This window comes from Corythoichthys intestinalis, chromosome 17 (assembly GCF_030265065.1).
Source record: "Corythoichthys intestinalis isolate RoL2023-P3 chromosome 17, ASM3026506v1, whole genome shotgun sequence".
Classification (NCBI taxonomy): domain Eukaryota; kingdom Metazoa; phylum Chordata; class Actinopteri; order Syngnathiformes; family Syngnathidae; genus Corythoichthys; species Corythoichthys intestinalis.
In genome coordinates this window covers 25,208,720-25,280,808 of record NC_080411.1, presented here as the reverse complement: position 1 = coordinate 25,280,808, position 72,089 = coordinate 25,208,720, and the positions used below count along the sequence as shown (strand labels likewise).

Here is a 72,089-nt window from a genome sequence, read left to right as displayed (position 1 = left end):
CGGTTTGGGCCTGTTCATTCCAAATGAGGTGTTTATATGGAACGCATTTATTCGGTTTGAACAAATATTCCGATTGTAATTGGAATATTTGGCTCCATGTAAACGTGGCAAATGTTGAGTGGTCTTAATACAGATGTTTTTTTGTTTGTTTGTTTTTTTGCATTCCACGATAGTTAAGAGATTATTTACAAGTTTGTATTTATTGTATATGTTAATATAAGTATGTTCAAATATTGCTGTTTAAATTTGCTAATAAAATACAGACATTTATTCGGGAAGTTTTCCAAATGTTTCTTTAGTAGTTTTTTGAAAACAAAGGTTTGAATCGAACGGTGTATCACCTCAACCAAGACATATAAAAATTAGTATAAGTCAATAAAGATTTATTTTGCATTGATCATATAGGTTATCAATGAATTAGTTTCATATTCATGGGAAATGAAGCCCGACCCCTATTCACCCAATCTCTTTGGTCTTATTAATGTCCCGTCCCCAGCATGGAGGTTATGTTGCTATATCGTCCCTACAAATACTGAGACAAGACCCATGCCCTTGATCTAAACTTATATATTAATGGAACTTTGTGTGTGTGTTTGTTGGACTCTGAAATCGCTGGGCGGATTTTGATGAAATTCTACACAGTTGTAATTTGTTTCTGGGAGTGTTCCCTGATATCTCTAGGCCTCCATTAGTGCAGAAAATAAATTAGCATATTAGCACAGAAAATCCCAGCAATTACGAAACATAAAAACTGTCTCTCTCACTCTTCTCCACGTTGCTCACCACAATACTGTACACAGTAATGGAAAAGCGATTAACCCCTTTATGGTGTCCTTTTACTATTACAACGTTATAGCTGCATCTCTAAAGGAAAGTATGTTTTATCTGCCATTCAGCTTTATTGCGTTCATGTGACACAAATTCGCACAACGCCAAGCCACTCCTTACCTTGGATGTCATATTACCAGTTTTGCACAACAATTTACAATGAAATTGTACAGAATGTTATTTTTTAAGCTAAGCCATTCAGTTAAATCATTTTCTTAGCTCTTCTGCTAAATCATATGTCTCCTTAAAGTGCCTGTTATATGATAAAAGAAATCTTAAATAACATTATTATGTGAATTAAAATCATATTTTGAGACAATTGAACTATATACAACAGTTTTGACAATAGACCCTACTCACCTACGTCACAAAATGACGTGTCGTTGTATATTGTCCGTATTTTTTAGACTTATTCTCATTGTTTTCAATTAGTCGTGCAAGTTATAGAGCAATTCATGGAAGCCCCGGTGTTATCTGACGCTGTAAACTCATTGGATGAGTTGCATAAAAGGCGTTATGTGGAAAAGCTTCAGTTTATCCATTCGCCAGATCCATATTTGATGCCTAAATCGATGTTTTTCGACCCGCCGTCTTCGCCGTCTTTGCCTGACATCTGCTAGCTACCCTGATATTTACAACTATCTTGTCCACACAAAATCAGCCTATTCTCACAAAAGTTTGAAAAACTTAAAGCGCTTGGAGGCTTATAAATACTTCGCTACTGGTTGGGTGAAACAGGTCCTCGTCCACGAAAATTCGGCAGGAATCTATCGTGTGCTCGGGAAGGTGAGTTACGAAATTTTCCATTCAAAATCTTTTGTTCTTGCTAACATCCACTGTCAAGTCTAATGTATTTCATGTCATTTGTCAATGGAGCTAGGGCTTTTAATGTTTATATGGTTTAGCGATAGCACTCTCACTACATACATATATAATATGTAATAAATATGAAGTGCGATAGCACTACTCCAGATTGTCCCTAGTTGAATTTATTTTTTGGCTTTTGACCTCAATAGTGAAATTGTAAATTAATTGTATGACAACTGTCTGATTATCCCCTTATAATTATATATTTTCAGGTAGTTCATTCACAACGTCTGAGTGTATGTTGTCGGCTATTAGCCTAGCAATGATCTTAATTGTGATTGTCAGCCCAAAACCCTCTAAATATATATTAAATGCATCTTACCAGATATAAAATGACTACTACATAATCTGTGGTAGTCGTTTGGAGCCCAGTTTTCTCGTCGAATTGCAGCAATCTCGGTCTCCTCTCCGGGTCCCTCGGAATACGGTAAAACTTCAAGTCTCTCCGTCTATCTTCTCTGTTTTTGCAACCGACCGCCACACACGACTTCACCATTTTGATTATTAATGTTAACGAGCAGAAAAACACGCCATAATAGGAGGAATTTACGAAGCGCTAATGCATTAACATGACGAGTATACGGACAACATGGCGCGGGGGCGTGGCTGTGACGTCACGTGAGTAGGGTCTATACGCAGATGACGAGAAATTAGTCTTTTAAATTGCCGTTTAGCCAGGACATTCTTTTTATCTAAGTATTTTCCCCCAATTGCTAAATACCGTATTTTTCGGACTATAAGTCGCACCTGAGTATAAGTTAGGGCTGGGCGATATGGCCTTATGTACGTATCACGATAAATTGAGCAGATTTACCTCGATAACGATAAATGATGACAAATTTGCCCAAGCAAACTGTTATATAATTTGAAATTTTGAATCAATGCATGGAATACAAATGAACCGTTTCTCGTTAAATTTATTTATCAGCTTTCAATTTAGCAATTGCACATGCAGTCTAAACATTAAGTATTTAAAAAAATCTTGTAAACAATAAGAATTCTTGAATTTTTTCATTAAATTCATTCCGCACTGTTATACACTAGATAGTGGCATACGTTTAGATATTTAGAATAGATACAAATACGACACATCCACCCCCCCCACCCCCCGAAATTATACTTAATTAAAAAATAAAATGTTTCACAAACCTTTCCTTTCTTTTATTCGGCTCAATTATTTACATTTTATGATTGTGAAAATCCTTACAGTATGCAATAAATAATATTCCTGTTCCCAAGCTCTGTGCTTACTGTACTGTAATTTTTACAAAAAATACATACTTACTCCCCGTCATCTAGGACGAGCCACTTACAAGACTAGCACTGTCGTGTATTACAAATACTGCTTTGAACACATCTCCACAGACAAAAGCAAAGACACAGGCTGAAAGAGGTAAATTTTAATTGTGTAAATCACACTTAATGACGACACGATCTCCTGGTTGAAATAGACGACATCCACTTAATTCTATTGAAGATATGTAATGCTGAGGCAATTTGTCAACTTTACTTTTAAAAAGAAACGTGCACTGTTTATCCAGTAGATGGGGCTCTTGCAGTGTGTCAAACAGTGATTCAATTTAGGGCAATTGTCTTAAAAGTGGTTCATTGTTTCAGAAAGCCTCGGTTTTTCCATCCCTATCTGGAACCCGTCAAGAGTTTACTTAATGTCGGGTGAAAGTTTGGCGAAGTTAACTTAAGCCCGACTCCATCCCGTTTACTTGTAGCGTTAGCCGCTAGCTTAGCAGTTAGCGTTAGCCTACCGGGCTTCTGTTTGATTGGCTTCCTGAAAACCATGTGACTCCAAACGTAAGCACACTGTCTGCTTTCTTAAAGGGGAATGAACATAGCCGAACAACACAGAGTCAAAGCGGGATGAAAAGACTATATTTTCTTCTTTTATTAAATTACCGAATTTACCGACATGGTCAAAATTACGTCGGTCATCGTGAAGAATTTCGGTAACGGTAAATTTTCGGTTTACCGCCCTGCTCTAGTATAAGTCGCACAAGCCATAAAATGCCCAACGAAGAGGAAAAAAAACATATATAAGTCGCACCGGAGTATAAGTTGCATTTTTGGGGGAAATTTACTTGATAAAATCCAACACATAGGACACATACTGTATGTCATCTTGAAAGGCAATATAAAAATACAATAGAAAACAACATGCTGAATAAGTGTACAGTATGATGTTACATGATGCATGAACAACGAAATGCGAATATACTGTCCTCACCAGGATGCTACGGCTCGGTCCTGGCTATACAGCGAGCTAAACTCCCAAATGACGATGCTGGATGTCCATATAATTTGCTGAATCAATTTTGTCCTCGATACCAAACAGGTTGGCATCATCGTAAATAAAGGAAAATTAGGTGCTATTACAGCAATGACGTAAACGGTTGGCATGCATTCGCTAGCATTAGCGCAACATTCAAACAACCATACAACTGGCTCTAAGTGTCCGATCGCGGGTGGAAAACACACAACAATAACAGAAAAGATTATACACACAGGCGTTGCCTCTGTAGAGATATTTTACAAGAATAAGCAATGAACGTAGGTTCGCAGTCGTCTCTCTCTCTCTCGCCCACTCGCTCAGAGACGCTGCGTAGCTATCCGTCTTCTTCTGGCGTGTGAGCGCTCTTCTTTGCGTAAACAAATGCGAGTGCGCCCCCACTTAGACGTGAAAGCGCCACAAACTGAAAGCATTCATTTAAATATAAAAAAGTTAAAAATACAATTGAACACACATTGCCAAAGGCAGAACATGAACGTTGCCATAGCTATTAAGAGTTATTCAGATACCTATAGCATAAAGAACATGATAACAAGTTTACCAAACCATCAGTGTCACTCCAAATCACCAAAATAACATGTGAAATTAAATCATAATGTGTTAATAATTGTGTTAAAACTCCGTCTTATAGTCCGAAAAATACGGTACTGTAAATTGTATGGTCATGACAAATAACAGTCTTGTGCTAAATGGAATACAAAATATTAAAAATGCATTTATTCAGTACGACAAGGCTAAATTACAGCATAATGATCAAAACTGCCACCGGAGTTAGTCCGGCTCTTGTCATTTCCCACCGGGGACTCTGATATGGAGGAAAGAGTGTGAACAAAAGAGGAGTGTGAGAGCCAGGCTACATGCTAACCCGAACTGAGCTGCTCTTCCAAGTCCCTTTCTCGCCTTTCGAAAATGAAAAATCACACAACACTACTCCGACTCAAGTCACACACGACGGCAGGGGTGATTGTTTTCACCGATCGGCCAGCCCCCGGCCCCTTCGTCATTCTGCTGCGGCCCCGTCAGGCAGGCAGAGCTCGTCGCCGGTGTCGCAGAGGGGAATAAATGCCGAAAATAGTGCATTCTTGGTGGACAAACCGGACGATATCGGAGCGCGTGGCTGCCCGAGGCCAAGCCGAGTATATCGCTCTATAGGCGGGCACGCGAAGAGGACTGAGGGGGGTGGAAGTCTACACAATCGAGAACCAGGGACAAGAGCTGGGAGTCCCTGGGCCCAAGCCCAAGCAAGTATAGTGCTCTAGACTCGAGCACGCCTTTATTGGTCGGCCACCACAGTGTGCAACAAGTCGCTGGTTGTCGGCAGAGTGGCCTTCTCATTGGACAGGGGAGCACTGTCACCCCCAAAATGCAAGCCACCACCTTATTAAAATGTTTGCCATGATCCCAGTATTTGACATAATATAAAACACGTAGCTTACTCACTTCATCATCCGTCCAATGGTCTCTAGATTGTCGGACTTGTTTTGCCCATTTTTGGCGGTGAACAGGCTCATTTGGAAATCCAAAAAACCTCGCACACCTCTTCCTGGTGTAGCAACAAAAGCCTGCAGCACATTGGGCTGACGTGACGCAAAAAAATAAATGAATTTATCCACAAAATCAGCTGAATCTACAGTCCTTCTGCATACGATAGTAATGGCTGTATTGTGAAAATGATTAGTCCGCTGACGTCACATTCGCCTTCTTCCTCAATCTGAGACAGTGGCCGGAAGTCTCTCATTTTCATAACATGGAATTTAAAAAAAATTTAATAAATATATCGATTGCGTCCACACACTTCCGAGCGGTCCATTTCATTCAGGAGCATTAAATACTGCGTGTAATGATGAAATTAACATGCTTTTTTGTGTCACAGGCACTTAAATATGCAGCTCAATGGATCTAATTTGCATACGCTTTGCTGTGATTGGGTGTATTGGTGGGAAGCTCATGGGTGTTGAAGGGAATAGGTAACATTCTCACACACGCCATATAATTGTTTGCATTAGTCTAACACATTAATCTAACTATAGTTTAGGCAGACTTCACTCCATGCCCTTGGACACAGTAAAGTGAATCACCTTATCAGGGCTCATGAGGGGGAAATGGAAAAATGGTCCCGTTTCTCGTAGGCACCGTATAACTGTTTACATCACTCTAACAAACGTTATATAATTAATCAGGGAATAGTATCATATTTGATATTTACTGTCGGACTGTACTATTTTAACACATCTCATATAAGATAAATAGCACACCATAGTTTAATGAAAAGAAGAAGAATAGATACACAACGCCATCTTATCACAGAAGCCCAACGTGTGCGTCACGAGCAAGATTGACGCACCAACTCTTGCATTCAGTTCTCCTGACCACCAACAAGGACAAAGAGCAGCGTGCTTTAGTGTTGTATCGGTCGCGAACGATTCGTTCTTTTTGAACGAATTGTTTGGGTGAACGAGACCGAACTAATCACCATCTGCACTGATTCGTTCTATGAAGTTGGTGCTTGTTCACTGCGTGGGAGGGCGTTGAGCAAGCGGCAGCGTCTTCTGACATCGCACACGACCAATCAGACGCCAGCCTCATCGCGGGCAGGGGAGGGACCGGAAACAGAATCAGGGCGTATGTCACTCACTTCCACGTGTGGCCAATGAGCAGCCAGCGTGCAGGCAGGGGGGCAAGACTGAGTTTTGTCACTTCCCGTTCAGTGACTCGGTCCTCCGGTTCCTGACCTAGCTTGCTGCTAACTTGACTTTCCAGTAATGGATATGCGGTGAACGAATCAAAAAATGAAAGGAAAGGACTTTGTCACATATTTGTTAACGTGGAGCCTATCAAATGCAGCTCAAAAAGACAAAAACACCACACAAATCTAGCGAGCATGGTTTAGTGTACTACTTTTCTCAACAGACTCGCGACTACCTATTACCACATACTATCAAATTTACAGTAATTTAAAACACGGGTAGCTACGAGGCAAGCAAAAGCTGAGCTGCGGTCGCGTGACGGCAATGAAGGGGGCAAAGAACTGTCACTATAAGGAGGCTTCATGGCAGCGATATTTACCTCATATGTGCACAGAAAAAAATATTTAGTATGATCACCATAATACTGATTTGAAATGAAGTGTTTTATTTTTTTTTTCGTGTCAGGTGTTGGTTGACAAATCATGTCAATCCGTCCATCATGTGCTACTCAAGCGCCCCAAAACAACGCACATGGACACGGGAGATGTCGCAATATGTCTACATTTTTCTTAACAGACTAATGAGAGTAGAAAGGCGATATCGTAAAGAGCAAACAATTGTTTCTTGTCAGCATTTGACGATCTGAGATGCGGGGACGACAGGGGAGCTGACCTGATTATTTTATTTATTAATACCAGTGCAAAAATTCAATACGATCACCATAATGCTGATTTGCAATGAAACTGTATATACATGTCAATTTTTTCCGAGTGTTTTTTTTTTTTTTTTTTCCGTGTCAGAGCGTGTCGGTTGGTTTGACAAATTATGTCAATCCGTCCATCATGCGCTACTCAAGCGCCCCAAAACAACGCACGCAGACACGGGAGATGTCGCAATATGTCTACATTTTTCTTAACAGACTAATGAGGGTAGAAAGGCGACATCGTAAAGAGCAAGCAATCATTTCTCAGTCAGCATTTGACGATCTGAGATGCGGGGACGACAGGGGAGTTGACCGGATTATTTTATTTATTAATACCAGTGCAAAAATTCAATACGATCATCTTAATAGTGATTTGCAATTAAATTGTCAAATATCAAAATGTAGTATTGTCTTTATTTCAGAGCAGCACATTCGACAACTAGCTATTTACACTTATAGTTTTAACAATAGTAACTAAAAATAATAGTGATGAGCATAAAAACAAAAATACAACAGAGCGAGAGGTAAATATGATGTGTTGGTCGTTCCATATTTTGAAATTAAACTTTCGATTTATTTTTATTTTCGTGACAGCAAGCATTGTAAATGTGATCAAGAACATGCTAAAGAAAGTCCGTGCGCCCCCGACCCCAACCCCCCGCTCCCCCCTACAAAAGGAAAATGTTTAACCGTGTCCTCAATCGAAATTCAAGCACGAGCCATGACTTTGAGCCCATAGAACTAGGACAGACGACGCGGAAGTTCTCCCTCGCTTTTGCAGCAGCGGGAGGGAGACGAGGCTGTCTGTGAAAGCAGAATGATATCGCCTGTCACTCATTTCTGAAACTACGACGAGTGGTCAATGTGCAAGAGAGGGAGGGACCAAGCAATGTCACTTCCCGTTCAGTTATACTGCGAAGCGGTCTTTGGTGATTCGTTCGGCAACGTCACTTCCCGTTCACTAACCGAACGATTCATTTGGGCGGGGAGGGAGATGAGGGGGGCGAACGATTCGTTGAACGATTCGTTTGAACGAATCTTTTTACTGAACGATCCGGAATGGATTCGTTTACTCAAGTGAACGACAGATCCCGTCACTAGCATGCTTTGTCCTAAAACAAGTAGCGTCAGCTCGGATAACGAGCTGATAGCGGGCGCTTGGGACGTCAAGACCAGCGTCGGTCGCTGTGGCAACCACGTCCCATCCATGCACGAACATAAACCGCCCAAAACCGGCCGGAGGGATGATCCCGAAACAACACCAAGCCACACCTTCGGCCCGGCCCACTCCACCGCAGACTTCAAAAAGACTGAACACTGAAATAACAAACGTTGTTCGCTGCTCGGAAACATTTTCTATGTAGCCTTGTTTTGGATCCAGAATTTTCCTCCGTCGTCTGTTTTTACCTTGTTTTTTGACCTTTGTCGACAAACAAATTGTCAACCTGCTGAGTCTTCTTCAAACTTTTGGAACATGGAGTCAGTACAAAGGGTTAACATAAGAGGTGAACTCGCGGAATTTCAGACAATAAGCGATAAGCAGCGGAGCACTATTTCCGTTCGGCTGTCGCCGTTTCCGTGCGGCTTGGCCGGGGGCGGCGAATTCCTTCAGTGTTGGGCAATGCATGTTGTGACATTGAAGAATCCTCTCCATGATGTGTCAATGAGACCAAGCTTCACTATTTCACAATTGTACAAAAATAAAAACATTCACTTATCTCACACTCCTGCTTCAGTGGGGTTCTGTTGTGTGCAGAGAACATTATATTAGTCATAAATTTCACTAAGACCATCTGGTTCTAAAATGCTTAGATATTCCTTCAGTATTTCTTTTTTAAGAAAACTTTCACTCATTTGACACAAACACATTTACTCGGGGCGTCAAAGCTAGAGGTCACTGTTGTCTTTCAGGTGTCCGGAGGTGTCAATATTGATTTTGGATCAGTCGGCTGAATATGGGTGCGAGAATAGTCACCTCACAAATGGTAGGCAGACCACGTCTTGGACTGCTCACCAGTCACTCACAAGGCACTGACAGACATAAGACATTCCCCACACACACAAAAAAAAAAGTGGACAAGGTAATAGGTGAAAAATATATGGTTGCCAACATTCTTATAATTTGTTTCTCCCCCCGGAACTATTCTAACCTTTCTCAGTAATTGCACTATAGTCAGATCGAGAGGCTTGTGCACATCCCTTATCATTCATTTACCTCAGACAACGTCCCAAAGCAAAAGAGCAAAGCCTCCATCCTTGCTTCAACACTGGTATAAAAATGTCACCACTAATCCAACAAACCTTTAAATCATGAAGATTTTTTTAGGACAGTGCTGTGCAGAAACATTGACAGAAGAGATGATGTATTGTAGCCCCCTTTCATGCACGCATTCACACATCCATATAGGCAAAAGGGACGCGAGAAGCTCAAATAGAAACAAACCAAGCGTAACTACTTCCACAGAATAATGATTGGGTCCAGATTCAGTGCCTTCAGCTGCCATAAAATACTTCAATTTTCATTAACCCTGAAGTGGACTTTGTGAACAAGGTACACAGGCAAATTTACAGTTTGTGTCCTCTGCATTCTTTTTTATGGGTCTGAAGCTGAAGCCAAATACTCTGTCAAAGCATTCATAATTCATAATAGCTGTAGCAATTATCCATTGCCTTGGCTTGATAATAAACGGCTCAACACCTAAATGTGTACAGAGGCAGAGGGATGAACTCCCCTTAATCACCCAGGGGACACTTCATTAGGTATACCTGCCGTTGCTAATGAGGTCCATTGTATGAGCAGAAGTGGCACTGGCAGAAAATATTAATTCAGTTATATGTTAATTACAGTGGGTGCAGCGGAAAACAAATATGAACAGGGCCGGGTACAATGAGTATCAACGGGTCCCTTGAGTCGCCCGCCCGAGAGCAGGGGTGTGTTCTAGTTGTTCATGGCTCACAAGCCCATACTGATGACGCGGGCTCTACAAACGGCCCCTATACTCAAGTGACAGGCCCTTCCACAAGACTACGCTAAGCGGAGGGGTTTGAAATATTTTAACACTTAAACACTACATTACAGCCCAGCACATCATGTTACCTTGGCAAACCGGGGCCCCTAGAAGCCTAGGTCCGGGCGCGTCCACACCCCCAACATTCCCCTAAGCTCCGGCCCAAAGTGGGTAGAATGGGCAGCCTTTAGAACAGCATTTGATCTCATTAGCTGACCAACAGTTAAAAGTACATGTCCTTTATTTCTATACAACTGAATGAGGTTCATAGCAAGAATATAGAAAAAATATACATACACCCACATTAGAGGGGCCGTACAAGACATTTTTCATTCTGGCCCTCTCACACACATACATACTCCTCTCACATGCATACATTTTCACTCTCACATTGATACATTCTGCTCTCGCATACATACATTCTCCTTACACGAACATTTAGGCTACGTTCATACTACAGATCTTAATGCACGAATCCGATTTTTTTGTCATATCTGTTTTTTTGGCGTACCCCTTCAGATTGCCTTTGTCCATTGAGACCAATCAAGTACTATGCATGCGCACTAATTCGCAGTCCGACACGCCCTGAGCAAGACGACCCGCATGCGCAGAAGCATCAAAACAAATGACCACACATGCTGGCTGTCATCAGTCTTTCCAAGGATATCATATTTTGCTTTTTAAAAAGAGGACACAAATAACAGACATAAATAATCCCAGTTTAGGCTTATATTCAAAGTATATGGATCGATAGCATGCACGCACTGTCCGTGCATGTCACACACACATACGCGCAGTTTGCCCCGACTCTCGGCCGTGTAAGCAATGTTGAAATATTGCGTAGATGGAGCAGACAGAAAACCGATCATTCTCAGGCTTCTCCTCAACCCATTTTTATTTTTTTTAATGACTGTTGTCAAGTCCGACCCTCCCTAAAAAGCCGTGTTCAAGGCAAGCTAGGCGCTAATAACGCACAGCTGCACCGCTACTGTGGCGTCTCTCTCGCTTTTTGATGACGTAATTGTTGCATGAATTCCGATTTGAGAGACTGGACAGTACAGACCGTAGCGACAGACTGGAAAAATGTGGCCCAGATCGGATTTGAACCACATACGAAAGTGACCCAGATCAGATTTGAAATGGTCCAGTTCTATGCGACTTGTCACGTTCAGACCGTCGAGTTAATGCCTCACTCGAGTCGGAAAAACACAAAAAAATCGGAATCGGGCATTAAGACCTGTAGTATGAACGTAGCCATATTCTCTCACATACATATATATTCAATCTCTTACACACACATACAGTATATTCTCCTCTCATATCCATACATTCTACTCTCACTTACATATATATTCACTCTCTAACACACACATATATTCTCCTCTCACATCCATACATATAAATTTTACTCATACACATACATACATTCTCCTCTCACAACATATATTTTCATTCTCACACACATATGACACATGCTACACATATGCACAGCTGTGAGGTCTTTTGACCTTATGACCTCAAATCAGTGCTGGGTTGAAGTACTTGAAGATCAAGGCACACCTCTTAGTTTTCCATGAGGGGCCATACAAGACATTTTTCATTCTGGCCCTCTCACATACATATACTGTATATTCTCCTCTTACACAGATACATTTTCACTCTCACATTCATGCATTTTCCTATCGCATACATACATTGTCCTCTCACGTACATATATCCTCCTCTCACATACATATATTCACTCTCTTACACACACATGTATTCTCCTCTCACATACATACATTCTACTCTCACTTACATATTCACTCTCTAACACACACATACTATATTCTCCTCTCATATACATAAACATTTTACTCATACACATACATACATTCTCCTCTCACGACATACATTTGCATTCTCACACACATATGACACATGCTGCTCATATGCACAGCTTTGAGGTCTTTTGCCCTTATGACCCCAAACCAGTGCAGGGTTGAAGTACTTTACTTGGATACCGCTTACCACTTTACAATACCGCTTGGCGAACTCCAGACGTTTGCTTCTATGATTGTGTGAGGAAAGGTTTTCTCCGTGCATGCCTCCCAAAAAGCTTGTTGGCGTGTAGACAGCACCTCATACCCACTGTGAAGTATGGGGGTGGGTCAGTGATGCTGTGGGGCTGTTTCGCTTCCAAAGGCCCAGGGAACCTTGTTAGGGTGCATGGCATCATGAATGCTTTGAAATACCAGGACATTTCAAATCAAAATCTGTTGCCCTCTGCCCAAAAGCTGAAGATGGGTCGTCACTGGGTCTTTCAGCAAGACAATGACCCTAAACATATGGCCAAATCTACACAGAAATGGTTCACCAGACACAAAATCAAGCTCCTCCCATGGTGAAAACCTGTGCGGTGAGCTGAAGAGGAGAGTACAGAGGAGAGGAGCCAGGTCTCTGGATGATTTAGAGAGATTCTGCAAAGAGGAAAGGCTGAAGATCCCTCTTTCTGTCTTTTCCCACCTTGTGAAACACTACAGGAGAAGATTAGGTGCTGTTTTGTTGGCATAAGGGGGTTGTACAAAGTATTAACACCAGGGGTGCTAATAATTATGACACACATTATTTGATGTCAAATAATTATTTCTTTATGTGGGATTTCTTCCCCCACTGAATAAATGCACTTGTATTGAATGTTGGATTTTTCTCTTTTTTTCCCATTAAGGTCCCATATTATTTAGAAGAAAAAAAATATTAGAAGCTAAAAAATCACATAGTTATTATAAATCCAATAATTATGGAGGGCACTGTACGTGAGAGTGAAAATGTATGAATGTGAGAGTGAAAATATATGAATGTGAAAGTAAAAATGTATGAATGTGAGAGTGAAAATGTTTGAAAGTGAAAGTAAAAATGTGTGAATGTGAGAGTGAAAATATATATGAACGTGAGAGTGAAAATATATATGAACGTGAGAGGAGAATATATGTGTGTGAGAGTGAATATACTGTATATGTATGTGAAAGGAGAATGTATGTGTGTGAAAGGGCCAGAAAGAAAAATGTCTTGTACGGCCCTTCATACCCACACACACCCACACATATACTGTATAATATATACATATACAGTACAGTCCCTGACAAAAGTCTTGTTGCTTATCCATTTTGTAGAAACAATTGCTAATAACCCTGACTTTTAATTATTCAATTGATTTATAGAGAATATATGGCGGACAACACAGACAAGACTGAAAAAGCAGTTTCTGCTCTTGGACCCCTCTGTATAAGAAACTGCTGTATTTTAAGCCAAAACAACTGTTGCGTTTGCTAGAACAATATGTCTATATGCTGCAATAGCAAAACATGGCGCATGAAGCCCCCGAACTATTTTTTATTTTTCCGTTTTACCCTAAAAACCCCCGTTTACAGACGTCGCCCAACCGCTTTTGTTTAAATCCAGCCACAAAAAGAATGTAAGTAATTATATTTATTATTCAAAATGTCTGTCATTTTTTAGCTTAGAATCATTAATTGATGTCTAAATTTTAGTTTAAAAAAAAAAAAAAAGACTTAAAAAAATTATTCACTCGCATATTTTAAACTTTTAAACGATTTACGTCACAATAAAAAAATTGGCGTCTGTAAAAAAGTCACGGATATCTACCTCATTACTATCGTTTAATTGTATTTTTTTGTTACTGTCGTATTTTCCCCGATATGTTAGATGATAAATAATTGATCCAAACAAAAAAAATTGAAAAATAACATTTAAAAGGGTAACTATGTGAAAAAGAAAACCACTCCTTGTTGTCTGAGATTTCTGCATCGCGACCCTTGTTATATCACCATGTTTCACCCATAAAATTAAAAAAAAATCCGGCTGTGGCCATTCACAGCTGTGTCTTGACTCTCAGTGATACATGCTGAAGTTTTTGGATCGAAACAAGGTAAGTACGCGATAATATCTCGTTAAAATCGTGGCGTCTTTAATTCTGCTCTCGCGTGTTCTCGCCTCCAATTAGGGTTTTGCTGTTTAAAAAACTTTTTTTTTTTTTTTTTAAATGCGCTCCTGTTCCAAATTTTTGTTTCCCCAGAAAATTGAGATTTTAAGCTTTCCAATGATGTATCACACATGCATTTCGGACCATTTTGAAAGTTGGCCAAATTGAGGGTCTCAGAGCGGAACTTCAGGTCACCTGAGTGTTTCCCGCCATATATAATTTTTAAAAATTCAATTCCCCCGAAATTCCATTTCGTTCTAAGTGGTCCCAAAAAGTCTTTCATTTGATAAAACCATGACAAACCCTAGTCTTGGCATTTGAGAACAAAACATGAATTCAATGCACATGATTCATTATCACTGGCTACATAAAAAGATGTGACACGCCAAATCTGGCCCCTGGGCTTGAGTTTGACACCTGTGACATAAATGATTATAATGATTAGGTGAAAAGTCCTTGTGACTCGGCTGAGCCACATTCAGGATGAAAATGAATGAATGTATGTACCGTGATGCCACCATGCTACCACCCCTGGAAAATGCACACCAGCTTGCACAGTAATTGCATATTACATATTTCAGCTTTAATAATAACTATGGAGTTTTTTTGATTGAAGTAATGGTTTATTGCAACCCACTGCAGGTGTGTGAGTACGGAATGATTTGATCTCATATCTCAAGGAACAGCTGTTTTGTACAGATAGTATTGTAAAATCTGCTTTCAGTGCATCTGGAATATATTTGCCATCCTTTACTTTTTTCCCCCACAATTTATAGCAAAAAAAACCCCCAAACATCTACCCTATACACTGCATCATATCAATGACGAAACATAATATTTCAAATTTGCTGCATTAGTGTTAAGTTATTATACACACTTTATGATAATGATTGAAGGAATCTGACCTTCGAGCCAGATCGCTGAAATCGCGCCAGCCGAACCGCTGGACCCGCGCTGGCGCAGCTCCAATGACCCGGGCCGGAGGGATTCCGGGAATCTGGCCAGAAGGCCAAACTCTGTGCGTTCACCTTAGTCTTAACCCCTTGTACTGATTCCATTTTGAAAGGTTTAAAGAAGGCTCACTAAAACAAGTTGGCAATTTATTCAGGTCGACAGAGATCAAAATGGCAAGGTGAAACAGTAACATTTAGGCAAGGAGGCAAACTCGTTCCGAGGTCACCAGAAGTCAACAAAAGGTTTCCGAGAAAAATGACAATTTAGTTAAACATTCAGTCTTTTGAAGGCTCTCGCAGGGCGGGCCGTGGACAGGAAGAAAGGTGTGTTTGGGATTATTGTCTGTTTGTGGATTGGACAGGAGGATTCGGGAGTTACTGTTGTCCGGGCCACAAGGGTTGTGGATTTTGCCACCTTAGCGTCAAAGGGGCTTTTGGAGTCTTGTCAGTCATGTTATCATTAGGATATCGGTGCTCCTTGTGTTGGCACAGAGCGTCCCCCTAGGAGAACTGATTGCGAGAGTTGGTGCGTCACTCTTGCTCATGACGCACACGTTGGGCTTCCGTGATAAGAAAGCGTCGTGTATCTTTTATGCCCTATATTCTGCTTGTTTCCTGAAAAAATATGGTATAAGTGCTATTTATTTTATATTGGGTGTGTTGGAGTAATACAAACAGTTAGACGGTGCCAGTGAGAAAAGGTACCATCATCTCCTTCATGCTGTCTGCTATATTCCATTAAATGTGTCTGTGTGTATGTTGGAGAGGTATTAAAAGAATATGTAGAAGGGGGGGTTGATGGGGGATCATTTTCTATTTACATTTTCATTTAATTAGTTTATCACGTACTTCTTTAGCTGTGTAAGAAATTGCCTAAGCTTGCAACAATCCTCGGTGGAGTCTAATCTAAAACACAGCCTTAGGACGATGTGCTGGTGCTTCGCTGGCCATTTATTCACTTTCTCCCTTTTCCCTCAATGCTCCACACCTCGTTCAATTTTCCAGCTTTCCATCTTCATCCACTCTTCTAAATTAACGTACAAGGTAGTTAAAAAATCGTGCTGTTGTGCACTCGAGCTGGAAAGAAGCCTTATGTGCACCAATATTGATTGAGAATGAGTAATACAAGGACAAAAATGACGCAACCATGTTTGAATGAGAGGATACTGTATTCCTTTAGTATTGACGACTGTGCCGTCTTACAAAACAAAAAAAATCGATTTGTTTGGCCTGTGTTTGAACTGTGGGGTCCCTTCTGTAGGAATTTACTTAATTAGTGGAAAAATCAACCTGAGTGACAGGGCAGGGCATCGAGGGAATTGCCAGCTCGATAGGTTGCATCTGCAATCAAATCCGTTAGGACAGTACTTCTCAAATGTTGGGGCACAGAGTTATGCATGGTGTGGCGCATGTGACCTCATGGAACATACCGTATTGGCCTGAATATAAGTCAACCCTGAATATAAGACGACCCCCTCTTTTTCAAGACTCAAGTTTGAAAAAAAGACTTTGAACACCATATTAACAGAAATAATTACAGTACATCCGAAACAAATGATTATAACAATATATTTGAGAGAAAAAGCATGTTATTTTGCCTCTTTCAAATCTTAGTATCTGAACATTTAAATATGTAAACTAAAGTGCAACCCCATTATAAATGAATGGCTTCTGGTTTTTGAAATGTAAACCAATCTATTGTGATAAAACAACAAAATTGCAATAACTGCATTAACCATCAAAGTGAAGTCTAACTAACTGTATTCTTGAAACAAATCTGAATAAGGAAAAACATTGCAATAAAATAATGCAAACTGGTTAAACTTGAGAGTAGCTGAGATCTGTCATGACAGAACATCGCTTCAACGTTATCTGGCGCCATCTAGTGTCGTGAATGGGTATAACGTCTAGACCGCGAATATAAGACGACCCCCTCTTTTTCAGTCTAATTTCAATGCAAAAAACACTGTCTTATATTCGGGCTAATATGGTACATTTTTGCCATACTAGAATGAAGTGTAATTGCTCATCCACTCAGTGGGTGGCAGTGGCGCTCTCATTTTTCAGAGTGTGCACAGTATTTTTAAATCAGACAAAAGCACACAGCAAAGCGCACTGGTGACATGAAAAGCGAAAATCAGGAAATATGACGAAGCGTACGTCGCATTTGGCTTTGACTTTTAATACAGTGGGCTGTGACGAAAGACCAGTCTGTTTACTGTATCGAAAAATGTTTGCAGCCAAATCAATTAAGACGTCACCTAAAGACATTAGACCCCATTCACATTGATAAGCCAGTTGATTTTTTTTTTTTTTTCACCGAAAACATGCCGAATATTGCCAACAATCAGTGTTACATCAGTAAAGTGGCGAGCGCTGTTAGCACACATTATTATGCAGAGGTGTACTAATAATACAGTGATCCCTTGCCACAGCCGGGTTAATTTTTCCCTCATCGGCGCCTGTCTCATAAAGGTGGATTTTTTTGAGTTTCTGCGGGGTCTGCTCGGCGAGCAGCACGGACTCAATGACATCGTCCGCAGCACTGGTGGTCCCAGTCGTTCTGCTCGGTCGTTCAGTGGTTGGCATCCCGGGTGTCCTCTCGGTTGTTTTGCTCGGTCGTCCGCCGCTTGGTATTCTTCCGCCGGCACCCCAGCCGTGCGGCCCGGCCACGTTGAATCGGGTTGCGGGGTCTTACCAAATGCGCTACTGCCCTCCAGTGGCCAGTTTTATTGCTTTAAAATGGATTTTCAGCTTTGTGCTTTGGAGCTCAGTTAAATCAGAACCCAAAGAAGTCTGTTTTAAAAAAAAAAAAAAAAACGTAAAAGACATATTTATACGTCTTTGGGACACTGAAACAATTTAAAATATAACATACTGTATATGTTTTTGGGAGCAAATGAGTTTAAAAAAAAAAGCGTTGCATGCGTCAATCATCGTTTAGCTTCTTAAACAGTTGTTTTGGCAACTCTTTTTGTGTTTGTGAGAAATTTGAGTAGACTCATTCAATGAAGTGTTGCGAGTGCTGCCTTGGAACAAACAGGCTCTGTGTGCAGATACGCGGGCGGGGGGGGGGGGGGGGGGGGTGGCGTAAGGAAGCGCGCGCTGGAATGAATTTGTGTGTGTTGCGACGTTCGAGGCAGCCGGACGTTTGTGTTTGTGGCAATAAACTCCACATGTTAAAAGTGATCCTGAGCAGTTTCCACATGTCACTCCAAGAGTCACAGCCAAGGAAGATAACAGAATCCTTTTATAAAGCCAGGCATTTTTCTACTACAGTACTTTTTTTTTTTGTAATTATACTTTGGGGAAAAAAAGTGAAAAAACATGTCTTATATCTATCGCTTTCCGATGCTAAATCTGAATAAATACATTGAACACACACACAAAAAAAATTTAAACATTTTTTATTGGGGGGGGATGCGCTACTTTGCGGTTTTTGACTTATCGCGGCGGGTTCTGGTCCCCATTAACCACGGAAAACGAGGGATCACTGTAATAACAATTTCATAGACAAATGATACTATTGCAGTGGTGGCAGAGAGTTGGTTGTGTGTGAAAAGTTTAAGTCGTCCGGGGGGGTGGCGTAACAGAAAATAATTGAGAAGCACTGCGCTAGGACATCTTTTTAGGAAATGTCTGATCAAGATATTTGCTTTCCAACTGTGTCTGAAATACTGGATTCTTGTTTTTAATCATTTCTTCTTTCTTGATGTTGTGCTTGAAGCTACAGCAAATTGCCTTGATCTTCACTGCAAGTAGACAAAAGTGCAATCAGATGGACCATTGTATCACCCGTCTTGGTGTGCTTTTGGTCTAATGAGGCTGGAAACAGCTGCTCGCACATGCTTTTGTGAATAATACATGTGAGGGGGCCGCTTTCTACACCAGTCATCACCATGCAGGTTTCCTCAGCCTCCCATTGCAGCGGCTGTTGGGAAGAAAGGGAGGAGGAAAGGGTTTGGAGGGGTTCGATAGACTGTCTGTCTGATTGTTCATTCAATCGATGCTAGAAAAGTTGGGAGCAAGTAAATGCAGATCCTCGTGATAAGGTTGCTCAAAGTTCCGGTGGGGCCTGTTCTGTGATGAAACAGAGATGTACAACAACTAGCATCATGAATCATGACTAGAGGTTGATTAGTACCAGTCGTTCATTCTCTGGCAACCCACCCAGTCAAAATGAATTGGGGGTCTACTAATGCCAAACTAATTTCAATTCACAGCAGAAGGATGAAAAAAAGCTGCATGGTTGGACATCTATCGTCGACAATGGCACTGAAATAGTCAATAGCCTGCAATTGAGGAAAAAGACCAGTTTATCTCACATACTCGCATCTCTTGTCCAAAGTCACTCGGGACAGACTTCAGCTTTCCCGCAACCCTTAATAATAGATAATGGATTGATGGATGCTTAATATATGCATTTAATTAAAGTGTGATTAGTTTCAATTACCTACAAAGCCTGTAATTACTTGTTTTGTATCAAGCCCAACCACTAATCATTAATATTAGCAGGCTGTTTATGTTCCCTGATCCTCACCAAGGCAAAACATGCACGCCATATAGCTACATATGTGCCTCATCTCTTTAGATTGCATTCAATTAATGGATTCTTCTTAGCATTTTTCTCATTCGGGTCTTGGTAAACAAGCAAGGTTACACCATAAGGTGGTCTCCAGCAAATGCTAGGACGTATATAGAAAAGCAAAGACTCACACTTATGTTCGGTCACCTTACCTTTTGCAACTGAAGCAGCACAATCCAATGTTTGCAAGTGATCATTCAGCTACAGGTAGGCAGTGTTAAAACCTTAGGAAAATGCTGTTTTAACTCAATATCTGATGTGCTGTTAACCTGGAGGCGTCACTGCCACAGATGAGTCATTTTTCGTATCATTGCGACTGTTAACAAGAGGGAATTGGTGAGTTAATCAAATTGTTGTTGTTTGTGTTAGAATGCCAGCAGTTAGCCACTTACCACTTGGAGTAGTTGTTAGTGCTGGAGTCAGCCGGACTTTTGTGTATATTTAAAGAAATAAAAAAAAAAAAGTCAAATAATTTACTGTACAGTATGTAAAAAATGCATCACATATCTCCGGAATTGTGTTTTTTATGCACCTGTTGCATGGTGTGCAGTCCCACCGGAATTTCTATATTGGTATGCAAATTTAGTTAGAACATTTACAATACATGTTCCGCATTGTGAAACTACACTTTGCAAGAAGGATGCAATGGCCAAATAAATAATAATGTGAACGAATGTCCGCCTACTCCCAAATTTTTTCCCCTTATTCTGTTACAAATAAGCCTACATCATGACCTGAGTGAAGTTGGCCCTCCATCAGACGCAAATTTAAATAAAAATGATGTCATCGTTTGTGCTACGTTTGTGCCGTTTTGTATTTTAAAACGTTTTCTTTGTGCTGCTATCGTTTAGAGCAGGGGTCCCCAACCTTTTTTGCAACACGGACCGGTGTGATTTAGGTCTTTTTTTTCATGGACCGGTGTTCTGTCAAATTTTGCACCCTTATCAAATTTTGCTCCCAGAGCTTTTGTGGTGGTGAAAAAAAGCCCTCTTTTACATTCAGTTGGACTCTCAATGTTGTCCAACGGTGCTAAAAAAAACTATTCACATCATAAACATACATGTGCAACACGAAAATGGCGTAAATTAATGCTTAACGACACGGCGAAGTCGTGAAGTGAGAGTGCTGCGTGCAGTTGTTGTGTGCAGCTAACATGACAAACGTAAGTTAATATTCCTTTCTTTAAAGAAAGTTTGTAATGTGTACTTTGGAATCGTTGGATTCGCGGTCATTTTTAATGTTACGTGCATGCCAAATTTGTCAGAACACCGGCAATGTGCCGCAGAAAAATTCAGCAAATATAAAATAACATTTGTTTTTAACCCCCTTGTGTTAAGTGCAGGGAAAATACAACTAACACGCTGAATCAGTGGGAGGCCTGAGCTTGTGTCGTTGTGATGAGATGGTTCGGAGATGGGAGTGAGTGAAGCCCGCTTCACAAATATACGATGTTGGAAATTGTAGCAGTATTCATTCCTCTCCTGGCGATGTCAGGATATTCCGAAATGACTTTAATCCAGAACCTCGGTAGAGTTGTTGTCTCAAACGTTTAAGGTCGTTGTGATTTGCGATCTCTATAAGCAGATATTTCTGTTGCACAGACATGCTCGAATCACTCGGTTTATTCACATACGGGTCACGAATCCACTCCTTCGCAGTTCGTGGGTCTTAGATAAGATTTTGATTTATACTAAGATTTTGTTTTCTTCGAGGTTGTCGGCTCATCTTCTGGCTCGTGAGGTTCCTTTTTCCCCGTAAATAATCCGTCCAAAGACGTCTGTTTTTCAGTCATTCTAGTGTGAGGGCTAACTATTTCCGGGATCGAATGTGATGGGTGACCACCTACGTCATACGTTAGTATCGAGGCCAAGCGCACATACAGTAGATATACAAAACAAGATGCGCTGCTAACATTCCAATCAATGCATTTCTATGACGACCTCCTATCCTGTAGTTTGGTGTGTTAAGCGGCACAGGCCAAAGTCAATCGACCAAAATGCAGTCGTTAATAAATTATTTATTATTTCTGCGCGGCCCGGTACCAAATGCGCCATGGACCGGTGCTGGTCTGGGGCCCGGTCGTTGGGGACCCCTGGTTTAGAGATATCTACAATTCTTTTATAGGTCAATCTGAGGTCAACCCCCCCCCCCCCCACCCCATATTTATTTAGACAATTGTGCTTTTAATTTGCAGTGATGACGTTACACAGCCACCCCATCTGTGGCGGAAAAGAACCGCGATGGTGCCGTCCATTTGTGCTTTTTTCCCCCATGGTTTTTACTGTAAAAATTTAGTTTGTGCTCCAACAGTTTTGTAGACATTCTACTTTTAATTTCTAGTTATGACATCACGCAGCCCTGCATCTACGGTGGAACAGAACCGCAATGGCATTCATTTGTGCTGCCACAGTTTAGAAGTTACAGTGATCCCTTGTTTTTTTGCGGTTAATGGGGACCAGAACCCGCCGCGATAAATGAAAAACTGAGAAGTAGCGCCCTCCCAATCCCTCCCCCACAATTTTTCTTATTTTTGTGTTTGTTCGATGTATTTATTCAGATTTAGCATTGAACACATAAATATGACGTTTTTACTTTCTTTTCCCAAAGTATAATTAAGAATATACATATATATGTATATTGTTATGAGCGGCAAGCCGTTGATGTGGATCCCAAACACAGACCAGATCAGGTAGAGTGAATGTTTGTATTTAATAAGTACAACAAAGGGAGCAAGCCATAACGTGAGTATAACAAAGTACAACTAAGAGAGCACACCAAAAAACGCGAATATAACTAAGTACAAACAAGAGAGCACGCGAGAAGGCGTGAATATAACAGAGTACAAAAATCTAACTACAAAGTCCAAAAGAGCACAAAAGTAAAAATGATCAAACCAGAACACGACCGTAAAATGTCGGGAAGCACGAAGGATGACGATGAACACACAGCAGTAAGCAAGGCAAGTAGCAAGCAATAGTCCGACACTTGCAGATGGTGTCAGGCTTCCTTAAATATTGAGCTTTCCCAATCAAGCACAGGTGTGTCGCATTACCCTGCCAATCTGGCTCAATCAGGTGCTGAATGAAGAAAAAAGAACTGAGAACACACACAAACATGACATACACTTACCAGCCACTTTATTAGGTCGCCATGCTAGTAACGGGTTGGACCCCCTTTTGCCTTCAGAACTGCGTCAATTCTTCATGGCATATATTCAACAAGGTGTTGGAAGCATTTCTCAGAGAGTTTGGTCCATATTGACATGATGGCATCACACAGTTGGTGCAGATTTGTCGGCTGCACATCCATGATGCGAATCTCCCGTTCCACCACATCCCAAAGATGCTCTATTGGATTGAGATCTGGTGACTGTGGAGGCCATTTGAGTACAGTGAACTCATTGTCATGTTCAAGAAACCAGTGTGAAATGATTCCAGCTTTATGACATTATCCTGCTGAAAGTAGCCATCAGAAGTTGGGTACATTGTGGTCATAAAGGGATGGACATGGTCAGCAACAATACTCAGGTAGGCTGTGGCGTTCCAACGATGCTCAATTGGTACCAAGGAGCCCAAAGAGTGCCAAGAAAATATTCCCCACACCATTACACCACCAGCCTGAACCGTTGATACAAGGCAGGATGGATCCATGCTTTCATGTTGTTGATGCCAAATTCTGACCCTACCATCCGAATGTCGCAGCAGAAATCGAGACTCATCAGACCAGGCAACGTTTTTCCAATCTTCTATTGTCCAATTTCGATGAGCTTGTGCAAATTGTAGCCTCAGTTTCCTGTTCTTAGCTGAAAGGAGTGGCACCCGGCGTGGTCTACTGCTGCTGTAGCCCATCTGCCTCAAAGTTCGACGTACTGTGCGTTCAGAGATGCTCTTCTGCCTACCTTGGTTGTAACGGGTGGTTATTTCAGTCACTGTTGCCTTTCTATCAGCTCAAACCAGTCTGGCCATTCTCCTCTGACCTCTGGCATCAACAAGGCATTTCAGCCCATAGAACTGCCGCTCACTGGATATTTTTTCTTTTTCGGATCATTCTCTGTAAACCCTAGAGATGGTTGTGCGTGAAAATCCCAGTAGATCAGCAGTTTCTGAAATACTCAGACCAGCCCTTCTAGCATCAACAACCATGCCACGTTCAAAGTCACTCAAATCACCTTTCTTCCCCATACTGATGCTCGGTGTGAACTGCAGGAGATTGTCTTAAACCATGTCTACATGCCTAAATGCACTGAGTTGTGCCATGTGATTGGCTGATAAGAAATTAAGTGTTAACGAGCAGTCGGACAGGTGTACCTAATAAAGTGGCCGGTGAGTACACATATACATACATACATATATATATATATATACATACATACATACATACACACATATACATATATATATATATACATATATATATATATATATATTATATATATGGCGGAAAACACATTTTAAGCCAAAAGAACTGTTGTGCTTGATAAAACAATATGTCTATATGCTGCCATAGCAGATTCATGGCACATTATGCCCCCAAACTATTTTTAATGTGTCCATTTTACCCTGGAAACCCCTGTTTACAGACGTCGCACAACCGCTTTTGTTTCAGGGCGTGAAGTTTGAAGCATGAGGTAGCGAGGGATCACTGTATTACAATTTTTTTTTTTAGGCCATCCAGAGTTCGCCCAGAACCCTACACAATGGATTGAAATGAGCATAAACTTGTTTACAAAACCTTGTTTGTGGAGGTAACGCCATCAGTAAAAAATAATTATCATAAAATGTGTAATATCTATAAAACAGCAGCACAACGACACTTTTTACACCACAAACGAAATGTAACATTTCCTGGTCAATTGGATGGGTGGGTAGTTACTGGGTGGACTCTGGATGACCTAAAAAACATTTGTAATAACTAGACATGTGCCGATTACCGGTTTCAAGGTATACCGTGGTACGAAAATGTCACGGTTTCAAAACCGCTAAAATTTTCCGTCATACTGTCCCTACGGTATTTTTTACTTCCCAAAAATGTGGGGAGAAATCCCTCGCTTGCAGCTGTAAGGCTCAACCCTCCCCCACCGATTGTTGCGCAGTGTCAGTGAGTCAGCTGTGCTAAACGATGGCTGAAGGAGGTGAAACTCCTGAACTTTTTCCCCAATCGAAGAAAAAAAAAAAAGAAATCGCTTGTATGGGAACAATACGGCTGCAGAAAAGTTACAGACTGCCGCGGCTTAGAGGAGGAGAGCCAACCGACATGTAAGACATGTTAGCGGAGGGTGGCTGCGGTGGAGGCAATACCTCCAATATGATTTTGCATTTATACAGAATTAAAGGTTAGCAAACACTGTCATGAACGTTTCCCAGCAGCTCCGAGAGTTACTCCGGCGTGTTTAGTGTGGCTATCAGGGATAAAACATTGTTTTTTATCACCGTGTTTTCTTCTCTCTGGCGTGTGAGTACAATGTAAACATGATATGAGTCATATTCCATAAAAAGCACGTGTGTATAATTCAATTATTTTTGTTCTGATGGCACTAATGTTGAGCTGTGGCTCTGGGTTTAGGCTTACCTAAAGGACTACATTTATTTTAATTTTATTTAGAATATTTCGGTTATTTATTTTATTTTTTAAATTATTTTAACATTATACTTATGTTCCAATTTGCTAATGTTTTGAAAAATAGTAAATCATGTTCAATGGAAAATAAGTTGTTGTTTTTTTTTACCCAGATATCTCAAAGTAACACATTTCAAAGCTGTAATGGCAATACTGTGATACCGTGAAATTTTGGCTTAAGGTTATCATCCCATCTCATAACGGCCTGCATGCCTAGTAATAACTCCCAGTGGCACTTCCAGAAATTTTTCATTTGGGTGGCCAGATGGGGCCACTTAAAATCTTGGGGTGGCCAAAACTAAAAGCTATATTGTTGCAGTAAAAAGGTCAGGGGAAAACTATCAGAAAGACTTAAGGACACGGCTACTGATATACTTTGGTGTACTGTGTAATATTTGATGTTACTAATGATTTAATGTGCATAGTCCATAACTGTCCAGTCAACATTTTGAGTTCCACAACACTTCTGTTTTATTGTGTTATGTACATATTAGGCATAAGGTGTACATTTAACTAGGGCTGTCAAACGATTAAAATTTTTAATCGAGTTAATCACAGCTTAAAAATTAATCATAATTAATCGCAATTCAAAGCATCTCTAAAATATGCCATATTTGTCTGTAAATTATTGTTGGAATGGAAAGATAAGACGAATATATACATTCAACATACTGTACATCAGTACTGTATTTGTTTATTATAACAATAAATCCACAAGATGGCATTAACTTTATTAACATTCTTTCTGTGAAAGGGATCCACGGATAGAAAGACTTGTAATTCTTAAAGGATAAATATGAGTTTGTATATTGTGACTAAATATTGCCATCTAGCGTATTTGTTGAGCTTTCAGTAAATTATACTGTAGCGACTTAACTGTTCTGCCCAAATGCATGATGGGAAGTGGTGCAACCATGAATGTGTGTGGTGGCTGCAAATGCTATATTTTCTCTGTTGGGTACACTACAGTGTGTTAAGAAAAAGATCAACTCCTGTCATTCTACCCCACGTCGCTTCCCACAATATTTATAGTTGCTGTGGGAGAGATGAGAAAGCTTTTGCCAATTAAAAGCACGGCCCCAATGAATGCTTGTATCTACTCCCCTCTGCCTCTTATCTCTGTATACGAGTAAAACGGCGCCATTGTAGGCTGTTTGCGCCAATGCGTGAATGAGTCGTACCCCGAATGCGTTAATTGCGATAAATATTTTCAAGTGATTAAAAAAAAAAAAAATTACCGCCCGTTAACGTGACAAATTTGACAGCCCTACATTTAACAAAACAAAATGCATTCATTTGGAATGAAATGCATAACTGATGCTACAACAATCTAACGATATACTGGCAAGCGGGGTGGCCAGTGGGGTGGCCAACCAATTTATAGGGGTGGCCGTGGCCACCCCTGGGCACCCCCTGGTGGCGCCACTGATAACTCCAAAACCGTCGCAGCACAAATGAAGATTTTTACAGTACAAAAGATTGACACCATTTTTAGGTAGTTTAGATCAAAATGGTTGACCTCAGATTGACCTACGCAAGAATTGTAATTAGCTCAAAAACAAAAACAGCACAAACAAAACATTTCACAGCACAATCCAGCACATTGATGTCATAAAATGTCTTCTAAGGAACAACCCATCTTGGAATCACTGTATTACCGTGCCATTGTTATCATGTAAAAAATTGTATTATTTTTGTATACGCTTGAGCTGGATGTTGTGATTTTTCTTTCCTCACTAATAGCCCAAAAGTGTCTCATTTTTGGTGTTGTGGAAACAGCAGCTCTATGGTGGTTGGGCTAAACACTTACTATCCACGTGTTTTCAACTCAGGTAACTGTTGAATCAACTGCCTGCTTGAGTTGAGGAGCATTATCAAATTGAGCATGCACAGTAAATACCACACCCACACTCTGCTTAATAAAAGCACTCTGTTGAATTGACAGCTGTCAGTGATTTGCTTAGGTAGTAAAAAGCAACCCTTAGTGTGGGAGTTCCTTATTCCAACACTCACTCACTCTAGCTTACATGAATAAATCATGCAGTTCAATCACCATTTCTTCATTAGCAAACTTCTTGCTCCCCTGGCACATTTTTGTCACTGCTGATCCGTGAGGAATATCAACTGCACACTCAAGCAGGCACAGCAAACTTTTCTACCTTCTAAAAATGTATTCACAGTTGATCTTGTTTTACAGTTCATGTTCACATCTAACCATTTCTTTTGGAATGGGAAAAACCACAGCTGGGAAAGCGTCAAACAATTTGGACTTTCTGGAACGCAGCATGGATCCTTTTTTCCAAAAACAGGATTTTGTGAAATAAAAGTACTTTAAATAATAACAGTAATGTACCGTAGCCTACAGAAAAATGTCTAGCTGTATCATAGTGCTCACTTTCAACACTATTTTTTTCACTGGCAGGAGCAACTTATCAAAGTGTTATGTGAAATTGATGCAGCAACTTGGTAATCAGGCAAAATGTCATGATGACGCATGAGTCACAGCATTAAAAGCTTAGATTCTCATTGATAAGTACTTCAGAGCAGTGACCAACACACAGAAACTGCAATCAACACAATAAATCACAATTGTCGTTTTCATTCCCCCAGTCTATTCTCTTTTAGTTAGAAGGCTCCACAGTGTTTGTCTCAAAGTCTTTATTATTCCCTGTTTATTTTTTTTTTTTACCGTACTTGTTGCTTTCAATATTTTCTTTTTAATTACCGATAATTGAAATTCAAAAAGGACCATCATAATGAAAATGCAAATACAAACATAACTGGATCAACGAAGGAAATTAAGGATGCTCTTCAAAGTGCAATATTCAATCTGCAAAACATTTAAAGTAACGTATTTTCCGTAATGTACTTTTCTGTTTTCATCACTGCACTGTATAATTTCCGAAACTGTTTGCCCAAGGAAACACAAAACTTAAAACTTTGGTAATAAAGGTAAAAATTAATAAGTAATATAAATTGTATTAGTTAGTAAAAGTGCAAAAAAAAAACAAATTTACAGTCAATCAAGTCCAAGGTAATTGATAATGCTCCTACTTTTTCTCCAGTGAGTATAAAATCCATGTTTCATGGAGGCCATTGACGATATCATTATGAAAATTATTATTGAAAATTATTGAAAATGTTTCTTTAAATGACCTGAAGTTAATTGTTGATAAATGTGTAATTTCATGGTTAATGAGGAGGGAATAGCAGATTTTGAGTTAAAATGTTTATTTACAATATTTACAGTTGTATCAAGTGACATTAGAAGAACGGCAGTAACAGTACTCAACATCTTTTTCATAGACTTCATAATATATTGACAGGACACGGGGTGCTGACATTGCGTCGTGCCTTCAGGTAGAGGGCCTGCCCACACCTGGCATCAAGACGAGTTATTCTCAAACACACGCACGGCGGATTTAGGTTGAAAAAGTAAGAAAGCTGTACCGTATACAAACAGGAAGGATTGTCTCAGGAGTGATTTGTTCGAGGATTCAAGGTAATTATTATATTTTTCGAACCATGCATGCATTTTGAAACGTGAAAAAAAATGGGAGAAATTAGCCGCGACAGCATTGGCGTCCTACTTCGAAATATTTACTTAAAATAAATGCGAACTGCCCGGTTTTTTGCTTTTAACTAAGAATCGAGACTGTTTTAAATTCATATCTATAAAGAATTCAGGGATTTAAGCATTTATTCACAAGAATTTTTATCGTAAAAAGCTCATTATGGTGCTAAGGCAGCCGCCACATTGGCTTAACACTAGAAAACCCAGCAGAGGCCGACCTGGCCTTTTCCAAGACTAACACTCCTAATTTTCCCTAGCAATGGCCGATTTGGCCTTTCCTCTGTGACTCGTGTGATAGTTTGTGTCAGTTCAAGTGAAGCTACATTTATTTAATTACATTTCTTTATGAAGTTTGACACTTTTTACACATTTTTTAATTCACTTCTCCTACACACCACACATAGAGAAGAATGGCCCAAATGTGTACATTGTTTTGAAGAAGAAAAAAAAACATTTTCGAACTGCAATTTGAGTGTAAAGCAGGAATTGTGTCTATAGTTGAGAAGGACTGAATCAGGGGCATGGAGTATGGATTGTGGTCATTGTGTCTGAAGTTAATGTATGTCTAGTGGTTGCATTTCCATATGAATGGCTGTTGTCTGTCCGAAAACGACTTGCCATTTCAAAAGCACTTGGGTCATTTTTGCCACCTCTGGGTTTTCCGGGGGAGAGGCCATATTGGCCATTGTTTGGGACTAGTAGGAGCACCAGAATTCTCTGGGACTTCTAGTGTTAAAGACTAGCATCACATTCGACATAGTATTTATGTAAAATAAATGCTAACAGTTCGTTTTTTTGCTTTTAACCAAGAATCGAGACCGTTTTACGTTCATATCTATAAAGAATTCAGGGATTTAAGCATTTATTCACAAGAATTTTCATCGTCGGCGCCACATTGGCTTAAAGACTAGCATCATATTGGACAGATTTACATAAAATAAATGCTAACTGCCTGGTTTTTTTGCTTTTAACAAAGAATCGAGACTGTTTTACGTTCATATTTATAAATAATTCAGGTATTTAAGCATTTATTCACAATAATTTTTTTATCGTAAAAGCTCTTTGTTGTGATAAAGCGGAGCCACATTGGCTTAAAGACTAGCATCACATTCGACATATTTTCGTAAAATAAACGCTAACTGCCTGTTCTTTTGCTTTTAACCATGAATCGAAACTGTTTTACGTTCATATCTATATAAAAATTCAGGGATTCAAGCATTTATTTACAAGAATTGTCAACGTAAAAAGCTCTTTGTGTTTCCACTCGGTCAGCTTTGACGTAGATAGGCGGCCCCGCCAATATATTATGAAGTCAATGTCTTATTCTGAAAAGTCTTGAAAGATATTTAGTTAGATGCTTTTATTTTGAAGCTAAAACAGAAAAACAAGTGGTATTTATGTTTTTTTAAGCAGCTTGGTGGCAACAGAAAATGTCTAGGCAGGTGGGCATGGAGGACCCAAAAGGAGGGAAACAAATGCGAAGCAAGGCACGGTGGCGATGAACTAAATAAATTTTTAAATGATAACTAACAAAAACACAAAGCATGAACAAAAAGATTCATCTAATCAGAGAAGCAGAAACACGAGGGCTTGAACAGGATATCGACAACTGCTAGACAATGACACAACAAGAACAGAGAGCACAGGGGGAACTTAAATACAGACATGGGGTAACGAGACAATGAGACACAGGCGGTTAATACAAAAGGCAGCGGATTGGTCAAGACAGAAGGTAGGAGCAGGTCACAACAGGTGAAATTAATGGGTAATCACATGGATAAGAAACACGAGGGCACAAACGGAACAGAACTTAACTCAAGCCATGACAGAAAATCTCTGATGTTTTGTACACTTTTGTATGCAACTTCTGCATTACAGTTATCAAAACAATAAACTGAACACACTACTGCTCTCTTCATTACAATGATTTTTATGATGTATGCTGCACAGGGGTGCACATATTTTTTTGCCCAGGTTCTCAGAGAAGGACAGGGAGATGTGACTTGGTCCTCATTGAACTTGGGAGCCGACCCTTCTGATGCGATAAAATTATGACAAGCTTTACTTAGAGCCAATTACCTTTAATTAATTATATTGACAATTAATGCTTGATTAACATCAACTGGCACAACAAAATGACCATTACTTTGAAGTGAAATGTAAAGAAATAAACATAAAAGCACTACTAATTCAAAATATAGGGCATTATGCGGCTCCCACATTAACTCCAAGCCTTTATAAAAGTGGGATGTCCTCCTCATAAGAGCTCATTGAACGTGCATGTTTAGCTTTGTGAAATGCGAGAAAAAACATGTTTGTCAGTGCATGGTGATGTTCTTCATTAACTTTATTCCGCCACTTGTCTATAGAGCGAGTGGGGTGCTGTCTGACATCGATAGTTTGCTTAATTGCCACATGCTGTTTTTTTCGTGCTTTTCAAAGTTTGGATGGCTGAAATTCTTTGACCCTACATAAAATGCGCTGCTCTTATCAGCGATATTGGGATTCTCGCGGCAAATTTTGTACCACATTTCCGTGCGAGCATCATTTGGTTCTAGCCATGGTACCTCCTGCAGCCACTTTTCAGCAAAAGTCCTTTTTTCCCATAGCTCCGGTGACGTCTCTGTCATCTGTCTGTCTTTTGACGGGGGTGGGGGAACACGGAAATAATTACTCAGTGGGGCCTGCCTCTTTGACATTTTGAGAAGTGATTTTCTCGTGTCCGCCGCAAATACAATGGTCAGCCATCGGTACGCAAAAGTGTATGGAAGCCATTGAGGGTCAGCGCGTTTGTCTACAGTGCCTTGCAAAAGTATTCGGCCCCCTTGAACCTTGCAACCTTTCGCCACATTTCAGGCTTCAAACATAAAGATATAAAATTTAATTTTTTGTCAAGAATCAACAACAAGTGGGACACAATCGTTAAGTGGAACAAAATTTATTGGATAATTTAAACTTTTTTAACAAATAAAAAACTGAAAAGTGGGGCGTGCAATATTATTCGGCCCCCTTGCGTTAATACTTTGTAGCGCCACCTTTTGCTCCAATTACAGCTGCAAGTCGCTTGGGGTATGTTTCTATCAGTTTTGCACATCGAGAGACTGACATTCTTGCCCATTCTTCCTTGCAAAACAGCTCGAGCTCAGTGAGGTTGGATGGAGAGTGTTTGTGAACAGCAGTCTTCAGCTCTTTCCACAGATTCTCGATTGGATTCAGGTCTGGACTTTGACTTGGCCATTCTAACACCTGGATACGTTTATTTTTGAACCATTCCATTGTAGATTTGGCTTTATGTTTTGGATCATTGTCCTGTTGGAAGATAAATCTCCGTCCCAGTCTCAGGTCTTGTGCAGATACCAACAGGTTTTCTTCCAGAATGTTCCTGTATTTGGCTGCATCCATCTTCCCGTCAATTTTAACCATCTTCCCTGTCCCTGCTGAAGAAAAGCAGGCCCAAACCCTGATGCTGCCACCACCATGTTTGACAGTGGGGATGGTGTGTTCAGGGTGATGAGCTGTGTTGCTTTTACGCCAAACATATCGTTTTGCATTGTGGCCAAAAAGTTCAATTTTGGTTTCATCTGACCAGAGCACCTTCTTCCACATGTTTGGTGTGTCTCCCAGGTGGCTTGTGGCAAACATTAAACAAGACTTTTTATGGATATCTTTGAGAAATGGCTTTCTTCTTGCCACTCTTCCATAAAGGCCAGATTTCTGCAGTGTACAAATTGATTGTTGTCCTATGGACAGACTCTCCCACCTCAGCTGTAGATCTCTGCAGTTCATCCAGAGTGATCATGGGCCTCTTGGCTGCATCTCTGATCAGTTTTCTCCTTGTTTGAGAAGAAAGTTTGGAAGGACGGCCAGGTCTTGGTAGATTTGCAGTGGTCTGATGCTCCTTCCATTTCAATATGATGGCTTGCACAGTGCTCCTTGAGATGTTTAAAGCTTGGGAAATCTTTTTGTATCCAAATCCGGCACTTCACGATTGTGTCCCACTTGTTGTTGATTCTTGACAAAAAAATTAAATTTCATATCTTTATGTTTGAAGCCTGAAATGTGGCGAAAGGTTGCAAGATTCAAGGGGGCCGAATACTTTTGCAAGGCACTGTACGTCCAGTACGCATGCGCGCATGCGGACCACTTATGTGCACCCCTGTGTATGCACCATGTGACAGTGGGTGCCAGATACTGTTCTATAGAACAGTATTTGGCACCCAATTAAGGCTCGTTTACAGTGTTTAGGGGGATTTTCTCCATGTATTCTCATGAAACCTGGCACTCTTGAATGAAAATGAACCGCCATCCAGAATCTCACTTGCACCAGAATTAACCAGTTCACAAAAATGCTCACAAAACCAAACTACACAAAATTCAGTTCAATTCACACACAATATGAATCAATTCATTAACTTTTTTTCAGTGAACAACTACAGTTTTAGTTGATATCATTTTAACTCTCATGATTGGTCTCGAAACCAAATTTACAGTGGTATGATAAAGTATCTGAAACTGTAGGAATTTCTCACATTCCTGCATAAAATCACCATCAAATGTGATCTGATTGTTGTCAAAATCACACAGATGAAAAATTGGTTTCTGCTTTAACTAAAACCACTGAAACATTTATATATCGATATAGATTTTCATATTTTAAAGAGGATAGCATGCAAACAATGACAGAAGGGGGAAAAAATAAGTGAACCTTCTGCCTAAGGGGACTTAGGCCATGTCCACACGTAGCAGTTTTATTTATTTATTTATTATATTTTTTTTTAAACGAGGATTCTGCCCTAATACGTCGAGGGGAAATAATTGCGTCCACACCTGCACGTTTGTGTAGAAAAAAAAAAAAAAAAAAAAAACTTCCACAGCCAACCGCTTTCATTCATTTTTAAGTACATTCAAAACAATAAAATACTTGTCCAAAATACCCATTATTCAATAAGAAGCACAGCAAGAGTTTGTAAAAAAAAAAACAATGGAAACAAAAAAGCGCCTATTTAAAGGGGATGTAGCGCCCTGGGAAAATTTTGATATTCCATCATTTATCCATAAACGCATGCCTTTTGTATTCATATCATGCCACTTCGTGTAATTACACACAAGAAAATGAGAGAAATTTGGCTCGATTGTCAAGCTAAAACGACCGGCGCCCGAGATCTGGCAGATTGTGTGCGTGACGTCACGTCAAGTGAAGAGAGTGCCACCGGCCACTAGGGGGGCAGCGCCTGTCTGCATCAATATAATTCCTTCTAGTGTGGGGAGAATTGGGGGTGTTTTGAGCTGTTTATGCTGATGCATTGTGTTCGTCCTGCACATATTCCAGGTTCCCTCATGAAGAAACACCGCTCGTTGTCAATAAAAGAGAATTCAGAGTTGGCAGTGAGGGCTGTTTCTTCAACAAGAAAAAGGCTCAGTGCTTTAATACTGAATGGCGGCGATGATGGCAGACAATTTCGTTTCTAGTTTCAGCGACGAATCCGACGTAGAAGGACGTAACGAATGTTCATCTAATGGTGACGAGGAGAGTTGCAAAGCTTTAATCGGTGTTATAGGTGACCAATTTGAGCCCAAACGAACGCCAATGCAGCGTAATGAAACGGTCATTGAGGGGAGGAATGACACTGATGAAACATCGGCAGCAGATCGTGTGGGAAACACCAATGATTTGTTTAGCATTTCTTTTTGTGAAGCTGATACACCGTGACTGCAAAATAAAGGAATGCATAGAATAATTATAATTTATTGCGCTATCATAGCTTTTCGCTCTGCCAACAGACACAAATATGAACGGGATCAGAGGATTTGTTCTATATATTTTACGAACGATCATTTATACATGTGTCGAGTCCTGTATCCAAAGGCGTGACATTTTTTTTTATTAATTATAAAAGAGTACTCACTCTGGCCATTTCAAGCTTGGCTGCTCCCTTCTTTGCGTAGCTTTAGCCTCCTTTAGCAGTCATCGTCTCTCTCTTGATATCTCGGGACATTTAGGTGGCTGTGCATCTATGGTCGGCACCGCATCTCCTTTGAGCAGCAATCTTTTAGCAAAACCCGATTTCTCTTGTCCATAGTTCGAGAAGCTTTCAGTTGGAAAATGCGCACCACAGAAAAGCGTGCCGGAGGCTGTGTCTAGAAAATTAGCCCTCTTTGCACGGACGAACTTTACCCATTTTCTGTGTAGTCCAGCTTTTTTTTTCGCGTTCAGGAACTCATGGATACTATATTCCGATAAACAACTATTTGTACACCACATAGCACAGCAGTTTTGAACCATTGTTGTGATGTTTTGGTCAAACAAACCCCAACGCTACTCTCTCGTCGTTAAAAAACAATGGCACCTAGCTCCGCCTCGACTTTCAATCACTTGTCGTGACGTCGCCGCCCCATTCGGCTGTTTCCGGAACACTTTCGGTAGTGTTCGTCATTTTCGATCTATTTTCGATAATTGCTCATTAATGTGATTGATTTTTTTGTTAACTTTATCAATATTTGTTATCTTGGCGCATAACGGTTCTATTGATGTCTCACACCCCCTTTGCCGAAACATCCCCTTTAATATACTCCAAATATAAAGATTGGTCTCATTTGTTACGTGAGGACAAAATTTGTCGCAGCCAGTTACATAAATCTTCGGTTATCAGTGTCCACATGATGGAGCCACAAATGCAGAATTCGCACTTCTTCACTTTCCTCGTCGTTCTTAAAAACTCTGGTTTAAATGTGCGTGTGCGTGTGGATGATAGACCTATCCGTAGAAAAATATCTTCTTTTTGCCAAATACCGTGCTAAGTGTGGACATGGCCTGAAAGAGCAGTGGAAACCAGTTTTTACCAATCAATTTGAGTCAGGTGTGTGCTTAATTACTGATGAGTGGTTTAAAAAACTGCCCTGCCCACCATAAAACACACGTAAGGATTGTCTTGATTAGAAGCATTGTCCAATGTGCATCATGGCTCAGTCACAAGAGCTGTCTGAAGACATGCGATCAAGGATTGTTGATTTTTATAAAGCTGGGAAAGGATACAAAACCATCTCTAAAATTCTGGATGTTCATCCATCAACAGTCAGAGAAGTTGTCTACAAATGGGGAGAGTTTGGCACTGTTGCTTCTCTCCGAAGGAGTGGCCGTCCACCAAAGATGACGCCAAGTGTTCAGCGCGGAATACTCAGAGAGGTTAAAAAAAAACCTAGAGTGTCTGCTAAAGACTTACAGAAATCACTGGCACAGTCCAGTATCTATGTGCACACACCAACTATATGTAAGACTATGGCCAAGAATGGTGTTCCCGGGAGGAGTCCACGGAGGAGGCCACTACTGTCTTGAAAAAAAAAAACATGTTGCTCGTTTAATGTTCAAAAAAAGGCACTTGGACAATCCACAGAGTTTTGCAAAATATTTTGTGGACTGATGAAACCAAAGTAGAATTGTTTGGGAGTAACACACAACGTCATGTATGGAGGAAAAATGAAACAGCTCACCAACATCAACACCTTACCCCCACCCTGAAGCATGGTGGACGGAGCATGATTATTTGGGGCCGTTTTGCTACCTCAGGGCCTGGACAACGTGCAATCATTAATGAAAGAATGAATTCAAAAGTTTATCAGGGTGTTTTGCAGGAAAACCTGTGGCCATCTGCCGACAGTTGAAGCTAAAAAGAGGATGGATGCTGCAACGAGACAATGATCCAAAACACAGAAGTAAATTAAATTCTGAATTGTTTCAGAGGAACAAAATACACGTTTGGGAGTGGCCAAGTCAAAGCCCAGATTTGAACTCCATCGAGATGCTGTGGCATTACCTAAAGACAGAGATTCATGCTAGACATCCCAGGAATCTGACTGAACTGCAGCAGTTTTGTAGAGAAGAATGGGCCAAGATTAGTCCTGATCTCTGTGCCAGACTTATGTACAGCTACAGGAAGCGTCTGGTTGAAGTTATTGCTGCCAAAGGGGGGGGGCACAAAATATTAAATGTGATGGTTCACATATTTATTTTCATTGTTGTATATCATTGTTTGCATACTATCCTCATTAAAATATGAAAACCTATAAATGTTTTTGTGGTTTTAGTGAAGGGAGACAGTTTTTTCATCTGTGTGATTTTGACAAAGATCAGATCACATTTGATGGTGATTTTATGCAGAAATCTGAGTAATTCCAAAAGGTTCAGATTTTATTTTTTTTCACTGTAGAAGGTCTCGTCTTTGTCTCGACACCCAATCTTGGTCCTGTCCTGCTTTGGTCTTAGACTAGCCTCCTGGGCTGACTCAGGATTTTTATTCAAGACCTCCACTGATATAATGTTCTTCAAATTTATTATTGTAATTTTAAAGGCAAACACATGGTAGAACAATGAATATCTTCGATTGCTGTGTCACGATCATTCCAACACCCCTGTGAAGGAGTGAAACATTGACTAAATGTATATTTCTAAAGTAGATTTTGGTCACGGGAAAGTCTTGGTCTTGCATAGTATGTTTTTGAGCACAACGCTAATTATTGCTGTGACAATAATTCAAATCATTAATGCATTTCAATAACAAAACAATCCATGACTGATTGAAACTACTTGTCACTCATTTATATTGACTTCACACGAAGCTGAATTCTGCTGTTGCAATGTTGTCTGCTTCCCATCTATCCGTTAAGCTAAGATAAAGGGAGAAAAAAAAATAAATATAAAAGAAAGTCAGATTAGATGACTCTAGATTAGATTTTAATTTGATCCTCAGTGTCACACAATAATAACAAGAGCAAGCACACTCATTTCTGTTGGATGTATCAATGCAACATGAAAATATTAGTTGCTATACATTTTTATATTCCAAAAACCCATCCTTACCTGTTTCTTTTCATCTTCCCTTTCCCTCCTCCTCTTCTTCTCAGCTTCCACCATACTGAAAAAGTCTTCCTCAGCTCTGGCTATCAGCTGCTCGGGAGTCTCCTCTCGTTCCGCAGCGTCTCGGCCCACCTCGTCCTCTCGGCTCTGCTCAGAGCGACTCCTTTCCTTCAGTCGCAGCTCCTTCTGACGAGCTTCCAAGATTTTCTCACGCTTGGCCTCCCGCTCTAACATCTGCAGATGGACGATTGACACAATCTTTCTCTGCTGGAATGTCAACACAGAAGTCTACCGATTGAACATACTCAGAATTAAGTTGTTTTTGATGGAGGTATGAGCAGTATGTTTGACTTAAGAGTCTCACCTCAGCCATAAGACTCTTCTCATTCTTCTGGAGGCTGGAAAGTCCTGAACATATCTCTAATATTGTAGCTGTACCATGCCGGGAGCCGCAGGCCACCAGGCGTCCAGACTCATGCAGCCGCAGGCTATAAAGAGCTTCATCACTCACCTGAATAAAAACACTCATTTTGACTCTGTCAAAGAAAAAGTTGTTTGGCTTTTATGTGAACACATGAACTCCACGATCAGTTGACAAGACAGTTCCCATCGACATTGCGCCAAGCCTTCCCGTAGGGGGCCGACCCAGGCAGAACGTTGAGTTGGCTTTCACTGTGATAAACGCACGTTGCATTCTAAAGCTGTATTTAGGTGGAAACGGGACAAAGGTTTTACTGCATACAAGCAGGCAGGAGTGTCTCAAGATTGATTTGGTCGAAGATTCAAGGTAATTATTTTATCAATAGCACCATGTATGCACTATGAAACGTTGTGAATACAATGAAATGAAGAGGGAAAAATTAGCCTTTAGCTTGAAATATTTATGTAAAATGTATAACTGCCTGCTTTTTTGCTTTGAACCAAAAATCGAAACTGTTTTAAGTTCATATCTATAGAAATTCCACAATTTAAGCATTTATTTACAAGAATTTTCAACTTAAAAAGCTCTTTGTTTCGTGACAACCGCCATGTTGGATTACACAATACCGTAACTTGCTTGAAATATTTACGTAAAATGAACGATAACTGTCCGTTTTTTGCTTTTAACCAAGAATCTAGTGTGTTTTATGTTCATATCTATAGAAATTCCTTGATTTAAGTATTCATTTACAAGAATTTTCAACTTAAAAAAACTCTTTGTTTCGTGACAGCCGCCATATTGGATTGCCAATACTGTAACTTCTAATTGAAATATTTACGTAAAATGAATAACTGTCCGTTTTTTGCTTTTAACCAAGAATCCAGACTGTTTTAGTTTCCTATCTATAGAAATTCTGTGATTTAAGCATTTATTGAACAATCATTTTCAACTTGAATAGCTCTTTGTTTTGTGACGGACGCCATGATGGATTTTGTATTAGATTGAAAAATGCTAAGTTTTCTTTTGTTGAATGACATTAAAATGATTCTGCATGCTTTCCTCAAGTATTATGTTTCTGATCTGAAAATTGAGTGATTTATTAGCTGTTGAAAACTTGTGTCAAACTTGCACTAAATTAAAAAAATAAAAATTAGGTTGCTATTTCTGACAAAAATTATATCATGTTTTAAATATTGCTATTGATCCAGAAAACATCTGTGATTATCTCATCATTTGGTGATTTTTGTGCATGTAGCGTAAAATCTGAGAGTTTTATAGCCGTTTTCAGTTTTGTTATACTATATACACACACATATATATATATATATATATATATATATATATATATTAGGGCTGTCAAACGATTAAAAATTTTAATTGAGTTAATTACAGCTTAAAAATTAATTAATCGTAATTAATCGCAATTCAAGCCATCTCTAAAACATGCCATATTTTTCTGTAAATTATTGTTGGAATGGAAAGACACAAGACGGATATATACACTCAACATACGGTACATAAGTACTGTATTAGTTTATTATAACAATAAATCAACAAGATGGCATTAACATTATTAACATTCTCTTAAAGGCATCCATGGATAGAAAGACTTGTAGTTCTTAAAAGATAAATGTTAGTATAAGTTATAGAAATTTTATATTAAAACCCCTCTTAATGTTTTCGTTTTATTAAAAATGGAAAAATTTTCAATCAAAAAATAAACCAATAGCTCGCCATTGTTGATGTCAATTATTACACCTCTTACTAATGGTGCTGAAAGCTATAAAATCAGTTGGACCCAAGCGCCAGCAGAGGGCACCAAAAAACAAGTAACAAGAGGACATTACACTCTGCTGTCATTTTAATATGAGCGGGGCATGTGCGTTAATTGCGTCAAATATTTTAACATGATTGATTAAAAAAAAGTAATTACCGCCCGTTAACGCGATAATTTTGACAGCCCTAATATATATATATATATATATATATATATAAATATATATATATAGATAGATAGATAGATAGATAGATAGATAGATAGATAGATAGATAGATAGATAGATAGATAGATAGATAGATAGATAGATAGATAGATAGATAGATAGATAGATAGATAATAATTAATCAGGGTTTTATCATGGAACGACTTTGAATTTTTTTGATGCCACTGCTCATGGAGACTCTAATATGCCCAAGGGTTTTGGTTTTAGGTTTTAGGTCGCTAGTGGCTTTGGTTTTGAAAACAACAATTTCAAGTTTTTAAAATTGGCCTCCTACGGATCGGCCCCTAGCCCCGTCAGCCGATCGTGAAGTCTATGGTGAATATTATAGGAAGGTGTTTACCTTTATACTGAGCGTAGGGTCATTCTGCTTAAACAAGACATCCCAGATGTCCAGCATGCCGTCCATCTTGACAGTGAAGAAGACAGAAGGTCTGACAGGACTCCAGCAGGCATCTGTCAGAAATGACATCTGATACCTAATCATAGCAAAGACATAGGGGATGGGAGGGTTAGATCTGGGACACGCAATTGGAGAATAAAGAATAACGCAGAACAAGTATACATACTAAGAAGCAGCAGTTAGAGAATATTTGTGACACCGTTGAGTTCTGAAAACTGAATTCACACTTTTATGGTATGAGCAGCAAAATGCTTGCTTGGCACAGCCAGACTATTCTCCCTGTATTTTTCAAACACTGTGAGAAATAGTCTAGCCCATTAACGGCCTCTTGAGCAAGATACAAAATCAACCGTCCAGTCAGATTCGTTTATTTGCGTGACGTGTTCTTAACGAGTAACGTCACTCTTGCGCGCCCGAAAGCCATCTCTACGATAACACAGATGGCGAACGGGAGAGCCGAGAATATGTTCCAATCCACGGTAAAACCAGTTTTAAATTACCAAAAACACTTCGAAACAAGTCATTGACAACAGTCAACATGGCTTGCGCTAGCCATGTTGAATAAACTTTCATTCTCCGCTCACACTAATTACTTGTCGCTTCAACAACGTCACGTCTGCCCGTCGCTGATTGGTCCACTCCGCTGTCTGTTTGCTGTGGCTTGCTCCGCCCTCAGAATTTGATCCGCCGGACGGTCGCCAGACTCAATCGCTGGAACAGCAGTGAGTCTGGTATACCAGGCAAGCAAAATGCATTTTGATGTCAGTAGCTCTGCCCTACAAGCAGGAACTTTGGAATAGCCATTGTATGTTTAGACCACAGGAACTATTGACTAAATGTATCCAAGGCACTTTTCCTTTTTAGGGTCACGATTCAGGTGGAGCTGACATGGTCTGGTAAATAACTCGAGAAAACCCATATACAGTAAGTATGGGGTGAACATGCAAACTCCACAGTGGGTAAGCCCAGCGCAGGGATTTAAAACCATAACTATGAATAGTTAGCCACGTGTGCTAACCATGTACAGTGCTTGCCTTGTCTAAATTTAGTCCCACGCTAATTCATCAGGATCCAAACAAGACCCTATAGGAAGGCTGTTACTTTGGAGACGTCCCAGAAACTTTGTTGCAATTTGGAACGTTTAACCTAAAGGAAGAACAAGCACTAAGAACAAATATTTCCTGAAACAGAAGAAGGAAATAAAGTCTAAAATTGCTTTTTAAAAAATCCAGACACCAAACAACACGCTTTACATCTTTTGTGTAGTAAATAAAATAGTGTCCTACTTGGTCCACATAATGGATGACTCTTTTATGTCCTCAGACCAAATACGAGCTCTCCAGTCCCCCACAGTCAGGAAGTTTTTGGGAAAGAAAGGATTCCTCTGTAGGGCGTAGACGGGTCCATGGTGACTGTCATACGTAGACACGATCTTCTCGGTTGGAGTCTTTGCCTTCCTGTTACAGGACACAACGATGCCCTGCTCTGTCCCCACCATGAACTTGGTCGGCTGCAAAAGCAAGAGGGCCAAGCTGATTATATGACCATTTTTAAAGTGGTCAAACAAAATATACCATAGTGGCTTCAAACTCCAGAGAGATGGCTCCAAGAGCCCGGTCCAGGTTCCCTTCCCGACCCAGGTCCAAAATCAATTTGTCTGTGGGCTCGCTTAGCCGACGGACATCCCACCACAGAACCTGGCAAAAAACACTGGGTACAGTCACTCTGACCAAATGAATAAACCCAAACTATCAGGGTTGCTTCAGATTTACATATTGACCTGTCCATCAGTGGATGCAGAGAAGGCTTCAGTCCCTGTCTTTGATTGCAACCAAATGGTTTTGTAGACAGGATCTCTATGACTCTGCTCCAGAGAGGAGACATCCGCAGGCTGACTGCCTTTACGGGTGTCCCAGAACACTGAAACAAACCAAACCTTGTTGAGGGTAAGTATTGGAAGTAAAAATTCATAGGGACATACACCCCATAAGCAATGTAGTGAGAAATGTGCTTTTGCGAGAGAAACTGCTCAATATGAAAATTACTCAAATGTAGTTTCAGTAGGTTTGCATAGGGAAGGTAGGGACATAACACTACCAACTTTTCAGGATGCTTAAATTGTCCCCACCAACTTTTACGCAACATTATTTGCATTATATAATGAGTTCACTTATATAGGTCATTTAGATTGTCTTCTCATACGTTATAAGGATAAAATTGACCCTACCATTATTAAGTGAATTATTTTCACTATGTTCAGACTTACATTTACCCCCTTTCACTTGCCTCAAACGCATGTTTGATTGGAGCGCACACACAGCTTTCTCCGAGTCCTGACACAGAAATACAACATGTCGACAACACACCGCCTCCTCCGCCCCATTCGAAGAGGAGGGATATTAAAGAAGTGTTTTTTTTGGCCAGCTGCAGTTACTGTAAGTAATGTAATAAGGCATGAATGTTGTGGAGGTGGGAAACACACCACTAATTTTGCTACTGAAAGTCCAACCTGCAACAGAGTTCGCATTACATTAAACTGTGTGAACCTGCAAACCTGAGTAGGAAGCTGCTATGAGAGAAGTGTCCTCCTGTATGTGTTTTCTACTGTTAACGTTAATTAAACCATGAGAAATATCGAGAACTCTGCCGCAAACTATAGAACCAGAAAACCGTGAGCAAGCAGCTGCTTAAAGAGAGGTCCCAGGACGCAGTCTGTGTTCCACAGGAAAGTGTTGACAGTAAAAAATAAATAAATAAATAAATAACTACATAAATAAAAAACACATGCTGATGCTTTCCTTCTTGTAAATGGGCTGGCTTAGAAGGAAAGAAGGCTAGAGCATGTTGTGACTTTACACTTTTGAAAATAATTACATATTAGTGCATTTCATTTATTAATTAAAGTGCATGGATTTATTTTTTTAATTATTTATTTAAAATTATTTTTATTTGCAGCCTATGCAAACATTTTTTTTCAGATAATCGTACATTGATCATAATTGAGTTAATAATTGCTCGACCCACTGATGCACTTTAGAGATGCTTGTGGTCAAAAGCAGTAGTGTTTTATCTGAAGGAAGGCTCCATTTTTATATATTTTTACTAATCCCTGACTAAGATTTTTTTCGGTTATATTTAATATATTTAATTAGACAGAAAATGTTGAGTAGTCTTAAGACAAATGTTTATTTTTTTGGCATTCCTGGATATTTAAGAGACTATTAACAAGTTTGTATTTATTGTGTATGCTAATATAATTCAGATTATGTTCAAATATTGCAATTTAAATTTGCCAATAAAATCCAGACATTTATTCTGGAAGTTTTAAAATGTTTCTTGAGTAGTTTTTGAAAACAAAGATTGGAAACAAACGGTTTATCACTTGAACCAGTAAACATGAAATTTAGTATAAGTCAATACAAATTTAATTAGAATTGATCGTTTAGCCTATCAATTAATTAGATTCATATTCGTGAGAAATGTAGCCCTGACTCCCGTTCACCCAATCTGTTTGGTGTTATTAATGCCCAGTCCCCAGTAAAAAGTGTAGTTGCAGGTTATGCTCTCACATCGTCCCTACCAATGTTGAGACCAAACCCTTGGTTTCAGACCTTGGATCACTGTTTATGAGTGTACTGTGCGAGCCATTTAATAACTGTGCTTAATAAACGAAGTATTAGTGAGCGTTTGATCTTTTACATGAACCCACCAATTTGTCCATTGTAGCTCCCGCCAACAAGAGTGTGCGAGTCTTTTGGGTTGTAGTCCAAACAAACAAGAGGAGATGCCGGCTTCAGAGTCAGTTCAGGTTTGTTGGGGTTCTCTGGAAAAAAAAAAAAACACAATATGCAAGCAACTACGTCTCTGCATCTTTGCCAATCCATCTGTCTGTCACACTGACCAATGTCCCAGATGTATGCATCCGGGCTCATGTCAGTGGAAGCTTTCTGAAACTCTAAGCATGAGTAGGCAGCTGCCAATTTTCTTCCCCCATCGGGGTGCCAGGACAGACAGGTGACAGTTCGCTTCACCTGATTCGGATCTCTGTTGAAACAATCCAAACTGTAACATCTAGAAGTGGAGGTTTGATATGCAAAATATGCAGAAGAGAGCTCCTGTGGGAACAATAAGTCATCAGATACCTGAACACATTGATAGTCTTAGCAGATGGTGGTTCCTGATTTTTGTCCCACATATCTTCATCTTCAAAGTACTTCTGGTAGATGTCGACGGCAGTGTTTTGTCCAACGCAGCGTCCTATAACCTGGACTCAAAATTTATAACATTAGAGAGAACGGAATTACTTACTGTTAGGGAATAAAGTTGGGGCAAATGAAGAGCTACAGGTCTTACATCGCCTAGCTGCATTATGCTGTTCAAGTAGCTTTCATCCTTCTCCACCTTCTTCCTGAAGCGAATGGTTTGCTCCATCTCTTGGGGGTTGATGTCTTTGGGCCACCCACCTTCCACATGGTTTATTCCACGACTTTCTGATTCAAACCTCTCTGTGTTCACCTGACAAGTAAACAATGAACTAGTGTTGGTTAATGCAGCACAAACAAAAATAATAATGATAATTTCAATGGCCAGGATCATGAAAAGAAAAGAAAGACTGTAAAGGTGCAAAAATACAATAACAAAGACAGAGATGCAGTTTCACACAGGACTAGTATTATCACTGGACATACTAGTCCTTCTAAAAAAATTAGCATACTGTGATAAAGTTCATTATTTTCTGTAATGGACTGATAAACATTAGACTTTCATATATTTTAGATTCATTACACACAACTGAAGTAGTTAAAGCCTTTTATTGTTTTAATATTGATGATTTTGGCAAAAAAGTCAAGAAAAAACAATCTAAAAAATTTGCATATTTCATCTGACCAATACAAAAAAAGTGTTTTTTAATACAAAAAAAGTAAACCTTCAATTATATCAGCTATGCACTCAATACTTGGTCAGGAATCCTTTTGCAGAAATGACTGCTTCAGTGCGGCGTGGCATGGAGGCAATCAGCTTGTGGCACTGCTGAGGTGTTATGGAGGCCCAGGATGCTTCGATAGTGGCCTTAAGCTCATCCACAGTGTTGGGTCTGGTGTCTCTCAACTTCCTCTTCACAATATCCCACAGATTCTCCATGGGGTTCAGGTCATGAGAGTTGGCAGGCCAATTGAGCACAGTAATGCCATGGTCAGTAAACCATTTAGCTGGAGAAACCCGCCGGACAAACCGGCCGACGTCGGAGCGCGTAGCTGAACATGGTCAACACGAATATGGCATAAATTATTGCTTAAAACACGGCGAAGTCGTAAACCAGCGGTCTCCAAACCGGTCCTCAAGGGCCACTGAGGGTGCTGGTTTTTGTTTCAACCGATCGAGTACCGACAGTTTAACTAATGAAGTTTCTGCTAAAACAAGGAGCACCTGACTGCAATCAACTGATTACACTTGTAAGAAACCAGATTGGTGCATAGGTGTTGTCTTGTTTTGTTGGAATGAAATCCTGCATCCACGTCCACGTTGAATAGTTTAGAGACCACTGACGTAAACAATGAGAGAGCGGTGTGCAGTTGTTGTGTGCAGGTAACAAGGCAGGATGTGTCTGAGGAGAACTTTTCTACATGTCTGTCCATAATCAAACGTAAGTAAATAGTAAATGGTAAATGGTGTTATACTTGTATAGCGTTTTTCCACCTTTCAAAGCGCTCAAAGCCTAGTCCTTTATTTAAAGAAAGTTTGTAAAGTTTACTTTGTAATCGCTGTATTCGCTGCCATCTTTAACACAAAGTTGCAATTTCTGATGGGGTGGAAAATTTGACAGAACACCGGGCACACGAAGTGGGCAATAAGCTGAGCATAGCGCTCTCCCGGCGGGGATGTGTGCGACAAGCCGCTGGTCGTCAGCCGAGTGGCATTCTCGGTGGACAAGGAGGATGTCAGCCACAAAATACAAGCCACTTCGGTATTAAAACGTGTGCCATGATCCCAGTATTTGACATAATACAAAACACGATGTTTACTCACTTCCTCCTAAGTCCAATGGTCCCAGAATTGTCGCACACTTGTTTTGACCGATCTCCGGGTGAACGGGAACTTTCTGAAACCCAAAAAGGCTCACACGACTCTACCTGGTGCAGCTACAAAAGCCCGCAGCAATTTGGCTGGTATTATGCGAAAAATAAACGAATTAATGCGCAAAATCAGCTGAATCCGCAGTCCATCTGCATGCTATAAAACAATGCTGCATTGTGAGATGCTGACCCGGGTGACATCACATTCGCATTCGTCCTAAACCCGAGACTCGAGCCGGAAGTCACTCATTTTCATGGCGCGGGTTCCAAAAATATATAGTAAAACGATCGCTTCCACACACATCCAAGTTGTCCATTTCATTCAGGATTATAAAACACTGCGTGAAATATGAAATAAACATGAATTTTGGTGTCATACGCACTTTAAAATCTGTCATTTTATTTTCTCTGGCCGGAATTATTATTTTTTTTAATTATTATTTCTTTGGCCTAATATGGTTATGTTATGGGTTATTGTAGAGTACCATTATAACAACAGTTCATATCGATAAGTTTGTGCTGACAGAGAAATTTAAAAATAATATAAGCAGTTCCTCACAATGTTACTCATTACTTGAGTATTCTTTTCACCAAATACTTTTTAAATTGTACTTGAGTACATTTTTTGGATGACTACTTTTACTTTAGTAATATTATTTTGAAGTAAGTGTATAGTAATATTATTTTGAAGTAACACTACACTTACTTCAGTCAAATTTTTGCCTACTCTACCCACTTCTGAATAATAATAATAAGAATTTAGGTGTGTTGAATGCAGTTTTAAGCATTGTAGTTTATGTTTAACAGTACTGTAAACACTACCTGGTGCTCGGACATCTCCCAAGAGCTCTGAAGCGCACGAACTCTGCTGCTTCTCGGCATGAACTGCAGCGCAAGGTCTGAGTCCGGAGGTACGTCCGAAATTAGCTCCGCAGGGCGGTCAGAGAGGAGACATTGGCGGCCAAAATCGCTTCGGGGTTTGGAGTACTCGTATATAATCTCCATCCCGTTTAAAACAACTAAAACTCATGGGGGAAAAACAGATTGTGGCAATGGCGGTGTCGTCTCCAAGCAACAGTGTCAACCCGGAAGTGGGTGCCGACTTTTTTTTTTTTTTTTTTTTTAAACTACGAGAATACGTACAAAAAGTAAAAAGTTGTAAGGTACAACTATTTCTAACCATAAGCAAAATATTTCAAATAGTGTCATCTTGTCCTTGCCAATTCTAAAACGGACAGACTAACGAGCCTTTATCTATCAAAAGCGTGAAAACTTCAGCCTGGCGTTCCAGTGATATTTTCAAAGTAAGGCGAAAGGTAAAGTACGAATATACACATGCTTACATACACAAATAAACACATTAAGTATATGTAAAACTGCCTTTCATGAAAATATCAATGAACAAACATCCTTAAAGCGGGAATTATACTTGGACGCATAAATACTGATACACAAGAGAACAGACCCTTGTGTACATCAACCAATATTACATTTGCAACTGATCGAGCAAATGAAAGAAGGACGAACAGTATGAATGAAATGTATTGATGGAGATATCATCTCAATCTACTCACAAACGTGCTTATTCAGGGTGAGATGGGATCCTGTTGAATTCAACACAAATTTATCAATCTCCCAGGCAGTCATGACATCTTTTGTATTAATGGCAACAGGTGGATACACAGTTTGGCTTCAACTTCATTGTTCTGTCAGTGTGTTGTTGTGTCACTATGTAATTTGGATACACAAATGAACAGTGATATATTTCTAATTAATCAGTAAGACCTGAAATGATAATTACAAAATATAAGCCATTTTTGTGTACTGTTTTGAGACTAAAATAACACTATTAGGGTAGTCGTTTAGGAATACTTTTCGAATTAATAACGGGATGAAAGTGTACTTTGATTTACAGTACGTCCCAACATGTTTTTCGTTGATTTTTTTAAACAAAATTTAACATAGTAAAGCAATGTGACAAAATATGGAGTGACGTTCCTGTGACCCTCCCTCATTAGAATATAAGTGGGATGGATGGATGGATGGATGGATGGATGGATGGATGGATGGATGGATGGATGGATGGATGTTGTCCTCATCAAACTTTTAGAAAATAATAGCTACTTGGATAAGGATCGACGCAAAAGGCTTGTACTTTGACATACACGTTTTATTTGTTTCAGATTCAACTACTGTACAGTTAGTCCCCGGGTTACGAACGAATTGGCGATGTAACTTGAATTTCCGCGTAAATCGGAATTACCCTTTAAATCTCTCTAAATACGAAATAACTGTCCAAAAAATGTATTATACGTGATATTAATAAGCTCAAGTAAAAATTAGATACTATGAGGTAAGTTGTGTTGAATGCCATTATACTTAACGACTATTAGGGCTTTTAAAAAAAACAAAACTTCGGGCTATACTCGCGAGTGAGTTGCTTTGCTGAGAGAAAAGGGCGCGGTGGAAAAAGTAGAAGGCGAGCGAGGGGGGATATCATGGCCGCTCAGGTCGCCTCTCTTAACGCAAGCCGCCGTCCGAACTCAAAAAACCGGATCAGGACTCGCAAGAGGAGTTGGCGCCCGGGGAGAAGTGGCAGCAGCAGCATGAGAACAAGGAAGAGGGAAGTCCCAAAAAGGCACATTGTTGGCGGCCAGGGAAGAACCGGAGGTTGGGGCAGGCGTCATTACTCTCCCAAGCCAAAAGGGCGCTTCTTGGGTGGACACATGAGAACCGGAGATGACAGCAGGTGGGACCTGACGCCGTCAGGGACTGCAGGACCTTGGCAACACTGCTGGGGGAGGAGGCATGGCCAGGACTAGGTACTGTTTAAACAAAAAAAAGACGACTGGAGACAGAATGGCGGACAAGACGGCGTCGTAAAGTCGAAATCGTGTAAGTTGGGTACGTCGTAACCCAGTGACTACCTGTATATGTCAATGAAAATAGCAATAGTTTTCAAACAGAATAATTGGCTATCATGTTTTTCCATAAAATGATTATGATTCAGTTACTAGTTTTGGTGATTGTTGATCATCGCTTGTAAAAGTAAAAGCATATTATTGTAAATATGTTAGATATATATAAGAAATATCATGAGTCTGCTTTCATGAACAGCTATACCAAAATGGACAATATTTTTAATTGTGAAATTGACACCAGATGACAATTTTAAGTCAAACAAGTTCTCAAAGTGATTAATCAATTATCAAATTATTAGAGTAATTTAGTTATCTATCAATTGTAAGCTTTTCATTTAATTGTGTCACCACTAAACACAAAAATTATGTAATAGCTGTAATGATGTGCAAAGTTTGCTCGGATTCTAGACATACACTGCAGACTAAGCCTCCCCTATCAACAAAACCTAGTGACATCCATGACTGTATACAAATAGTTGGGTCTTTGGAGTGCCTGCCCATCAAGTGTGAAATTAAATGGCCAAGCGTGCAAAGGTCCAGAGCCACTTTGAAGTGACTGGGTGGTTGGTCCCTGCACGGCGTACCTCACATTTTCACAGTGCAGGCATGCACGAAAAGGAGCTAGACACACATATACTTACATATTTACGTCACTGTCAGTCCAGTATCTTAAAATACACTAACTTCATTATGATATCAAGTAGATAAACTACTACTTCACATAGATATTGAAGGAATATGACCTTTTAGCCGGATTGCCGGAATCACGCCAGCCGAACCGCTGGACCCGCGCTGGCGCAGCTCCAACGACCTGGGCCGATGAGACTCCCACAACCCGGCCAAAAGGCCAAACTCCGCGTATTCACCTTACTCTTAACCCCTTGTACTAACTCCATTTTGAAAGCTGGAAAAAGGTTTTGAAACAGAATTTATTCAGGTCGACAGCGATCAAATGGCAAGGCAGAACAGCAAAAGACCCAGGCAAGGAGGCAGACTGGTTCCAGGGTCGTCATATCACAAGTCAACAAAAGATTCCCGAGAAAAAATGACAACGTTTAGTTAAACATTCAGTCTTTTTGAAGGCTCTCGGGGGCGGGCCATGGGCAGGAAGTGGGGTGTGTTTGGGTGTTCTTCTGTTACAGATTTGGGTGGTCAAGTTCGTGTGTCACCATTGCTGGGTCATGGTTAATGAGGCAACTGTGGTGGGAGGTTCAGCGCGCCTCACTGTCTGCGAGGCGCTGAGTTATCAAACTTGAAGTTATTTTTGTTATCGGGTGTTGTGGTAGTACAGGACGTCCCGCCATTTGTTCTGGACTGTCCTGAACAGCTGATTGCGGGATTTGGTGTTACAGACTTGGGCTTGTAGATCTCTTGCCTATCACCTGGTAGTCAGCATAAATCTTGCCCAGTCAGCTACATGATGCACGCGTTGGGCTTCCATGGTCAGAAGGCATCATGTATCTCTTATGCCCTATGTCAAATATATTCTGCTTGTTTTCCTTAAACTATAAATGCTATTTATTTTATATTGGGTACGTTAGAGTAATACAAACAGTCAAACAGTAAATACGAGAAAAGATACTATTCCTTCATTATAGACAGGGCAGAAGTGAACAAGTGTGCTATGACAGCATTTTAAGTTAACTTTCTCTGCTTAGCCTCGAGTCGTCATGGTAGAATAAAATTTCATACTCTAGGTAAATATACTTTTGGAAGCACATTGCACTCCTTTGTTCCAGTATTAAAAAGGTAACGATAAGTGTCCAATCTATTTAAACTGGAAGGGCTGAGAGCGTTCATTTGCCGTTAGCTAATCCAGTTCAAATGGATTGGATGTCTACTTCTGAAAAACAAATTTTATTTCACAACAGAAGGATAGAAAAGCAGCACATGATTAAACGTCTATCATTAGCCACGTTTACATGCTGACTTTTTTTCATACCGATTCAAATCATTCCGAATGGAAATTTCAGATCAGCTGTTTACATGTCACTTCATCTATTCTGATCCAGCGTTTACATACGTCTGCCTTTATTCCGAAAGGACGTTTGACAACTGCCGTCTGACATGCGCAGATTAATCAAAACAAAGCGTCACATTGCAAAACATGGAGATCGATCGTCAGATCAGCTGCTGTTTTAACTTTTCGAGTGGAAACAAAACTTCAGAATGACACGCCGTTCATTTAAAAAGTTGTGTGGGCTGGTGGAGGGATTCATGGATATAAACTTTCTGCCGGACTCCAATTAGGTGCGCTGTGCGTGTGCTTGGAAGCCATGTTGCAAGTGACGTTACTTACGTCACCAAGTGACGTCACCACGTCAGTACGGAGCATGTGCAGAAAGAACGCAACCAGACACCATTCCGCTTCCCTGTTTACATGATATAATTTTACTTCTAATCGGTTTGGGAAAAGGAATATTCCACCCCTGTGAATCGGAATGAAATTCCATTCGGTTTGGGCCTGTTCATTCCGAATGAGGTGTTTATATGGAACACATTTATTCGGTTTGAACAAATATTCCGATTGTAATTGGAATATTTGGCTCCATGTAAACGTGGCAAATGGCGCTGAAAGAGTTAAGCATAATAACATTACACCTTATGACTTGCCACGTTTACATGGAGCCAAATATTCCAATTACAATCGGAATATTTGTTCAAACCGAATAAATGTGTTCTATATAAACGCCTCATTCGGAATTAACAGGCCCAAACCGAATGGAATTTCATTCCGATTCACAGGGGTGGAATATTCCTTTTCCCAAACCGATTAGAAGTCAAATTACATCATGTAAACAGGGAAGCGGAATGGTGTGTGGTTGCGTTCTTTCTGCGCATGCTCCGTACTGACGTGGTGACGTCACTTGGTGACGTAAGTAACGTCACTTGCAACATGGCTTCCAAGCACACGCACAGCGCACTCACACAACTTTTTAAATGAACGGCGTATCATTCTGAAGTTTTGTTTCCACTCGAAAAGTTAAAACAGCAGCTGATCTGACGATCGATCTCCATGTTTTGCAACGTGACGCTTTGTTTTGATTAATCTGTGCATGTCAGACAGCAGTTGTCAAACGTCCTTTCGGAATAAAGGCAGTCACATGTAAACGCTGGATCGGAATAGATGAAGTGACATGATGTGAAATTTCCATTCGGAATGATTTGAATCGGTATGAATAAAAGTCAGCATGTAAACGTGGCTACTGATACACATGCTGTAAGGACTCACATCGATCTCTGTTCAGTCACCCCCGTGTGCATCTGACACTGTGCTGCTTAGCGAGTGGACTATTTGCGAGCAGTTTAGAAAAATGTGCTTTTTATCAAGTGTATGTCTTCTGGTTTCCACTGTAGCACTTCCTTTTAGGAATGCTGTTCAACAGGCTTAAGGTCAATCAATTATAGGAGCCACACCATGATTGTTTATTCCACAATACCCACAGCAGAAGAATTTTCAATGCTATCTTTGGTAATTTAGCACACATCCTCCACAGGGCATAGTGTGATTATCGCACAATCTTCCCCTCTGAAATCTCAGCAGTGCTTTCATGCTCTGCAAATTTTGTTCCACATTATTCAGAAGGTGCTCCCTTCCTCTGACACAACGGCTCTAATATAAAGAACCAGTGTCCCTGTCAAGTCGTTTGAAGACTACATCGAAAATTATGTTTGTTTCCCTTGTATTCAAATAGAGCTTGATATGCATGGTGTAAAGGATGTGTCGAGAATATATACAATTGATTCAAACTGGTTTTGTTGACAATGGGTAGACGGATGCATTCATGCACACAGCGTGCAACAGATTGAACTAGGAGGTACTGGCAACATAGCAATATTCTCATGTCACTCCCCTTATGCTTTCACTTTCCAGAGCAAGGGAATTTATATTCAGGTTATTTTTATTCAGGGCTCAACTTGCTGATATTCACCAAATCCCTGTAGTAAAGCCCACTTATGTATGTGGAGGAGCTCAGATGTCCTGGTCAAGGTATATGATTTTGGACTTCTGAAATGCTTTAACAAATACAAATATAGATGAATAAATTAGTTTGACTTATGAGTATTGTAACAATAATCCCTTTCACACGTTTTTCTGCAAGAAACGGCAGCAACAGGATGTGATACAGTTGGATGGTTTTGACACTTTAGCTTTTTAGAGAATATTTGAGTTGCTATCTTTTTACTGTAAAGAAATACCGTATTAGCCCGAATATAAGACGGTGTTTTTTGCATTGACATAAGACTGGAAAAGTGGGGGTTGTCTTATATTCGCGGTCTATACGTTATACCCATTCACGACGCTAGATGGCGCCAGATATCATTGAAGCGATGTTCTGTCATGACTGATCTCAGCTACTCTTAAAGAGCATACGACACGAGAAAAAAAGTCTTAAATGGCATTATTATGTGAATTAGAATCATATTTTGAGACGATTCGACTATATACAACAATTTAGCAAAGCACAGATGACGAGAAATTAGCCTTTTAATCTGCCAGTTAGCCACGCCTACCATTATAGGGCTTTAGCGTCCCCAACAGGTGGTGACGTCAGCGGTAGACTGGTCTCATCGATTTTACTATTCAGCCCATTGAGGGGGAATTATTCAGAACGAGGAAAACGCGACGAAGAAAGCCGCCAAATGTCATTGTTTCAGTCTCTCTACGCCAATATTTTTACAGGATATTCTTTTTATCCAAGTATTTTTCCCCAATAGCAATATAAATGGCTTGAGAAGGACCAGTCAGCCCATCGAGGGAGAACTATTCAGAACGAGGAAAACGCGACGAAGAGAGCAGCAAAATGTCATTGTTTCTGTCTCTTTACTTCAATATTTTTACAGGATATCCTTTTTATCCAAGTATTTTTCCCCAATAGCTATATAAATGGCTTGAGAAGGACCAGTCAGCCCGTCGAGGGGGAACTATTCACAATGAGGAAAACGCGACGAAGAGAGCAGCAAAATGTCATTGTTTCTGTCTCTTTACTTCAATATTTTTACAGGATATTCTTTTTATCCAAGTATTTTTCCCCAATAGCTATATAAATGGCTTGAGAAGGACCAGTCAGCCCGTCGAGGGAGAACTATTCAGAACGAGGAAAACGCGACGAAGAGAGCAGCAAAATGTCATTGTTTCTGTCTCTTTACTTCAATATTTTTACAGGATATTCTTTTTATCCAAGTATTTTCCCCAATTGCTAAATAAATGGCATGGTCATGACAAATAACAGTCTTGTGCTGAATGGAATATGAAATAATAAAAATGCATTTATTCAGGACGACATGGCAAAATTACTCCATAATGGTCAAAACTGTCGCCTTCACCTTTACTGTCGCACCTCCCGAACTATATTTTATGACACCTAAATCGGACATATGCCATTTCCCTTCCCCGGCTTCGGAGAATGTAAACAAACCAGAAGGCGTGACAGCTAGCCGACATGCTAACCCGAACCGAGTGATGTTTCAAAGTCTTCAAAGCGGAAAATCACACATAACTATCCTGGATTATTTGACATGACGACCCGGTTGACTATTGTCGTCGCGGATCTGCAAACTGCCCGGCGGAGAGCAATTTACAGTTCGTTCCCCGGAGGAGGGTGGCTGGAGTTGTTGTGCAGCTAACGGGCTGCTGCTAATGACCATTAGGACAGCTTTTTACATGCCTATCAATGATCAAACGTAAGTAGTCCTTCATTTAAAGGAAGTTTGTAGTGTTTACTTTGTAATCGCTGTATTCGTATTTGACATAATACAAAACAAGATGTTTACTCACTTCCTCGTAAGTCCAATGGTCCCACAGTAAATATCCACGGTGAATGGGAACCTTTTGAAACTCCAAAAAGGCGCATTCGCGTCTCCCGCGTACAGAATGATTTTTCTGCAGCCGTTTGGCTGGCGTGATGCGAAAAATAAACGTATTAATCCGCAAAATCAGCTGAATCATTCGTCCCCAGACACAACAGTACGCTGTATAGTGAAGAGGACGTCTTCTACCGTACACGTCACAGCGCCCTCCTCCTCAATGCAAGACCGAAGCCGGAAGTCACTCATTTTCCTGGCGCGGGATTCAAAAAACGAAATAAATATAGCGATCGCCTCCACACACATCCAAGCGGTCCATATCATTCAGGAGCATAAAATACCGCGTGTATTATGAAATAAACATGCTTTTTCGTGTCACAGGCACTTTAAGTTTAACCAGTTTGCATTATTTTATTGCAATGTTTTTCCTTATTGAGATTTGTTTCAAGACTACAGTTACAGTTAGACTTCACTTTGATGGTTAATGCAGTTATTGCAATTTTGTTTCATCACAATAGATTGGCTTATTTACATTTCAAAAACCAGAAGCCGTTCATTTACGAATGTGATTGCACTTTAGTTTACATATTTAAATGTTCAGATATTAAGATTTGATTCAGGCAAAATAACATGCCTTTTCTCTCAAATATATTGTTATAATCATTTGTTTCAGATGTACTGTAATTATTTTCTGTAAAAAAATTAATTTGTTCAAAAAGTCTTTTTTCAAACTTGTGTCTTGAAAAAGAGGGGGTCGTCTTATAATCAGGGCGTCTTATATTCGGGCCAATACGGTAATAACATACTGTGAGGGGCAGAATTATTTGAACCCCTTATGATTTAGCAAGTTCACCCACTTAGAAAACAGGTAGAGGTCTGAAATTTCAGTCATAGATGCATTTCCACTTATAGAGATATAATCTTTAAAAAAATCAGGAACTCACATTGTATGATATTTCAATAATTTATTCGTAAGTTACTGGGGTTTATAAAGTTTGTACGACCGAGAATCAGCAAAAATTATGACACTCAAAGAGTTGTCAGTCTGCCTTAAAATAGTCTACCTTTACCCCATGAGTAATCACCCATCCACCACCCGTTTGAGCTCATTATTGTCACCTGTGTCACCCACAGTCAGTCATAATCCAACTGCTACTATTGGCCAGACCAGAGAGCTTTCGAAAGACACCAGACATAAAAATTGTTGAGCTCCACAAATCTTTAAAAGGCTATGGGACAATTGGAAAGCAGCTTGCTGAGAATAAATCAACAATTGTTACAAAATGAAAAAGGCTAAACATGACTGATAATCTACCTCGGACTGGGGCTCCATGTAAAATCTCTCCTCGTGGGGCATCACTCATGATGAGAAAAGTGAGGGCTCAGCCTACTGTAGAACTGCACGACAGGAGCTGGTCAATGACCCGAAGAGAGCGGGATGCACAGTTATAAATGCAGTAGTATTCAGTAAAATACGACGGTGCAGTGGTTTAAAATCATGCATTGCTCAGAAGGTTCCCCTGTTGAAGCCAGTACATGCGAAGGCCCTTCTGAAGTTTGCAAGGGACCATCTTAATGATGCAGAGGAGTTATGGGAGAAAGTCGTGGGCAGATGAGACAGAAGTAGAACTTTTTGGTGCAAACTTTACTCGTCGTGTGTGGAGAAAAATGAAGGATGAGTCCAATCCCAAGCGCACCATCCTCTTTGTGAAAACCTCATGCTTTGGGGCTGCTTTTTGACAAGGGGACAGGATAACTGTACTGTATAAAGCAGAGGATGTATGATGAAATGTATCATTAGATTTTGAGCCACAACCTCCTCCCCTCAGTCAGAGACCTGAAGATGAGTCGCAAACAGCCAAGCTGACCAAGGAGTGGCTGCATAAAAAGCATATCACGGTTATGGAGTGGCCTAGCCAGTCTCCAGACCTCAATCCAATACAAAATCTTTGGATGGAGCTGAAACTTTGTGTTTCTCAACAACAGCCCTGAAGCCTCGATCTAGAGATTTGTGTGGAGAAATGAGCCAAAATCCCTGTTTCCATATGTGAAAACCTGGTGAAAAAAAACACAGAAAGCGTCTGACCTCTGTAATTGCAAACAAAGGCTTCTGCACTAAATATTAGCGCTGAGTTTCTCAGGGCTACAAATACTTATGAACCCCAGTAAATTCTATTGATTGATTAATAGTGAATTTGACGTCATCCCACTCCTACCCTCTAAATTACTGCAGCTGAGGTGACACAGGTATACCACACAGTAAAACTTAGCCAGCCAGAGCTACAATAGTGCTGACTGTGGACACAGGCTCAATCAGAAGATTTTTATGTGATTCCAAAATGGTGAAGAAAATTACTTTGGGGAGAACAAGCAAGAGGCACTGTTGAAACAAGTCCTGCGTTCAAAGGCAGTGGGTGATATGCTTAAGATCTTAACGTCACCCATCCCATTCTCCATACAGACCGATGCCTCGAATAAATTGAGCAGAAAGATGTTCCCCTTGCTGTCCAGTACTTCAGTCCAGAGTCTGGGCTCACCAACAAAATGCTGGACTTCATAGAGAATGCAGATGAGTCAGCTGCTGGAATTGTAGCTATCCTGGAACATTCCCTTAAGAAATTTGGCTTGTCAATGCATCACGTGACCGGATTCAGTGCCGACAACACAAATGTTAATTACGATATTCACAACTTCGTTTTCACTAACCTGCAGGAAAAAAAAAAAAAAACAACAATCTGCTGCAAGGAAACTGCCATGGCCACAAAGTGCACAATACAGTTTTCCCATCTAAAAATACATACATTTCTATGCATTTTAGGAGTTTTGGGGATGCCCCTTTTTTTCGCCTGTAAGGCTTTGGGCGTGAGGGGGGGCGTCCCTTATTTCTATTTCTGAAAGGTGGCAACCCTAACCGTTACACCCTTGGTAACCTGACAAAGTAACAGTACTTCACTTACATATATCCTTCATTTTCTTTGTTTAAAGACCACTATAAATGGTCTACTGATAAGCTGTTGGTGGAGAGGCAGCACCATCACTTTTACAGGGAATTGTGTCGTGCCCTTCTCCCAAATTCCACCATCTTTGCCCCTTTGTGTGATTGGCTCTGGTGCATTCTTGTTGCTTTTGCCATTAATTAATTGTTTTTGTGTGTGTGTGTGGGTGGGGTATTTTTCTTACTGTAATAGTGGCAAATACCTGAGTTATACACTATTTGTTTTCTAATGATGATGATGACGAAAATTTACTACATTTAAACACCAGTATGCTGTGAGGGCTGATTAACAAAAGAAAGAGGAGGAAGAATACAGCAATGTTAAACTAGGCTGAGGTGGGAGAGAGGGTAAAGAATTGCATTAAGACGAAAGGGAAGTACAAATATTCTATCTTCCTTTTGCTCATAGGAACACTAAATAATTGATTGAGTATTTTTTAGCAAAAGGGGTGGCTGATGTAGCTATATTTTCTGGCTAGGCACCATCTTAAACTGCTGTAAAAACATAAATGCAACACTTCCTATTTTTCTGAAAATAAATTAGAAATGTGAGAGTGTCTATATGCAAATACAAGGCCTGACCAATAAAAAAAATATTCAAATTGACTGTATATTAGTGAGCGCAGTAGTAATGCATCAACTGACAGGTGAAACTTTTAATTAAAATGTATGAATACCTCACTTATTTATGTGTGCATACCCTTTAAATGCATATAATTATTAATTTGTAAATAAAGGCTAAAGCCCTTGTCATGCTCTTGTTTAGAAATTGGTCATCATTCATATTTTATCGCTTGTGTTTTTTAAAAAAATTTAAAAATGTTTGGTAGGTTCAGGGTTCTTATATGAATATTTCTATAAATAATTCTCTATTAACAATGAGAATAATAACTCAGGAAGTACTGCTGTTGTCTTTGACAGATTATGTATAATAGGCTATTAAAAAAAGAGACCACCACCTCCACTTGCCTGACTCTCTAGTCTTTTTCTCCAGTGGGGGAAAAGAGAAAATATATTTTCTAAAAGAGAGAACGATGTAGACAAGATGACCCAGTTTGACTGTCTGGTAGTAAAAGTACATCAAAAATTTATAAAAGATCTTAGAAACAATAGATTATATTCTGGAGAGAAAGTGAGTGTAAAAAGCAAGTAATTTGGTCTAAGTCTCTCTGTTGTGCGTAGGTCAAGTAGAGTGTAGTAAGAAGTTTATGTCAAGTCAAGCCGAGTCACAAAGTTGTCAAAGTTGTCAAGCCAAGTCGCGTAAAGTGTTAAGGTTGTAAAGTAGAGCCATAGGCTAGTCAAGTCCCTCACCATAGTTTCCTCAACCATGCACAAACAACCTAGGTTTATTATTTATGGTACGGGTAAACAAAAACTTTCATTTGGAATTGGCTTCACTTCATGTTGTTTAATATATTTGTTTTATTGATGATTCTATAATTAATATACTGTATCAGTCTGTTAATAGCTCATCAAAAAAGGTTTTGATCTGCTGTTGCAGCTTAACACACTTGAGCATAGGCGGAGTTTGACTTTTGTGGCAGGTGGGGCAAAACACGTTGATGACCCCGAAATGCGGTGTCAGCAATAAAATTATTTAACAAGAATTGTGCTCGGGTAGTAGTTTAGCCCTTGCTTGTAAATACAGGCATCCCAGCTGTGTGTGTGTGTGTGTCGACGGGGGGATTGCGTGCGTGCATGTGTGAGCACGTGCGTTTTTCTGTCTCACCTAGTGGAGAAGTAGACTTCCCTGTCTCGTGTAGATACCCAATTTACTGCTTTTGACTTACAATTAACTTTTATAGACAACATTTTACCAGCAAAGTCTTAATTTTAATTCATATACACTGTATGGGAAAGTCAATTACATGCAATGACATATTTCGGCCACCAGGGTCCCCGCCCGTTAATCTCCGCGTATGCACTTGAGAACACGTGGCTCTAGATATCAAATAAAAAACATGTCGTTGACTACTCATTTTTAAAACATTTTTGTTAATAAAATTAGGCCTTGGTAGACGTCTGATTTCTCTCAATGCTTTTGTTTTCTGTGAGTGATAAAACAGTGACAGTGGATAAAGTGACAAAACAGTTTTACCTTCAGTGAGAGAGTATGCAGCATGTGGTGTAGCTTTGCATAGAGTATGTTGACCACAAATCTATCCCAGTGTTGCAGTAATAGCCATCTGCAGTACATTTGAGAGTCCTCAAGCAGATGTCCAAAAATGCCAAGCTTGCACAAAGCAAAGCAAGCTGGTCATACCAAGTATTGTACAAAACAGTAATTTTCACAAGGTTGCAATTTTCATTATTATTGGTTCTAAAGAAGAGTACATAAACCCGTTTGAGCGACTCATTTGCTCCCAAAAACGTAGAAATACATTCTATTTTTAATTGTTTCAGTGTCGCAAAAACATATCTATAGGTCTTTTACGTGTTTTTTTTTTTTTTTTTTTTCCTTACAAGAGGCATCTCTAGGTTCTGTTGCACCTTAACTGCAATGTACAATGCTTAAAACTCATTTTAAATCAATAAAACTGGCCACCGGAGGGCAGTTGCGCATTTTGTAAGAACTCATCTCAGGCCAAGAAAGGAAGTGAAGAAAAATAGTCAGGAAACTAAAGTTGGAGGGTTCTTGTGAAGACGCGTGACGATTTGAAAAAATGTGGAGAACGATCGGGAAAAAAAGGCAAACGACACTGGAGGAGTGTTTTGAAAAGAAAACGAAACCATCGTCAAAGAAGGATTAAAAAAAATCTATCTTGATGAGACATGGTGACGGCCACAGCAGCGTCAGGTTCCACATGCGTTCTGTGGAGCTCACGTTGCGTTACTCCTGCGCCCGAGGTTGAAACCAATGATGAAGATGATGAAAAAAGTGAGACCGATCTTGATCCGGACTCATCAGATTACTGGGAGCCACCTCATTCAACCGGGAGCAGCCGAGAGCCTTCCCCGTTGTTATGTGCGCAGATAGTTCAATAGTTTAGTTATGTGTAAATAAATTGTTACTTTGGGATCAAAAGCTCTATTTGTCCTGTTGTTTATGTTATTTTGTAGAACGAAAACATTATTCAGATGTTTGGGATGTCACAAAAGCGAAAAATAGCTGTTTTAAAGTCAAAGTTAGGTTTGAAATGTATGCTTTTACAAAAAGCTCAATTTCTCTGTTTTTTCATCAGAAATTGGAAAATTGCTCAAACTAAGCTATTTTCTAATGCTGATTTCTAAAGAATGGAAAAAGATATGAGCTAACTTTTTTTTCTGCTGAAAGAAGCGAGTCTAATCTTTCTTTTGGAGGGTTCCATGTTTATATAGCAATAGAACAGAATTTTCTGTGGGCTTTGCAAAATCAGTCAAAATCCAGTAAAACGGCCGGGAGCGAAGGGCCTTGCTCCGGTGAAAATGGCTGGGAGTGAATGAATTAAAAAACAATGACACACCCCCAGATCTGTTTGGAAGAATAGTATTTTATTTATGTATTTATTATAATCTACGAAGAGTTTGCGGTAAGTGCTGCAAAAAGTCACTAAAACAAACAAGAAAAGCAAAAATCTTGAATTCTAAAATTCTGTACAATATAATAAATTACATGTTGTTTTTGTGTGACCTACAGCCGATCGTTTTTGCAGGTTCCACTTTTTCAATTGTCATTTTAACAAGTACATCTTGTCACGAAAGGACGTTTGTGGCCAAAGTGACTTTTGGCAAAGCGCTAAGTGAAAACTACAGCAGTGATGAGGCTGTACCAATCAGTTATCATGCCACCAAGCACTGGAGCAACTTGCAGTGTCAGTGTAGGACAAACTCTTGCACAACTAATGACAAATTGTGTTAAATCACATCATCTTTCTTCCAGATAGTGAGCAGAGGACAAAAGTGACAAGGATGCTTGTGAGAGAAACAGCGTACAAATTAACACTGGTGAGACTTTTTCGGGACTAATAATAATTGTGATGAATTATGTGCATGCGGGAATTTTAAGATTCCATCTGGAAAGGAGGTTCACAGATGGCTCATGGCATGGTTTACCCTCACCTCTTCTTGTAACCATCCTACAAAACTTGCTTATCATTCACTCTTCTGTGCTGGTCTCAGAGATCTCTGTCTAGTCAAATACATCTGTTAAATGCCGCATGGTGCCATTATGGTTAGTGCAGTGGCGTTCCTAGCCTACATGGTGCCTTGGGCGACAAGATGCTTTCCCCCCACCCCCACCAATCAACAATCACAAAAAAAACAACAACAGTTGACCAACAAAACACAGTATTTGTTAAGAATGTTGCGTTAATTAATGCTATTAAACAAATTGAAAGTGCGCAACAATAAATATGTTCAAGAGAATGTTAATTTAACATAAAATGTTTCTTTTGCCAGTGATGCCAACTGTAGCTCTTCCAGTTTCACCAATGAGACGTAGCAACAATAATCGAAAAACTCCATTATACTAATCAGACTCAAGCTTGCTGTTCTATGATCACGCCAGCCTGTTCAATCACGTGGCGTCTTTAAAGCAACGTTAAAGCAACGTAAAAAATTAAGTATTTGACATAGAGCGCTGCCCTGCCCTCAACATGACTCGAAAACGCAGATTTTAACCTCTCACTCAGTTTTTATTCGGCACGGCCGGGCACAGCCTGAAAAGGCAATGTGGGTTCCCTTTCCCATGGGCTCACCACCTGTGGGATGGGCCAAAGGACTCGGGTGCGTAGAGAGTTGGGCGGCAGCCAAAGGCGGGGGCCTTGACGGTCCGACCCTCAGCTGCAGAAGCGTTTCCCTTATTAAAAATTAAACCATACGATTTTAACTATAAACAGTGAACATTTGCACGCTATCTCCCTTCAAACCACTACATTCACTAGTCTGCTGCTCAAATGAATTATTTTGATATGATGCTAATAGTCGTAGCCGATAAAAACTCGCTAGCGACTACGATATTACTTTCATTTTTTTTTTTTTTTTTTTTTTTTTCCTTCTTTTTTATATTTGTCCTGTTCAGCTGTTTGACACAGAGAATGGAAGTCTAAGTGCCCGGATGGTCTGAACAGTTTTAATATTTCACATTGAGAGTCTGACATACTCCCATTGTGATCATTTAACATACCTCATTTATTATGACAAAGCAGCGAACAGGAAGGGTTTATGGGGGAACAGAAGAAAAGAAACACAAGAGAAGAAAAAAAAGAAACACAAACTACAACAAGAAATACATTGAACATCTACACTAACTACTAATATGTTGGTGCTATCATCAGGTAGATGTAATTCCCGTTGACACCATGTGGGGGGCCTGTTGACCAGGGAAAGAAGGGGATGGGGGTGGGGGAGTCTATAAGCTAAGTGATTGAAAGGGGTAGAGTGTACACAAATCAGCTCTGTGATCTAGAAACCAGTAATCGTGAGAATCCCTTGTGTGTGTAAGCCCGTTGGCGACCGACCCTACGCCGCCCGAGCACCCGCCCCACACTCCGAGCAGGCGCTACACCAAGCGCCGGAGACCAGGGGACGTCCACCCCACTTGCAAGGGACAGCAAGCCCCACCCAAGGCCCTGCGGGCCCCAAGAAGCCCCGTCGACGACCCCGCCGGCAGGAGGGCAGCGGCAGCCGCCGCGGTCCAGAGAGGCGGATGGGGCCTGAGACAGACCAAGGGGACGGAAGCGTAATTCATTTACTTTCTATGTAGAGTACAGTGGGGTATCATGAAATTAGCATTGTTCGCGCATGCGCAGCAGCAATCTGTCGCGATCCGAAACATATTGGCAATTAATTTCAGACTAAAACACGTTTCAAAAATTCTTTATCAGTTTTCTTCATGATAAACCACATATTTGGATAATGAATCATACTGAAGTTACATTCCCACCAGCAAAGACATGTGCAATGAAAAAGAAAAAAATCATACAGTAGTTGCACTTGAGTAAAAGCCTCGGGCCCAGGCATCACATTTGACAGTGATATCTTTTTTTGAACTCTTATTTTACCCCTCCCTCTTTAATCTCGAGAACTGTCTTCTGTATGTTTCAGAGTCTGTGAGCATCACTGCCATTATTTCCCATTCCATTCATGCAACACTTTTACTTCACCCTGATCTACATTGGGAAATAAGACTTCCAGTTCCTGATAAGAAGCAATAGAAATAAATGAAACGAGGGGAGAGATAACACTGAAATAGGAAAATGCATGGTAAAGAGTTCACACGTCTTTGATTTACCTCCGACGATATGAGCCGTGGCCTTTTTTGCAACCAGTTTGCAAGTTCATGCTGAGGTGATGTTGTCAGAAATCAGCAGAAAGCCATACAAGCACATCACAGAGGTGACAAGAAAGCCTTTTAAACTAGAAGAATCATGAATTGTTAATCTCCATATTTAATGTGCATGTACTAATGTATTACAATGATTATGACCCCTCAGAAAAATTCCCTTTTCACTCCGACCCCGGACTGCAGTTTACTCTTGATCATAGGCGCGGTTCGACTTTGTGGCAGGGGGGCAAAAATGTTGATGACCCCAAAACGCAGTGTCAGCAATAAAATGAATTTACAAGATATATGTTTGGATAGTTGCTTAGCCCATGCTCGTTCATACTGGCATCCCAGCTGTGTGTGCGTGTGCGTGCTTGCTTGAGCTTTGAGTTTTTCTGTGTTACCTATAGAGGAGTTCCAAAAAATCGATTGTTACATGCATCGCGATTCGACACGTGACGATTCGATTACGATTCATAAAGGCTCAAAAACTATGATTTTCCCACATAACTTTATGACAGCCGCTCGTAGCGGAACGAAATTCAAGACACGTCTGCCGCCCGGACACCTTTAACGGACGCACGAACGTTATAATGGATGCTGCCTATAACTGAGTGAGAGATTTACTCGTTTTCAAAAGACTGGAAAATAAATTTGTGCATGAGACAGGCAGGACAGAAGCGCGCTTCTGTGCGCATGTTATTTTTTAGAGCAAGAGGGGAAGAGAGATAGTTTGTTGCTCCTTGTCTTTCAGATGTCCAGCTGTAGTTGGAAGTCATGTCAATTGAAAAATATCCTGAGTGTGTTGCTAAGAGCCGTGTGCGTCTACAAAAGATGAGTACACGAACCCTCTTGTACTGTTTAGCCTTTATTGTTGTTGTTTTTGAGTTGTTAATAGTTAGCGCCGAGCGCTAAGCTAATTAGCTAATTCACTAACGTGTATTTAATATGCAGAGCGTGTAAAACCATGCTTAAGTACAGCGGTAACACTACAGACATGCGAAATAGTACAGAAATCTGTGAAAACAAAGTATATTGGTTAAATGAAGGCTTATTTCTAAAGACACTTTGTTTTCAGAAAATGTGGAATTCATTCCACCTGTGTAAATTTTATTGTATTGCTGAGTGAAATAAGTACTCCCTTTAGAATGGTTAATGTTTTTGCACTTTCTTGTCAAAATAAATAAATAAAAAAGCAGCTTAAGAGCAGGTTTTTGTTGTATGGGCATGTTTCCATCGTTCCTGTTGAATCATCAGGATATTTTAAATAAATAATGGACAAAAATGTGTTTGTCGACTATATTAATTAGTAATGTACGATGCATCGATAATCGTGATAATCATGATAACCGTGATCATCGTCAATACCAAGATCATCGTTCAAGAATCGAATCGTAGCCCCCTGAATCATAACCGAATCGAATCGTGGGGTGCCTAAGATGGCACACCCCTAGTTACCTAGTGATGAAGTAGACGCCGCATCATTTTTTGACTGAATATTCCAGCCAGGAATGTTTATCATAATACACTGAAAATGAGCGTTTTTTTTTTTTTTTTTGGTTGGTTGTACAATTAGCATCTTTAGTGGGGCAAACTGAAACACCGCTCACCATTTTAGCGGTGCTGTCCGTTATTTCATGGTCCCCATCATCAATCCTTGGTTCTTGTTCAGTAGTTGTTCTCGCTTTTGAAATCTTGGGTTTGAAAAAATTACATATATTCTTCTGGCCTCTTCTGGTGTTTTTTTTTTTTTTTTTTCTGGGCTAAGCAAAGCAAATGACCGTCTCTGAGGTGCTAGACACATGATCCGTTTGAAAAATAATTTTGACCCCTAATAAAAATATATCTTATGTTCATTTTATTGATTTTTGTTGTATCATTGCTTTACAACTTTTATAGACAGATTTTACCGGCAAAGTCTTAATTTTAAATTGATATATTGGAAAGTCAATTACACGCAGTGACTTTTTCGGCCAACAGGGGGGCTATCATTAACCCTAAATACTTTGTTGAAAATATTTTTAAACAGTTGTGTCAATGAGGGCAAACATTGTTTTTGATGGGTGCAAACTTCATTGATACAATCCAAATCATAGACAAAACTTTTCCAAGTGCCCTGGAGGGGTCTCAGTTAAGAGGATTTGCTAAATCAATATGGAACAAGGTAATATTGCAATGCATCGGTATAATACTATTCCTTTCCACATCTGAATTGAATTATGATGTATATAAATTATTGGGATTTATAAAAATCCTAAATCACAAAACTAAACCTTTAGCTTAACTAACACTGATTGCAGAGGTGAATTGGGGTCACACTGTACCTACTATAAGCATGAAAAAAACTCCATTATCCATGAAAATGTCAGCATATCCACATATTGACATGTCTCAGAAAATCATCGACCACGAATGACATTTAAAGAAAGAAACTCTATCGATTGAGATTATTGTACACAACACATAATGCTCATTTCATACTCCCCTCCTGAAAAAAAAAAACAAAAAAAACATGGAAAATGGCTTGCTAGACTGATACATGGATTAGCTAGTGGAAGTCATGTATGTTTAGTGGAGTTTATTTTCACGGCTGTTTGTGTTTGTGGATGTTGCTGATGCTAACACTCGCTGTCCTCCTATCAGGACTCCAATGCAAATTTTTGTGCTGTTATTTTCAAAGAAAGACAGTGTCACAGTGTGGTCTCATTTGCACTCTACCCTTTTTAGTCATGGTAAATATTAGATATCCACTCAACCCCACCAAATATCCCAAATGATACTCATTTGGTTTGGGTTTGTTAAAAGTCGCTTTTCCACTCCCCGATCTATACGGAAAATGGGTACAGTTAATAATAGTAAATATTTTCCATCTTTATACACACAATCATAACTTCTTAAGTGTGGTTGACAGCTCATCTATGCACTCATTTTAGGTAGGGTGCCCATTTCCAACACACCAAATAGTAGGACACTTTTCCAGCATTTAATGAGGAAATAAAATAGCAATATCCATCTCAAGCATACTCCCCACAAAAATACTGTTATGTCCTGACTGTGACCTTCACTTCATGTTGATTAGACCTGCTTCTCTGGTCTCCCCACAGCTCTGTAGTGCAACAGACATAACTGCATCAGTGGTTCAAGATATGTTGTTCATCACAAGACAATTTGTGAATGATATTTTGTATCATGACGTTGGTCAATGTATAACAGAATGGGAATCTTTCTGGGAGGAGGAAATTATTTGTTCACGGTATTTTGATTTTGTCCATGCATCCCTCTTGCAAAAAGTAGAGACACAAAGCAATGCATTGGTGGCTTTAAATGTGAAAACTAAATTTGGTTACAAATAAATACTTGCAAAAATACAAATGCTGGTTATTTATGTAACTTTTATTTACGGACACATTCAAGATGAACCATAGACTTCACCATCAGTTGACAAGACAGTTCCCACAGACATTGCTCCACGCCTTCACATAGGGGGCCTACCCAGGCAGAACGTTGCGTTGGCTTTCATTGTGATAAACACACGCTGCGTTCTAACACCGGGTTTAGGTGGAAACAGGACGAAGGTTTTACTGCATACAAGCAGGCAGGAGTGTCTCGAGTGATTTGGTCGAGGATTCAAGGTAATTACTATATTAATAGCACCACGCAGGCACTTTGAAACGTTGTGGGAAAAAAAAAAAAAAATCAATGGATAAAATTAGTGTAACTTTGGCTTGAAATATTTACGTAAAATGATTGATCACTACCCGTTTTTTTTTTGTTTTTTTTGCTTTTAACCAAGAATCTAGACTGTTTTAAGTTCATATCTATTAAAGTTTTATTTACAAGATTTTTCAACTTAAAAAGCTCTTTGTTTGGTGACGGCCGCCACGTTGGATTACACAATGGCGTAACTTTTGCTTGGAATATTTACGTGAAATGAACGATAACTGCCCGTTTTTTGCTTTAAACCACAAGTCATAGGCCAAGAGGCTATGTATTGTTGAAAGACGAGGGACAGATAGCTGTCAAAATGCGCGGAGGCAATTGCGACATTGTAATTCAGTAAATTTAATAAGTTGTCAATGTATATAGAAAAATGCAAATCTTTCTTTTGTTGAACAAAATTAAAATGATTCTGCCTGCTTTCCTCAAGTATTAGGTTTCTGATATGAAAATTGAGTGATTTATTAGCTGTTGAAAACTTAGGTTAAAATTGCACTAAATGAAAAAAATAAAAATTAAATGCCGGTATTTCTGGCTAAAATATGATATGTTAAATATTGCTATTCATCCTGAAAATATAGGTTACTATCTCTGCATTTTGAAGATTTTTGTGCATCTAGTGTAAAATCTGAGTATGTTATAGCCATTTTAAGTTTTGTTATATTAAAAATTATTTATCGTGGATTTTATTATTGAATGACATTGAATTTTTTGATGCCGCTGCTCATGGAGACTCATATATTCCTAAGGGAGGTGCCTGTTTTGGTTTTAGGTTTCTAGCGGCTTTGGTTTTGAAAATATATTTAAGTTTTTTAAAATAGGCCCCCTACAGATCAGCCCCGAGCCCCGTGTCCCGTAAAATGATAGTGAAGTCTATGGATGAACAACTTGCAACGGTTGCATATAGCATATTAAAAACAGTAAATGTTTAAAACGCAACATTACATTGATGTGACGCAATTTTATATTTGGCAGAAAATCTAGCTAACATGGTCAGTGGCTGACCACTAGCATGCTAACACAAACAACGACAATTGAATTAACCTTCAATGGCCTGTACTGCGAAGACGGTTTTCTGGCTTAGCAGGGTAACTTCGACAGTAACGTCATCACGTACAGCCTATCTTCCCAGCTAACTGGGACTATGAAAGGTGGATTTGTTGGAACCGGGGAGTGTTGCGATGGCAACACACGCCACACGTCAAACCTGGTCGTCACAGAGTTACCGTAATTTCCCGAATATAACGTGCACTTTTTTTCCCCAAATCAACTTGTAAAATCATGGTTGCGCATTATACATGGGTACAGGGATGGAGACAGAAATATAATATATATGTATATATAAAGGCAGATTTTTTTTTTTTTTTATTGACACGACCATGTTGTGTTGAACAAAACGTATGCGGCGATCCGTTGCCGACGATTACGGTAAATGACGTCACCATTTTGTGACAATACTTCACTCTGATTGGTCGAATGATTTCGTCTGTGTGCTTTTTTTCACTCTTCATAAAGCACATAATTTAGTTTCTTAAACTCATTTGAGTTAACATTTATTGCAACTCGGCAACTCAGACCATAACAAACGTAAAGCAACACAGACTTCCAGTGTCCGTCAACTATATCTGTCCCTTGGGAAACTCAAACCCAAATAACAATAGTTCCTATTGTTACAGTCTACAGCGATGCGCTCTTTCCGATTTCCAACTTCAGTCCTCACTTTCATTTTACCGTATCAATCCATGGAAGAAACATTTATACATCATGATGAACAAACTTTTCCAGTGTTATTTCCTTGTGTAAATGCATTTATAATGATCATAAAAATATGTAGACTATTTAAACATTGAGAAAACTTGCATTTTTTTCTGCCAACTCGAAGAGATTAAAATAAATGTCAACTCCACCGATAGAACAGACACACAAATATAAAAGATATAAATATAAATAAACATGCATCTTACGGTCTTGTTTAACTGTGAGAATTCATTACAAAAGATGGGCTTTAATTTGTTATCATTATGCACAGGCATCGTCACAAATGCGATCACACAAAACGCAACCATGCATCGCATACCCGCATTTCCTTCTTCGCATGAGTCCTCGCAAATATAACATAAAATTATGGGGGGCGTTGGCTCGGGCCGGGTCGGGCTGGATTTTTTTAGGCCCAATCTAACCTCTACTCTGAAGATGTTCAAAGGACATACATATCCATACAATCAATGGAGCTAAACATACAATCATCCTGCTTCATGTGGTGATGCACACACGATAAATTATTTCTTACAGTTAACGTACCAAATCTTATTTTATTGTCCTGACAGCAGGCTTTATTTCTTTTTATGGACTGGCATATTGACGCATTCACACGATCTGTAATTCACTGCCAACAGACCAGTCACGCGCTACTAGCTGAAGCGGTGTTGGATTTCGCGGTACGGGTGGATTTTAATTCCTCATAACTCCGCATGATTATCGCGCATTCCTCCAACGTGAAGTAAGGTGCCCGTGGCATCATCACAAGTACTGTCTGACTCTGGTCTCCGCCCCCTTTTATGTGAACACGCAGCAACTCTGATTGGGATGACACAGGTTCGACTAATCAACCTTATAATCAGCATCGTAGCACCGATTGACCGCAAACTAGGAAACCAGGTTTTGTCAAGTCAGGTTATCCGCTGGTAAGCAGGATTACTTCAGGGGAGGTTGAACTCCAGTTGTAGTATAGGCCACAAATCCCTCTTGTTAACAGTCATGTTGACAAAAGACAATAAATATGTGGCAGTAGTTAAAAAGCTAACAGTCAAAATCTAAAAACTTCTACTCTTTCTTCTTAATTGAAGTTAGTGCAAGATAGTTATTTCTGGATCTGTGCTGGGAGTCATACTCTACACTCCAAAAATGATTTGTAGTTCTGATATTTTAAAGTTTCTCAAAAAGCAGCATACAGTGGTGCTTTGAGATACGAGTGACCCAATTTTGCTCCCTCTCTTTGGACCTCATTCACTACTACTGTCTTCCCATGTTTTACTCATAGACTGTAAAAAACCACCTCCATCAGTTTTAGTGAGCATATTATCTTTTCTAATAAAATATGCATCTTTCATGCAGTTAACATGTCATAATGTGTCTACCATAAGAGAATGTTGGTTTTACTCAACACTGCTAAAGTTTTAGTGAAAAAGCGCTCAACCATTTTATCTCTGTGACCTTATTTTTGAGTAAGGGAATATCAGCGCTAACTCAAGACACTTTAGAATAACACAAAAATATTAAAAAGGCAATAGTCTGTTTAACAACATAATATCCAATATAGTTTTATGTGCAAACAGTGCAACTTCGGCCTCCTCTACAGAGATTTCATGACATGACACTTAAAAAAAGAGGGAATAAGTGGAGAGAAACAGCATCAACAGGGAGTAAAGTTTCAAGACACGTCTACCAACTGCTGTCACTCTGCATACAAGTGTGTAAATTAAGAGCTTCTTTTAGACACCTAAATGCTGCAGTGACGAAAATAAGTATTTGAACACTCTGCTATTTTGCA

The 72,089-nt window shown here is 39.8% G+C and overlaps 1 protein-coding gene across 2 annotated transcripts; it reads right to left on the bottom strand.

The window, feature by feature from the left end:
• Positions 1–35,501: 35,501 nt before the first annotated feature.
• On the bottom strand, positions 35,502–47,914 carry dnai2b (dynein, axonemal, intermediate chain 2b). Of its 2 annotated transcripts, XM_057819251.1 has the most exons (12): positions 47,677–47,914; positions 45,134–45,295; positions 44,923–45,044; positions 44,682–44,824; positions 44,490–44,603; positions 42,561–42,700; positions 42,355–42,477; positions 42,067–42,290; positions 40,721–40,856; positions 38,321–38,467; positions 37,960–38,190; positions 35,502–37,766 (listed from the first exon to the last, which is right to left on the bottom strand). In XM_057819251.1, exons 1-12 carry the CDS (start codon positions 47,857–47,859, stop codon positions 37,755–37,757), a joined length of 1,737 nt encoding a protein of 578 aa, XP_057675234.1. In that variant the 5' UTR covers positions 47,860–47,914; the 3' UTR covers positions 35,502–37,754. The 2 variants fall into 2 exon arrangements, with proteins under 2 accessions (XP_057675234.1, XP_057675233.1); XM_057819250.1 differs by having other exon boundaries at positions 44,490–44,824.
• Between the last annotated feature and the right edge of the window lie 24,175 nt (positions 47,915–72,089).

Excerpts from the sequence above, each read along its gene's own strand:
- dnai2b (XM_057819250.1), bottom strand. The coding sequence starts at position 47,859 with ATGGAGATTATATACGAGTACTCCAAACCCCGAAGCGATTTTGGCCGC. Across the intron at positions 45,045-45,133 it reads GCATAATGCAGCTAGGCGAT|GTTATAGGACGCTGCGTTGG; the intron begins GTAAGACCTGTA and ends TTTTGAGTCCAG. Across the intron at positions 40,857-42,066 it reads TCATCCATTATGTGGACCAA|GTATCAGATGTCATTTCTGA; the intron begins GTAGGACACTAT and ends TGCTATGATTAG.